Genomic DNA, 72,089 nt, shown 5'->3' with positions numbered 1-72,089 from the left:
GACTAAAAAATGTTATCATGAAATTATGCAAGATTATACACAAAAAGCAAATGAAAACTAAACTACATTTTGATGTTGATTTAAAATTTCGAAAAGCGTAATAGAGTAAATCAAAGGTAGAGGATTTGAAATCAAGTGTGAAAAGGGTTATATTAATATTAAGAGGGGTCATGATGAAATATTGTTTTTCATAACACCCACACTCATGTTTTCTTAATCCTGAAAAAAAACTCCCTTGCTACTTTTATCTTCTTTCTCACTCCAGATTTCAGTCAGCAAAACCAAAATGCTCCCACTTCAAATGTTTCATAACTTAACAACCTTCACACAAAATGTCATGTGGTAACAACAGATCTTTAACAATGTTACACTGACACTTACAGAGATGAGTCAGATTTTCCTGTGTGATTATATACAGTATACCATGAGTGCATCCAGGCGGTGCACACAATTTAAACTATATGTTGTTGGTCCTGAAAGAGTCCACTCATACCATAGTAATTGAATCACTTCCTAGGGACTATCTTTGGAGTGGTTCAAATGGAAAAAATCCATAATGAATAAAGAATTAGGCAAAATCACAATCACAGGGACTTTTTAGGAGTTCACATTATTAAACTTAAACATATTAAACTAATACAAAATATACACATTCATTTGGCATGTCATAGATAAAACATAAAAGTGATAAAAACACTGTTATCCCATTACAAGATTCACATATGAAGGTGAGATTGGGCCCATAATGTTTTTCAACACGTTTCACAGATCGGTCAGCTTCTTCAGGACACACTAGGACCTAGAATCATACCCGACTATCAGCATATACAGTACAATCAACATGATGCAGTGCTCACCTTTTTAGATAGAGCTGTTTAATATACATACCACTCATTGGCCCAACTAGACATTCAAACCAAGTCCAAATATTCCTTCATACTTGGCCTTAGGGTCAATAATAGAAGGGCAGCATACCAGGAGCAAATCACCTGCAGAATGTCAAGTAATTGTGTGGCCAATTGCACACCAATTATACTCTGCAAATAGCCTAAAAATCATTATGATAATAATAGTAATTACCCTCCAATCAAATTCCAAGTGAACCTACATTAAAAATAAAAGGAACAGCTTCAATAATTAACCTATATCTCTGAGTATTACAACCATGTCAACAAGGATATCATAAAGGTGACTTACCAAAAAACTTTTAAGTGAGATAAAAGTGTCAAACGTTAACTTACATCCCTTCAATCCTTTCTAACCTCCCACAGGTTAAACCAAGTTAAAAATCTAAAAAAGAAAATATAAAACATAAATATGTTGAGGGGGCATAATAAAGACAAGGTGACGTAAAGAGATCCCACTGGTAGTTGAAAATTTCAATAGGAAAATAAAAAACTGAATTTTGCCCTATATACTTGAGTAAAAATCACTATTTTTTTTTGCTTCAAAATGCTTTTAGTACACCAAACCTGGTTTATATTTAGCCCACTCCAGTAGATGGTGCTGTGTCCTTATGTAAAGTGTGAAATAAACACTATAATTAATGCACAGTTTGTTACACACTTTACATGAGGACACAGTGCCATCTACTGGTTGCCAACAGCCACGCAGAAAAAAAACATTTATTAGTAAGTGACCTATCAAAACCAACTCAAAAATACAAAATACTTTATTCAGTAAAAGGGGAAAAATAAGATATACAGAGAGAGCCCATGTGATTTTACATTTTTCCTTTACATAAATGTTTGAAAAATAACACACTATGGATGTTTATTCATAATAATTTTATTAACATTTCCTATTCACTACTGTATTAAATGTTGGCATTTTGTGCCCTGGGTTTATCATCAAAGTCAAAGTAGGCTTCCTTTGTTGTATAAAAAAGTGTTTTGTTTTATTTTCAGATTGGTTTATATTTGAGTATATGAACTAATGTATATAGAACCTCTGCAATATGTTATCCATTCCTATTTGAGTTTGTTTGGCTTTTATAAAATGGTAATGGTTCCCTTCTCTTCCGTACACAGAAGTATCAGGGTATTTTCTTTTCCATCAGCTCAGAAGAATTGTAAAGGAGTAAAATAAAGTATATGATGACTGGAGCATTAAAAAAAGACTTGTTGGTTTGCACTGAATTGATTACTGCAAAGAAGAAATAAAGTTTTACTGATGGAATTCTCCAGTAAGTAAATTATTTTACTTGTTTATATAAAGGGCAGTTTGATTAAACATTGGGTAGCTTGCTATCTACTAATTGTATAGTTATAAATTATTGTATTGCTATACTGTGCTCTGGCAGTTTCCAGTTGCTATGTTTACTCTCATATAAATGACTAATAAAAAAAAAAAAACAATGTCTTAATAAAGAGAAAGTAAACTGAAAAATGCCCAAAACAAAAACAAATACACTTACCTTCAATCCCGCAGCGCAGGCGATCAGTCCGGAGGTCTGATTTCTGAGCTGGCTCGCCGGGCACCAGCATCTTCGCTTCTTCTGGGTTCTTCTTTCTATGTCACCTGACTCAGGTGCGAGATCAGGTGACATAGGTTGGAAAAAACTTGCCTATCTCACTGCGCATGCGTGAGATCTGTAATTTTTTTCCCCTTTTCATGAAGAGGCTCCTGCGCACGCCCAAGATGCTCGGACATGCGCAGAGGGAGCACCCAAGAGCCCCCCAAGATGCACGACGTAAGAATGCCTAGGCGATTGAGAATTAGGGAGCGGTACTGCACCCTTTATTTAAAAAAAAATACAAACAGAATTTTTATCTTACATAAAAGGGTTGTCTACCCTTTTATGAAAAGTGAAATCTCTGAGTTTAGGTACGCTTTAAATCATAATAAAAGATTGCATACAAAATATTGATAATGATCGTAATAAAAAATAAACATGCAGAAGGGTCATTGTGGTACCCAGTTTGCTCTTCACCTTGTCCAGGAGGCAATAGTAATATCTCTGTGGTCTTCAGAATGGAGCCAGTAGCTGGACTCCAAAATAGTTTTTTTTTCTCTTTTTATATTTTAGTGATTATGTGTTTTTTTTTTAATGGGGGAAGGGGAAATGACCACAAAAGTTTCAAGGACATGCCTGAGGACAAAGGACTAATTCTGAGCAGGGCAGCCAGGTGCACAGAAAAATCACTGGGGTTGAGCCACTTTCGCTGTACATTACATGAATGATTGACAGGGGAAAGTTTTTCTGAGGAGAGTGTACCTTATAAAAAATGTATTTTAATCAAAAAATCATGTAGACCTCCAAAGGAAATAAAAGAAACCTCTGTTTCTACTTTAACCAGTAGCTCTTACACAAATCACTACAAATAGACTAAAATATAACATCTCTTTAGCAAAAGCACCTATTTTATATTTTATATGTGGTTAAATAAAGTTAAATTGCAGAACAGTTTTCTTTATAACCAATTTTCCTACTGAAATCTAATTTACATGTAGTCACAACAAAGTGATATCATGAGCAAGAAAACTTGAATCAGCACTATGTCTGAATTAATGATTTTCGTTTTTTTGAGTTTCAAGTTCATAAAACAATACAATGGGAACACTAACGGTCTTTAATTTCTTCCTTGTGTAAGGTAGAGTTGGCAGGACAAAAGCCATCAAGGGTATAATTAAATTCACTTCAACAAGTTCAGTTTTAGGGAAGGTCAACAATTTGTTTCAGTTGTTTTTCTCATTACTTTTCAAATTCACTTAGGTTTAGCTGGGTAGTATTGGAACAAAAGTTCTTCAGAGACCTGTAGGCTGGGCTGCCTACTCAAACAGAACATATAGTGTTTTTGTACCTCATGTCTATATTCATTAGGGTCAGACCTAATCATATAACAGAAAATAATTTTCTTTGTTTTAAGCAAATAAATATTAAGAATTACATGCTGCTATTTTGCTTTCGAATTTTAAACTAACAGATAAAGCTTTAGGCTCCTAGAAAACATTCTAAAATACAATACAATTGAAATGTTTGCTTTCGCCTAAACTTTTGCAGAATACCAGGGCTATGGCCCACATTCACAGAAAAACTTTGGGGGACGATAGGTATATCTACATATTGGAATTAACTCTAATGAATTCAAAAAAATTTTAATGTTTTTTTTTAATAAATTAAAATGATAAATTTATTGGATTATGATTACGAGAAATTTAACCCAGATGAGGAACGTTTGGGTACAATTTACCAGTTTTCCCAGCAAATTCTGTCTACCCCAAAGAAGTACAGTGGTCCAGGTCATTCCACTATAATCCTGGAGCTAACATACTGGATCCACAATTCAGTACCCTTTGACATGTTAATATCTTTTACCAAGTATTACTTTCTTTTTATTTAATCCATAATAAATACATTTCTAGTGCGTCTCTCAGAGATTTAGATAAGAATTATCCATTGGTTTCGTCTTTTTCTAGAATGTAAAATCTTTAAATTTAGTGGTGACCTTAGCATGGAGAAGGAGATGTTTATCTGGCTGGCGACCCTTCGCTGTAAGTTATTAAAGTCTGGCGCACACCTTCCAATGACAACACTTGCAGCAGCAAAGGAGATCAAGTGACTCTGCTTTCTCTTTACCCATGGATACCTTGTTTGACGGACTGAATACCTGTGTATGACTCCAGGCTTTGTCCTGGACTTGCTGGATCTTTCTGTGTATCTAAGGATCACCTGGCATCTGACCCTGGACTATTTGTCTTCCTTTTGTGTCCCCTGTCCTGTTTTTGTTGGCTCCTGGTCTTCCAGTCCTTTTCCAGACACCAACCTTTATACAGAAGTCACATGGGGCAACCATATGCTGGAATGTCGCAATTAGCCTCTCAAGGCCAAGTGAGAACGTTTTGTAGGTGAGGAGTGCGGAGTAGATTGGGAAATTGGCATTTGGCAAGCACTGGAACTGGGCCATACAAAAAAAAGTCTCAGGGTTTGATTAGACAAATCAGCCAGCTAGTTACTTTGCTCTGGATTATGAATAAATTATACTGTAAATATACTATTTTTGTATCAAAGCAATAGTATTCAAGTTACGATTCTATGAATCTTCCTTTTTACTCTACCACATAATTTTAATGTTGTTCAATTTAAGGCAACGGCTTTATCCCCCACTCTGAATAATGCATTGGAATACTACTGTATGTGGGTGAAATGCCACCTTTGCGGGCACCCTTAGGCTAAATGGTCTTGATTGAAAACACATTTTTGAGATATTTTTACAATGTATACCTAGAGTTTGCTTAGGATAAGGCTGTTCCCATGGGCACTTACTCATAAATGTGTCCTCAAACTAGTTATTTCTGGAAAGGCATTTTGTAAAACAGATCTTTCCACGTTGGAACATCCAGCCATTTCATACACAGCACATATATAAAACAAACAGAATCCCTATAAGTAATGGGAGATTACACACGGATTTGAGAGGTAAATCTATGATTAATCCACCAGCAGATAACAAACATATAGTAGATGACTTGTATTAAGTGATCTAAAAATAACTTGGCCTAGGAAAGGTGTAAGAAACACTGACAAAGACAACAAAGACGCTATTGAGAATCTAGCTTGTAAGAAGGAAATTGTCATACGTCCAGCAAATAAAGAGGGGATTGTTGTTTTAGCTAAATTCCTATATAAGAAAATAATATATAGGATTTTACGTGATCAGACTACCTAGAAAGTCAAACTAGTAGAAGGTTTTTAAAGACAATATTTATTCATTCTAGTGAATAGTATTACCCTATTACAAAGCAATTAGGTTATTATTGATTTCTATTTTAAACCTTCTACCAGCTAAATACCTGTTGTTTAATGCTACTGGCATATATTGAGCATTGCAGAAAATCTTAAAGCAGAACTAAACCTTTATTTTCAATTGAAAAATATACCAGGCAGGTCCTTCATTGCAAAAGGGACAGACAATGTCACACCTGAAAAAAATAACTGTACCTGTTCATTTGCAATTTTTAATTTCACTCACTTGTTCTCAGCATGGGTGCCACCATCTTCACCTGATCTTCTTCCTGGAGCCAGGTCTTCAGCCATCTTGATTGGTTGGGTTGGGATAACGTAACTCCCGAACATGCCAGATATCTGCCACATCTTGAAATGTATTACGAAGATAATTAAGAATATTAAGAAGAAGATGGTGAAAAGGCAAGTAAGTATGTTTTATTGCAGAAAGGACATTGCCTGTTCCTTACGCAATAAACAACCATGCTGCTTGTAATTTTCATGTCTTTTTTTTTTTACTATTTTACCAAAACTAATAGCATTGGGAACTTCTTGGGATCATCAATAATAAACTTTTTTTTTCTGGGGATGTGGAAAAAAGACACGAATTTAACACATTCCATGTAAGTTTCAAATTTCATTATCACTGTATTGATTGTATATTTTTGGGAGGGAAGTGAAGATAGATTAGTGATTTTTTCACTTCATTTGTAAGAAGAAGGTCATTCAGTTGACCAGCAGCATGCATGCTGAGGAAGGGAAACTCTTTGGAGACTAAATCTTATTTTAAACCCACAGTTAAAAATAGTTTTATATAAACAAACAGCTATCACCATGGAAAATGGATATGGAATGTACTGAAGGGACAGATTTTGAGAAAACAGAATTGTGTCAGAGATGCTGATTAGACTTTTAGATACTGATTAGATGCTCATTATTTTTTATGTTTTCATCATAAAAACAGAGGGAACAAATAGTAATAAAAATGGTAAACAACACCACACAAAAGTAAAACAAAACATAAAAAAATAAATTATACCTAGGGAGCTCTGTGAAATTGACAAAAATGTGCACTTATTTCTGCAAAAATGCAGTCAGCTGACATGATGTTCATTTTAATGATCACCAATTCATTATATAATCTGACCATTATTATTGCTATTACTATAAAGTGGCAATAGGCATGAGTCAAATCAGTGATATGCATTTCAAACACCCTGTTTGCCAATTTTCAAGCAATTTCCTGTCCACCATATGTGAATAGGGCACATATTCCAGATATGAGGAGAGGTAAATTGGCTTGGTATAAATATGGTACAGTGATCAAAGCACTAATCATCACCATACAAAATATGATATCATCATAATAGTTTACCAAGATCCCCAATAAATCTTATCCCTAATAAAAAAACGTACATAAGATTTGGTTATAATTTCCAAATGTTGACAGTATTTTTATATTAAGTAATCACAGTACATGTAAAATCAATACATTAAAATTTTACAGACTACTTGTTTGTTACATGAAAGCTAATCTGCAGAACAATCGGTTTCTGGCATACCGGTGTTCTCTATGTGACCTCACCATGATGTTCCGAAGCACTGATCTGGAGTATTTCAATCACAATATTATGTAGGAACGGTAGTTGAAATAAGCAGTGTAATGTCATCCATGTACATTGACTCATTGATGGATGCTTCATATAGTACTCATTCTTCCTCGAGGATGTGAGGATGGGCAGTAAAGCAAAACGTTGTACATAAATAAGTTACACAGCGCGTGTTCCTTAGCGGAACATCAATCAGCTAACTCCTATTTTCATTTCATGTAGAAAGATAGATGGGAACATGGTGTAAACTTCTCCTCGTCTTGTTCCTGTTTGATGTGTCAAATTGGTAAGCTTTACAGACCTAAAGAAATTACACGTTCTAATCATTTTGGTTCAATGGCTGAAAAACATCATAGATCGGTCCAGCAAAGCTATTATTTGCAATGATTAAAACAAATGGATAGGAAGATTAGAACAATTAAGATATAAAGCCATTTCCACATGAAAGAAGAGAAAGTCAACACTCTGTACTCATGTCCTCCATTTTTCATGTTACTTGGAATTGCTGAACTTTTGAAAGCCTTTTCCACTTAAGAACACAAAACATGTAAAGCAGTGTTTATTGGTAAGAAATGCGGAATGTTAGGCACAGAGTGGATATCATTTAGGAAATCAGTTCACCACTGTATATTTCGAAATGATGGGAATGCATAGTGGTTTTGTATTTATTTGTTATGCTTTGAAATAAAAAAAAAACAAAATGTTTTATATAAACATAACAATATTATTCTATATTTTATATTCTTATTTCAGCCAGCTGGTGAGAGTCAGATCTTCTTTATCCATGTTTTTCTGAAAAAAAAACTCTTTTTACAGAGTTCGGTAACTCAATATAAGCTCATGACCAGAATGAGGATACTCAAATATTTTCATATTCTGAACACACAGTAAGGCTTAGTCTACATGGACATTTTCCCCAGAGTTTAACCTGAGGCTTTTAAAGCCCAAGTTTGAAACATCTATGCATTCCAATGGGCTAATCTACACCAGGACGTTTCCTTGAGGCACGTTAATGAACTTTATCTTAAACGCTGCTTGCAGAAGGGCTGTTGCCCTTTTTAATAATGACCTGCCTGTTGTGAATTTTTGAAAAATTGAAACTTTAGTTCTACTTTAAAACAACAGCATACTGACACCATTATTAACTAGCATTTAATTTTAACTAGTACTTATGCAGCACCAACATAATTCACAGTGCTTTACAAAGTTCTGTTACTAGCTGTCCCTTAGGGGCTCACAATCGCACAATCCCTATCATAGTCATATGTCTTTAATACAGCGTACGGTCAATTTTTGGGGGGAAACCAATTAACCTAACTGCATGTTTTGGAATGTGGGAGAAAACCCACGCAAACACGGAGAGAACCTGCAAACTCCATGCAGATAGTGCTCTGGCTGAGATTCAAACTTGGGACCTAGTGCTGCAAAGGCCAGAGCCACCATGCTGCCCACATCAGTAGCTGCAGTCATTGTGGAGCAAGTTTAAAGCAGACACAATAAAGTCATTCAAATAATTCGCTCAGTGTCCTTTCTGCTTTCCCCTCCCAGCATTGGGGTCATTTACTTAATAATACAATAATTCACTTAGCAAACTGAATTATTCCTCTGCAAGGGATACATTTCTCTTACCTTAGTAAACAAGATGCAGCTTTTCTGGGCATTCAGCATGTACAAGTAAGGGCCTCATTTTTTTAATTTTAGAGAAATACAAGAAGTATCATCAACAGCTGATCTCCTAGTTGCCTCGCTTCAACATTTTTGAGTTACTAAGCCAGATAGGCAAATTAGGAAGCTTGGCGGGTTATTTCCTGATTTACATACTTGTCCCAGATCAAAAAGTATTGAAACCACTAGATAGAAATGGCAGCAATGACTACCTCCATACTTCCTCAGTGCCAATTTTTTATGAACTGCATTGCTTTGTAAAAGTATATAAGGACAGTTGCTAGGAATATTTGTTATTTATAACATTGGATTTCTGCCCTTCAGCATAAAATTTAAGGCTTTTTCACAGCACAAAGCTTTCAGTACTGCAGCCATATCTGCTCCTGGCCCAAAGACATTGGGAAGAACAGGAGGAATATGGGAGCCAATGAAGTGAGAGCCAAATGCCACCCCTAAAAATGTCCATCTAAAAAATAATTCTCATTTACAATTGCACTAAAAACTGTCGGCTTACCTCCCGCTGCCAGTGATTTTGGCTGAAATGAGCGGTCTGATCATCCGTCCAGGTCAGCTTGTTGTACTATAGAAAGCACTCACTTTTTTCCCCTTTCATTTAATTTCTTTTTAAAATTTGTTGGCTTCTAAAGGCTTCAGAGTCTCATACAAATCCAAACAGCTCATAAATCTCTGGAGGATAATACTCTGTTATTACTGCCAGTTGTTCATATACCTTTCCAACCAGATTCTCCTGCATAGTCGGTTGAATTTGTGACATAATGTAAATCAGTAAATCAACATATGTTTTCCATGCAAACCTTTTAATATTAAAGAGGTTTGCCACTTTACAAAAACTGCATACCCCTGATCCAAATCCATCAGTATAGCAACATCAAGACGCTTCACCCCAGGCCAAGATCAGAAATCATAGGCATCATAGTTGCCAGGGAAAATCGGTAGCCAACCTTTGGGAGTTCTCTTCTCCTTTTTATTTCTTGTAATGACAAAAGGAATGGCGTGGATTGGATTATCTGTGGGTTGCTATAAACTCTTTTGGACGCTACACTGTTAATCACATTTATTTTTTTTTAATACAACCAAATGTGCAAATGGAGGATAAGGGGCCACATAAATCTTACATGTGGTCAGTGCAAACTAAAAGAAGAACTTGTACCATGGGTTCCTATGTAAATAGTTGGGAATTTCCCAGTTTTCATCTGGGGTCTTCAGTTATTTAGTCTGATTGCAAGGTCTCTGAGGTACCTCCATCTCCTCCACCAGTTCACTGATAAGGATAAGGACAGCGATATTACCCCTTCTGTCTGGTAGTGGCTGGAGTGGCAAGCCTGAACTGAAAATGAGAGCACCAGGAAAAAGTGTTAGCAACCATATTTTACAGCACCATGTGGGTACATTTGTTTGCCTTGCCATCTTTAATTTGCCTCCAATAACGCCAAGTTCTGGAAAAATGCGAAGCTATTCTCCAATAGCCACAAGCAAGCCTAATGATGCATAAAGAGGAACAAGTGATATGCTTTATACATAGGAAATGCAGTGACAGATTGTGTTGAAATTAAAACAAATATAGCATATGGCAAATATTTAAATGTTTATGGGGTCTATTTATAAAGCAGTGAATTTGATATTTACTGAAACATTCCCTGGTGGAGAATAATTACTGGCATTGAAACACATGGATCTGGATGATTCCCACTAGGTAAGGTTTTGTTAAGTGTCAGATTCACTTCTTTATAAAATGACCCCAGTGTGTACAAACCTTTTTATCATGATAAAAAATTCTCTGCATCCCTAAAACGTATTCCTTTATCCTTTCCAACAACTAAGGACTGCACAATGCATGAACAAGTGATGTACATACAGCATCGTTCTACTCTATGGAGAGGGGAAGGGGGAGAGCCCGCAGAAGGGTGCCTTTCCGTCGCTCTCCCCCTTCCCTTGCATTAGGATCTTTTGTCATTCATCGTCCATGGATCCGCCAGGATAGTCGTTCGGATGATAGACGACGAGCGCTGTACACATGCTAGATTCTCGTCCGATATCGGCCCTGAGCCGACTATCAGGCAGGAACCATTGGACGTGTGTACGTAGCTTTAGGGTTCTATTTATAAATTATTTCATCAAAGATTCACCCAACTTTTACCCATAATGTACTTTGTTTTAGATTATTTTTAATTAGGAAATATGTGAATCAACTTTTTCAATGATTCATTTCTTTATCTAATTAAATCCAAAGTGCAAAATGAGTAACTCAAACACAGTTTCTGCTCTGAAAATATCTTCAGGATAAAACTTTGTACAGACTCTAGATTTTCATTGCCCTAAAACAAGCATTCTGAATTAACTTGAGTAAAAATCCAGCATCTCTACAGTTGTTTCCTTACATCGTTCATTGATTCCTCCTGCTGGATCACTTAATGACCGACAGCTGACAGCCGCTTCTGTTTTCCATGGAGAGGACACAGCAGGACGCCTCCTTAGTGTTATCTGTACATTGCTTGTTCATTTCTTCTGTTGCCAGAAACAAATATGAATGATCCTTTCCCATGACAATGATCTAGCACAGTGTTTTTCGACTTTTTTTTAACATGGGGAGAACCCTTGAAAAACCTTTAAGGTCTTCAAGGAACCCCTGCTATAATAACTATGTCCATAGATAACAGCACATTAGCATGGTGATGATAGGGTAGAATTGCCAGCCAATGGGAAGAATGTCACCCTTACAGATAGCCTAAAAGATCATTGATGTCAATTAAAGCAGGCCTATCACCACAATTTTTACTTTACAGGGTAGACAAAAAAGGGTCAAAGCCCCTTCCCTTCTGTCTTTATTGCTGCCGCAGTAAAGACAGATGGAAACGTAGTTTTCCTGTAATGGGAAAAAAAGCCGATCTCACTCATGCGCAGTACTCCTTTTTTCCCATTTACAGTACGCTACGTCACCTGATCCTATTGCCTCGGGTGACGTAGGCAGAAGAAGAGGAAAGAAAATGTTAGCGCTCGGTACTTCCTCTGCACTGGGGTGAAGGAGGATTCCAGGACGATGCGGGACCCAATCAAGGAAACCTCCAAAGGGATCGACTGATCTGCGAAAACAAAGGTGGGTTTTTTTGAGTGTTGTAGCCAGAAAAAGAAAAACGACGGAGAAAAATGGTGGCACCTAGTGCTTCCTCCGCGTGATGGAATGAAGTTGAATTACAGGATGACGCAGAACCCAAATGAGGACAGTGACGGAGGAATCAGGGCTTTGCAGAAGTTAAGGTATTTATATATTTTTTTTAGTTATGCACATATTTCTCATGGTTCATGGAACCCCTAAACCTCTGGAGGAACCTTGCTCTATAATCACTGATCCGTACTTAAGCAGCAATATAACAGAAAAGCAAAGTAAGTGTAGCTTTGGCTGCAAAGAACAAAAGATTTTGCAGGCAGTAACGGCCATTATAATTGTTTTTATTCCAATTTTGTCTGATTAACATGGAACTGCTGAATCTGCAGAAGTCATATTCTGCCCCATGTTCCATGTCTATGTAAGGTCAGATACGAGATCACAGATCCAGTAGTCTTTTATATGCAGGTGTGTTTTATCATTACTGACAGTTATGAATTCCATCGTAAATTCACGTGACGTGTCTTCAGTGTGTCCAGATGTTTTCTGTTTTCACAGGTGCTACGTCATTACACACCAAATATAAGGAACAATGCTGCTTATCAGTAAATATAAGAAAGTATGTAGATAATATTTTTCTTACAGTATATTCTTGGCCCGTGTGCAATATCTCTAAAGAATTAAATCTCAGGTTTTAAAAAACTGTTCTATACTTTGCATGAATTATATACTCTGCAGTTCTGCCAGCTGGATAAACCACGACTGTAAAATACTCCCAAAACAGACATACTGTATGTACTGAATGTGTATCTAAAACTAAGAACAAAACTTTTATAGAGTCAGTGCTTAAATGTAGTGGCTGCATTATTTTTTTTCCAAACTTTTTGTCCCCTTCATAATCATGTCAGTAAAACATTTCTTGTCCTAAGGTGAGAACAAATATTGTATTGTATTAATATTCACTGTACTGTACTATTCACTTCACTGCACTGTATCTATGGAGGAACAATGTTGTCACCCTAGGACTGAAAGTGGTTGTGGACTGCAGAACAGCCTGGTTACTTCTTCTTTTTGTGCTATATGGGGGAGACATTTGTTGAGATCTAAGGTCGATAATTCTGCTGAAAACAGTGCAGCAGAGGTAAGCAGTAGGGTTAGATATGAGATAAATGGATATGTGGAACGTTCATTAACGTTGTTTTACCTTATCAAGGATATGTAACAAAATGATTTTCATGATATATTGCACAGTCCAAAGGGGAGCAAAAAAAGTTATTTATTAGGTTTTATGTGTATATACACTTCAAAGGTGATCTCCATGGTCAATAGAAGGGTTTTTTTTAAGGGAAAATTAGTGGAAAAATGTATTCATAAAGCATGTATTCCCTTTGCCAACCCTGAAATATGGTATATATACACAAATACAATCGACAGGCAGGGTTTTTGTGTCAAAAAGTTATTTTGTATTAAACATAATCTTTATGAGGAAGCCCAAGCCGGGTGAAACGCGCACGGCTTAAGGCTATGTACGAACACTCGTACAACTCGTGTTCTTTGCACATAAAGGTTAGTTCAATGCTACATGGTATTGATGAAAAATAACATAACCACCAATTAGGTGATTTCTGTCTAGTACAGTGGTCGGCAAACTCCGGCCTTTAGGCCAGATACAGCCTAGTCGGTAGTTCGTTCTGGCCTAACGGCCTTTGGCCGATCAGCCTAATGCCACCTGGCAACCTGCGGCTCCGGAGCTGTGGGTTGCTGGCGGATTGGCCAGGGGGAGTTAGGAACTATCGAAGCCAAAGCTGCCTAAGCTCCCCGTGCTGCCTCCTTGCAGTTGCTCCTCTATTTATCGCGGCTGGCGTTGATACTTCTGCCGCCGCGGTAAATAGAGAAAGCTCCCTGAAGGTAGATCCCTCTCCTCCGCAATGCATACAGAGGAGAGGGATTTCATTTTAGGGGGCCTTCCCTGGTGGTGGAAGAAGCCATTAGGGCGGATCCGGCCTAGTGCGCTCACGCCCACCCCCTAAAACTTTGCCGACCCCTGTTCTAGTATAATGGGTACTTAGCCTCAAGGAATGAGGCAGTACCAAGTAACAATGCCTAGTGGCCATAAAACTTTGCCGACCCCTGTTCTAGTATAATGGGTACTTAGCCTCAAGGAATGAGGTAGTACAAAGTAACACTGTCTGTGCAAACAAAAATTGTTTGACCTACAATGTAAAGATTATGTTTAATACAAAATAACGTTTTGCCACAAAAATCCTGCCTGTCGATTGTATTTGTGTATATATGATCTCCATGGTGAACAAGAAAGTTGGAAAGTCTAATATGGCAGAGTAATACTTTTAGATCCCTGAATTTCTACCTAAAAACACGTTGAAGCCCTAATGTTATTTACACAAATGTGCTCATGCAAATATCAAAGAGTAAAGCAATGGAGCATGTCAGGGTCTCTCTGATATATATATACAAAAGCAGGGTTTGCAATATGTCCTGTTAAATAAAGAAAATATATTGTGTGATTGTAGATATTGCAGACCATTCCACTTCTATGGGGCCAATCTACAAATCTTTCCTTTTATTCTGCCCTTCTTCGCAATTGCTGATGCTTCAGATGTGAAATAATTATATAATTAAAGTAAAAATGTCAACAAAAGCATAGTTTGTAGGGTGATAAAGAAATGGCACATTCTAAAGCAAAATCTGGGTGTGCTTTAAATGGGACCTACAAATGCACCCAGAAAAACACTTAAATATTAAGCAGACATAGAATGCTATACCATGTGTAAAGGTAAGATTTCAGGATGGGGAGGGGGTCATCCTATCATGTGTTACATATCTTTTTTTACAGTATCTGCCAGTTTTACTCTATGCAGAAATAAGAACAGAATTTTGTCGATTAGAAGATTACACTAACAGGTTTGAGAAATCCATTCGAAAACATAAATTCTAGACATACAGTACATATGCTGCAGTCTGCATATCAATATCCCCCAAATAATTCTGGATGCAACAGTTAATATCAATAACAGCAAGCAAACAGAATGCTTAGTATACATGTTGTTGTTTGAATTTAATAATATTTGTGGTAGAAAGAAAATATAAATTTGGGTATGTCACGCTATTTAAGTGTATGTAAAGTAAATTAATTTTAAATAGAGTAGAAAAGGATTTCAGATCTTAAAAATGCAACAGGGATTGAGTGGAAATCTCAAAGTGAGCACAATTCTCATTTAAAAGGTGGTTCCTCAACTCTTGCAATATAACAATTCAAAGTTTTGGATTTCACTCTCAGTTTCTCTCTTGTGATCTGTGATCGCAAAAAAAAAAAAAAAAAAATTTAACCCTTCTCTACTTTATCCTAAACTATAAAAAAGTTGTATTTAGAATCTAAGTGGGTCTACAAAAAGCAACTCAAGGCAGCAACACTTACCTTCAATCTGATGCAGTCTCCCACAATACCTCTTTTTTTGGCATAAGATGATTTAGGTTATAGTTTAAATGAATGAGTGTCATGGCCCCACCCTCTAAGGGGGTAATCAAAGTGTCCTCCATTCAGTGTATCGAGGCGCTGAAGCCAGAAGACTTCACATGGGCTCGAGAAAAAGCAAAGAGAAAGAAGGCCCAGGGCATCACATGACCAACCTAAATATAACTGAAAATAGTAATAAAACAAAAAAGAGCATACCACATATAGAGAAAAGTGACTATTGTGAGGGAGGTACTGGAGTTGAGATTTAATGATTTTTCACAGCATTAAAAATAAACAAATGATACCCTCTTACATTCACCTTAAAGTGTAATTCTTCTTTTGTCTCAATCAAATGTTATACATAAAGCAGGATATAAAAAAAACAAACCTTATGTAACGTATGCATTATCTCTCTTTTATATATATATATATATATATATATATATATATATATATATATATATAGTATATATTATAAGATCCTATAGGTAACAATAAAAAATGTACACCTTTTTTCATTCTTTTTCACTATATGCAAATGTCAACAATAGGCTGAAGTTAGGTTTTAATTCCAACCAAGTTTAAAACCAAGTTATATATTAAAAATAAAGGTATATTAATTCTATATATAGAGGCAAATTATACCCTCTCTGTCTTGAGACTAGGCAGTATTTTAATGTTCGCACTCTTTTAATAAACATTATAATAATGGGGCTTTGGGGGACCAATAGGATTGTTTCTCTTTAATTCCGAACCAATCGAATCTAATGCACACAGAGCTCTAATACTTTCTTAGAAATCAAATCCTACTTCTACCAAACAAATGGAATTGTATATTAAATTAAACCTATGGGATTAGAAGTTTTTATATCCTTTCTTGATATTGTAATAAATGGTTTATAATAAAAAAGCATCCTACAATAAAAATCCAATCTCCTATTCAGAAGCCAGTAATACCCAAAGTTCAGTACATGCATTTGTGTTCAGTTTAAACAATCATCAGACGAAGTGATGTGATTGAAACCGTTTGTGTCCATGTGTTTCTTGCTTTTATTTTTCCTGTGTGAAAATGTTGTCTGAATGAGGCCCATGGTCTCCCAGCACAATGACTCACTTACCACAACTATGTGCAAAGATCCCCCCCCTTCGAGGGATCAGCCGTTTATGCAATGTTAAGTGAAGTCGTAAGCTGAATGTCTATGTTTTCCAGTCTATAGACTTAAGGAAAAAATAGGAGACCACATGGCTATCGTTTCAGGAGTCTGTGTCACCCTGGCGCTATTGAGATGTCTGCTTACTCAGGTGTCTACACATTGCTATGGGAAAATATTCTTTTCAATGACAGATCACAGAAAAATGTCTGGGGGAGAGATGAATCCTCATGTATTGTTCTTGTCGCGCAGAGGAAGGCCAATACAGTAATCATTCCACAAATCGTAAAAATAGTTCAATGACTATTCAGATATTTAGCAGAAAAATATTGGAAAACATTTTTATCTTAATAGGTTAATAGTTTAAGATATGATATATTACTTTAATAATATATCCCATATACACCTATAATAAATTATATAATACATTTATAAAATAGAATATACAATGTAATACAGCCTTGTTTTCAGTCTTGCAAAGTTGTACAGGATAATCTTCTGCACTGAAATTGCAGCAATGGAAATTGCACCATGGGAGCTTCCTAAAGTGTGCACTACAAGCTGCAGCAAGTCATATAGAGTTCATGTAATTTCCTGGTTATAAAGTTACATAGTCAGGTTGAAAAAAGGCATAATTCCATCAAGAGAAATAAACATATCCTAGATAAATGGTTATGGACATCCAGCATCATATAGCTCCCTCCTCCTCAATCTTAGCCTGTTCTTTTTCATTCATTGGATTTCAGCTCTATCATAATGGGGACTCATATGGGTGGCTAATCAATACCAAATATATGTCCTAAAAGGATAAAAACTATGATACTCAAACCTGTCTATAGGTGACACTTTAAAACTTTTACAGCTCATTGGTTTGGAGTTAACCCTAAAAAATGGTTCTGTTTTCTATTGGGCGATACTCAATATGTATTGCACATTTAACGTGTACATACACATGGCGCCCTTTGATCCTTTTTTTTTTTTTTTTTATATTGTACGTACAGACCAGAAGGGGTGTTTTTATTTTTTTCATATTTACAATTTTTTCAAACATTTATTTCTCCAACTTCATTGCTATCACAAGGGGGTTGGCAAGTCCCCTTTGTGTGTCAAACTTACCGCTTCCTCACTAAAGCACAGGTGTCTCTCTTCTGCACATGCAGTCAGTTCTGACTCTGGGCGTGCCGAGGCTCCCAAGCTTTATCAGTTTTGCCCATCCCGCCAGCCAATCAGAAAATAGCCTCTTAATCATCCCTGGCTATTTAGCTAGCTCAGACACAGCACTCAGCATTTGTGCAACATGTCTACACTAGTGCCAAGCCCCCTAGCTCTGCTGAGCAGTTCCTGTACACCTGTTGCTTAATTAATTGTTTCCATTGTCCTGCTCCTGTGTTAACCCCTTGTTGCCAAGTCTGTTGTTTCCAGCCCATTTCCTTGTGCTGTTCCAGTGTTCCTGTCAGTCTGTGGATATCCCTGTGTCTCTTGTGCCTTCTGTTGCTTCCAGTGTCTCCAGTGTTCCCTGTGTCTGCAGTGGCCCCTGTGTCACTGGTGTCTATTTCTTAGATCCCTGGTATTTGACCCCTTGCTTGTGATCTGACCTCTCTTGCTTGCTGCCTGCCTTGACCCTCGCCTTCCTTGACAATTCTTCTGCTTAGTGATTTGGTACTGTGTATCTTCCTGCCTACCCTGGTGTGCCCAAGGACCGGAACCTGGCAGTAACCAACATCCTCACCACTAGAGGCTCTGGAGAAGACCTGGTTACTGCTTAGACTCTGCGTCTAGGTCCTTCTCAGGGCTCGCAACACTCCTGTTCAAGCCTAGCACCCAATAGTGGCCCTGTCTCCCCAAGCGTGACAATAGGATAGCATTACAGGGGGGTGAGAGGTTCTATCTCATTTTGGGCCCATTGCCATGTTTAATATAAGTGGAGGCTTCAGTCACTAACTAATTTTTAGTAAGAAAAATACATTGAGGTCTATAATTCATATTAGAAAATGCACCAGCCAGGGTCCAGAGTAATGATCTCATCACCCCATGCCTAAAGTTTTTAAAAACCGTAGATGTACTTATGGAATATCTAAACCCAAGGACAAATGTAATATATTGCAAAACACAAGTCCTTAGATGTAGCGACTGCATTTCTTTTTACGTGTAGATATTACGTGCACTTGGAATTTCCTTAGATAGAACTCCAAGCTATCCTTGTAGTTTGTAGTCCATGATATCAGCCTAGGTTCACAACACTGTGTATAGATTTAGTTGAATAAATAAGTTTTGTCACTGGCAAGTGACATTAAGAAACACAAGAAAAAAAACAAATGAAGCCACCATATCTAAGGACTGGTAAGAGGCAGTATATAACTGCTTTTATGTACACTTTTCAAAAATGTAAATAGCATTACAGTATATTTAGAATAGCTGTCTACCTAGGAGCCCCTAAATAATAATGTACTAGAAAGCCCTAAATCATCCTAGTGCCTAGGACCCCCTAAAGGAAAACTTACTGCATTAAATTACTATTGGAGGCCCTCTGATTATATTACCAACTACTATATGTGTAACTATACAGGACAACAAAAAAGATAGGAGAGATGGTTTTATGTTTCTTTAATTATGAAAAGCCCTATCAACTATCAAAAGCCTTCAAAAAGGATTCCCTGCATGTACATCCTCCCATTCATTTAGCCACAATTGTACAAAGGTGGACCAAAGAGGCAATTACAACGAAAGAGTTCTCACTATTAAATTTGGGGCTTGGTGCTATGTTTCTATTTTGTGAGAATAATAAATAATCTTTATAATAAATTATTAGCTTACATGGCACTAAGGGCTCTATTTTTAAAGCAGTTACTTTTGAACTCACTAAATCATTCTCTAGTGGGGAATCATCCAGTTCCTCATGATTCAATAGCAGTAATTGATTCTCTAACGGGGAATATTTTAGTGAATGTCAAATTCACTGCTTTAGAAATAGACCCCTGAAACTTGCTTTGGAAAGAGTTGAGAGTTTTGTCTTGCTAAACAAAATTAGCAGCTAGTTTATTGTTAAATACGAAATAGAAGTTACAGAGATGACGCTTTTCACACTATTCTGCGGTTGGTGGAAGTTTTGGGAGGCCAGCAATGAAGAAATTCAGCTTTCTCCAGGTCTAGCCCTCCCACTGATGGCAATGGGAGAGCTGAAACTGTTATTCTGTAACATAATAAATGTTATTTTTTAAGTAAATGTTATTTTTCCTTCTTTTGCTAGTAAGAGTGAGTTATTTTACTTTTATTTTAGAAAGATCTAAACTGAAAACAGAAGCTTTCTTGGGGTCAGTGCAACTTAAGATGAATGATGTAGGCATTTAAAGATCTCTTTAAGATCTGATCATACAATTATGAAATCAAAGACACTAGCAGTTTACCATTCAACCTTTCTAACTTATTTACTAATGTACTAGTGCCAATAAGGTTACCACCTACCTACATTACAACCTACCCAGAGATGTCAGATTGTCCCCAGAGTCTATGGAGGTGCATCAGCATTTACTATAACAGGCTTCAATTCTTGATGGGACACCAAAGTGTGCCTATAGAGTCCATAGTAGGAAACTTAATTCTGAGTCTGAGTTTTGAAAGTCATGAAGGGTGTGGATGGTTGGAATAGAGGCACATCAGTTGTGCGTTTTGAAAATGATATAAGATGTTAGCTGGTTGGCTATTACAGGCAACAAAAAGTGTTTCATTTCAACACTTCTTTTTCATATGGCCAATTGACATGTTTGATAAAGAAGTGGAGGATGCAACAATCACTAACAGAATGAGCCCTGGGCTTCAGAACCCTCTCTATCCAAATCAGTGTTTCTGGTAAGAGTAATATGTGGAGGTCTATGATTCAAATTAGAAAAGGCACCATTGAGTCCAGAGTCATGATCTCATCACCCCATGCCTGGAGAATACGTCACATTGGGGCCTATCCCTAGTAAGTCACACGGCTGATGAGTCCCAACTCTCAACGAGAGCTCTGTTATTGCTCCTGTGCTGGGACAGACACCCGAGACATACGGAGTAAACTGAGAAGGCAGGATTACAGTGGTCAGGGATTCATTAGTATGTTTGGTTATACTGTAACATACACTAACGTTACAGAAGCTTTTTCTTCCCGGCCCCTTTTCTCTTGATTTATTTCTTGTTAAAGCATCTCCTTGTGTTATATTTAATGCTAAAACATCTGCAGTGTGTGATGTATTATAAGTTATAAAAACACTTCACAAAAGACATCATATTAACAACCTGTTGACAGACTGAAAGTAATAATTCACATGAGACCTTAATGACCATTGCATGGCTCATGTCACCAGTACTACTTTCATAGAGCAATAAATATCAGAATCATGGCAACCCAGGTATTTTGCGAGCAGTAAAGAAGGCTATATCTACATATGTAGTTTAGTAATGCAATTTGTCAAGGAAACCAGCAATTCAACTTGTGTTCCTACCGTGATAGTTTTTCTCAAACTTTATACTCCAGAGAAACCCTGGGGGTCATTTCTAGGTCTCATGGAACCCCTGCTAATACCAATGCATTGGGTGAATCTTACATTAGCTGGAATTTTGTTCCACTTACAGTATTGGCCAGTGGTGTTATCTCAAAATCTATGCTGGCACCACCAAAAGTAAGGTCAATTGTCCACAACTTGAGGAACCCCTAGAACCATCTGGAGAAATCCTAGGGTTTCATGGATTGGTTTTATGATTGAGAATGGATAAGGCCTCATCTTGAATTTTTTGAAAGATGCATAAGCAAAATGCACTTTCTGGGAGTAATTACTAAGCTGCTATTCTACAGAAAATGTTGTCTGTTCCTAAAAAATGGGCTACAAATCCCATCAGGCCAAAACAGACCTTATCTTTTATCAAGACATGCTAGAATCTTCCACTCTGCTTCTGAGCTTTGCCCAAAAATATCTTAAAGTAGTCTGTATACCATGGTGGTGTACAATCCTATCTTGTCTATCTGAAACCAGAAAAGAGAAACATAAAAGCAATAGGTCGCCATTTACTGTCTGAGAATACACAAATATGAGAGCTTCACAATAAATGCAAAGAAAATGCAGACAAAACAAAGTGAGTAGAAATTCTGATATATTGTCATCATGAAGATATGTAATATTATTTACAGGTAATTTTTCTAATCTGATAATAATCCACATAAAAGAAATTTCTAAGAAAAATGTATATCTGCACCTGTATAGTGATACGGGAGGGATTTCACCTCCCATAACCACTAAACTAAAGTTAAAGAGAAAGATCCTCTTTCTTCTGTGTACTTTGTTTCTTTGTATTCTGATCCCCTTAAAACAAGCACAGAATGACAAACAGAACGATAATGGTGGTTTCATTATGACTGAACAATCATCAAGCTTCAATTTCAGGTTTTATGTAAAATGTGAGTCCTGCCATATATAGTAGACAAAGTACAGAAGAAACATTTTCTGTTAACTTAGATATTCCCTTAGGGCTTGTATTGTATGGTTAATCCAGAGGGCCAACTCACTGTCTCTCTCTTTCTCTCCTAAATATATATATATATATATATATATGTGTGTGTATATCTACAGTATATTAGGTATCTGCCTGGTTTTTGAGTCTAACTTTTGCAAATTCTGGAACTGTCAAATATATCATTCAGACAAAATTAAAGAATATTCACTCATGCTCATACGGTATAGGGTTCTATATGCTTCCCAAAAGGTGTACTAATTTTTTGCACTGAAATGCAAATTATCCCTGCTTTATTTCACTTTTTTGTTAGATGGATGCCAATTTATACCTCTGATTGTCATTAAACATAGTTTAAGGCCTTTTCACACTTTCGCTTTAGACATTGCACCTTACGTGAAGACCATTTTAAACCTGTGGTGTAAAACCATGCATTTTTCTGCTTCTGGGCTGCAGATTTGCATTGCAACTGCAGCTATGGGTAAATCTGGTTGCCCACAGTACAATTTGCCTCTCTAAGCTGCAGAGCAGCAGTTTGCCGTGTAATTGGGAGAGGCATGACTGTCGCGGCAGAAATCTGCAAACAATAACCGCATGCTCAAAAGCAACACTGAGATTTGCTGGAGCCTTATGCAAAAAAGTTGGGACTACAGTTGAGCCAACTGCACAACACCAAAGCCCACCGCGGGTCTTAAACGGCCTTTAATGCAGTGCAAGGCACATTTAAGTTCATTTTGCACATTTTTTTCCATCATTTCCTGTTCTGTAACTAAATGACATATTTTATATATTACATATTGAATTTGCTTTTCTTTTTCAATGTATTTTTTATTAATTGCCATTGACGATAACAATAAAGATAATATAATGTTGTATACTGTTTTTGCACTATAATACAGCAAGCAGGATTTTAGTCTTATCATGCAGCTCACTGATATTTCTCATGGTTTATATTTTTATAAAGGTAATGTTTCATGTGCTTTTAGAACACTGTGATTGTGCATTGAAGCTCATATAAAATGCAAGTGTCATTCATTAGTGTGTTATTTTATTTGTCTTTTTTTGGTGTAACTGGTGTAGTGAGACATAACTGCAGACAGCAGGCATGCAGCATACACTTGAACACTGCATATCACCATCCTTAGGTATTTAGTCTCATTGCAGAAAAACTATTAACCTGAAAAATAGGAAACACAATATTATTTAGGGTGCATTATTATTGGCCTAAAAATGTTATACTGTGTCTGGGGTTGTCCCGTAACACCCCTAACCTGCCTTAAACTGTAAAACCTTTATCAGGAAGATATAATTCCTAGAAAGAAAGCACAGAAGAAATTGTAGAAGGCTGTAATCCTGCTAAAAGGTACAAAAAAAGCCCTGTTTAGCAAATATGCAATGAATTATGAGAAAAGTATATAAAAACATACAGCAAGGTATACTGAATTTATAGTAAAACAGATATAAAACTTTTTAGAAAACTTTAACAGTTTTAAATGCTTTCTTCTTGTCTTCGGTGTTGCATAATAACACTGATAGGAACAGATAATAGGAACAGATAATTTATTGAGGTCCTATTGTTATAAATAATGCATCTGATGTTTTAGAAATATTCATGTACAAATGTGCCAAGCAGATTTAGGAGGTAGGAAACCCCCACCGAAAGTATATACAAAAAAAATAAATCCCAACTAAAAATTAGGATTTAATACTAGCAAAGTGTACCAGTCAGAATTTTGTACTGATTAATATATACGGGCTGACCTTTCATTCCGAAGACATTAGTGTAAATGTAAAAATGTAAATGTAAAACCAGTGGATTCGGTGGTTTCCCACTTACTGACCTAGAAAAAGTAGGTAGAATAGGAGTTTTGACCTGACTTTTCTGGCTTAAGCTTGTTCCACTTCAATTATTCTGCAAGGCAAAAAACAGCCAGGCTACTTCCAGCAATGGCGGACTCCTTCTAGCTGTCAATACAAGTTTTCATCAAAAAACTAAATTAGAAAAAAATGGTAAAGTTAAACAGATAAATTTTTTAAAGAAAAGGGGGTCACGCTATGAAGGTGTGAAGTTATAGTAAGATATAACATTTAAATTGCAACTGTCAGCAACATTTTCTAATGGCAGTAAAGTGCAGCTCTGCGTTTCCCATATATAGGGCTGCTGATGATTCAGTGATAATACACAGACTGCACAGCAGGACCCTGAGCCTGTGAGAACGGTTCACATTGGTACCAATTACTTCGCCCTTTGACATCTCATTAGCTTAAAACATTAGCGATGACTTCATCCCAGCAGTGAAGCAGTGACATCATGTTCTAATCTGGAAAGGTGCATTCATTTGGGATTGCTTCAAAACAATTATTCCCTGAATCGCCAGCAATTTCTATTGACTTATCAGGACAGCACTCACTTCCATCAAGAGCAACCCCTGCTATGTAAATGCACTGAAAATAGCACATTAGCTCACAGTCCCTGTCACTTCCTGGCATGCCTCTGAGTACCAGAAACAAGGCTGGAAACGCTACCTGATGTCTGCATGCACCATTTTACTAATTAATTTGTCTCTTTTGCCTTTTATTTCCTCTGAATCGTTTGTTCAGGTTGTAAGCCATGGGTAACTGTAAGATCAGATGCTGTTGTAATGAACGCAGATTAGTTTGTAGGATAGTACATTTTTTATTATAAATTTTTGATGTGTCTGTAACCCCATGGGACTGATATACTAAAGGAATTTGGGCTGTTGAAATAACTTTTTGCACGCTTAGTTGATATCTGGTAATAGTGATAGTCCACTTAAAAACAATACCCACTCACATACATGGAAATTGAAAAAAAACTTTGATTGGATTCTTAAAATCAGCAGTTTTATCTAATTTTTTAATCTAAGTTAAATAACTTCTGCCAGGGAATAATTCACTTTGCTATGTGAACAGCTTACTGTATATTCTTTTAGCTAACCAATCCTTTCATCCTAATGCAGAAGTAAACTAAAAAAAACTCACTTACCTTTTGCAGATCCGTCAATCCCTCTGGAGGTTTTGTGGATTGGGTCCCACGTCGTCCTGGAATCCTACTTTGTCCTGGCATAGAGGAAGCCCTGGGCGCCACCATCTTCCTTGCCCTTCTGTTTTTGGCCTATGTCACCATATCTCGCACTGCACAAGCCCCAGATCGGGGGATGTAGTCTGCAGTAGATGGGGGAAAACAGTGCCGATCTTACTACACATGCATGAGATTGGCATTTTCTTTTTCCCCATTGAAGAAAAAGCTCCTTCTGTGCATGCCCAATATGCCCCCCTCAAAAAAAGAAGGTAATTTTTACTATAAAGTAAATTTTTTTCCTTACATAAAAGGGTAGACGATCCTTTTTTATGATTGTCTACCCTTTTATATAAAGTAAAACATTTAGTTTTCAAGGCCGCTTCAAGTTTACACTCCAAAAGGATTTCTTATGAAAGGAAAATACTTTAGATAATTTGTTCTTACAATAAGCCTGCCAGTATACTAATGTTACAATTTGTGTTATCATACCATTATATGTCTTTTTAACACCCTTAGTGCCCTGAATTCGGTAACATAACATGGAATTTAAACACTTTTTTCTAATACTGAGAGCCCACCTGCCCCTTCTATCTACTACAAATTCTTCTGGACCCATCACTATGATTGACAACTGTACTTGCTGCACTTTTACTTTAAAGAAAAACTCCACTTTAATATCATATTAAAAATTGATGCACAATCCATGTTGTAATTTATTGTTAATAAAAATGACCTTCACATTTTAATCCATGTGTACCAATGCTGTACATTTCTAAAACTGTTTAAACATTTGAATAGGTTCTGTACACCATTGTGGTACAGAAAGTACCTGGAAATATAATTTTACTTGAATGGCCAAATAAAACCTTTGGGAATCCATTACAATTTTAATATTTGGTGGGATGCTCCATAAGGGTTAATAACTTTTAGGGAGATGAAAACATTGCAACTATTTTCAATATCTAAAGTTTAATCTCCTAGCCGTCCGTTCAGCAATCATTTTGGGATAAGTTTTTTTTTTTTTTTTTTTTTTTTTTATATTCAGAACAGATAAAGAAAGGAGTGTGCAACAAAGTTTTATTTGGTCACTCATATACCAAGGTAGCAAAGTGAGACACTATTAATGCATACTCATCTACTTGTGATCTTTTCAAATGATGTACAGTAAAAGTATCAATGCCAACATATACCGGTAGTAATTCTCACATCTGCAACAAAGTGTAAAAAGGTCCTGTGTATCAACTTCTAAATCTACCCCAAAAACCCTTTGGGAATTTTCAAATCAGTGTTCTCCCCAGCCCCTTCTAGCTGGGTGTACCACCCGGTACTTTTCAGTGACCACCTAGCTGTTTTTGGATGGTTACTGAAAAATTGTGTCACAATACAGGGGCTGCCACCCGCCTACAATTTCTTCCCACCCAGCTTTAAAATTTTTCTGGGTTTAACAATGCAAATACACTTGCAATCTTCAAGTGTATAGGTGAAATCCCCAATTCTTTGCTCTCTTTCACTCTTAGGCAAAGTACAAACAGTTTTATGACTCAAAACTAATTGCAGAAAATGGTTAAGGTAGAATTGAATTGGTTCCTTCATTATCTCCTATTTGTCAGGCAGTAGGAGGTTGCAGCATTACTGCTCATTTTTTGGACACTGTATGCGGTATTAGGGGATGGTTTGCATTCTTCATTGTCACCTCCATAAATTGGAATTAGTGTCACATGCAAACACCTAAAAAGGCTTTGCTTATGATTTTTTAAGGCGTTTGCAAGCATTTTTAATACAGAAATAAACGATATTCTAGGCTTCTGCAGCCACTGCATGCCTAAAAAAGCCAAGTAATGCCTATTACTACTCCTAGATGCCTTATGATTGACAGTAGGCCCCCCGAGTCTGTAAACATGAACCAATACACTGTATTAGTTACATTTAGATCATGAGTCGGGGTACTTCCTTTTACCTCTCATTTCCTCCAATGAACACCATCTACATAAAATGAAAATGTATTCAATAAAAATGCTGCACTCACATAAAAAGTACAGATAGCTTAGGTTGGTGACTTGGCATGCAAACATTAGGAAGTTGGGAATCCAAAACAAGCATGGCAGGGTATGGAACATTGTAAAGTTGAGACTGCTGTAAATCTGCGAAAAAATAGTATTTAACATTTACACATTAGAATGAACAATCCAAACTCTTAGATCCCCTTTAATGCAGGTATCTCATCTACAGAGGGCACCAAAATACTGAGATAAAAGCAATCATGGGAACATCTATTGTTCTAGAACTGAGACGTTTGCCTAGTTTGTCCATGGTAATTGGTGATGAAGACTGATGAAGGTGATGTAAATTGGACCAAGAGTAATATTTTGCGCCACTGTGCTAAACTACAAAACAATTAGGTAATCCAAACTTAGTCCTTAAAGTCTCTATGCAAAGATGGACTCTCTATATAAAAGAAAAGCCTGGTCTCCAATGGTATTTTTAGATTGGTGGTGAGCTTGTGGTGTAAGCACCACTTCCCCATGCCCCTTAAAGTGGAAGTAAACTAAAAAAAACTCACTCACCTTTACTTCCATGGATCTGGTAATACCTCCAAAGGTTTCCCTGATCAGGTCCTCCTCCAACCAGTTATCCGCCTTTGTCCCGGTATGTAGAAAGTGCCAGGTGCCGCCATCTTCTTTCTTGTCTTCTGGCTTTGCCTATACCACCCGATCTTAGACTGTGCAGGCACAAAATCAGGGCACATAGCCTGCTGTAAATGGTGAAAAAAACAAAACTTCACTGCGCATGCGTGAGATCAACATTTTTTTCCCCATTGAAAAAAAAGCTTCAAAGCCAGGAGCCTCCTGGGATGTGTGATGGGTGGTCCGGCAAAGTTGGAACTAATGTCCTAAAATCATTTCTAATTATTTGGCAAATTTTTCCATTCCTTGGGTTCCATTTCACCTTTGAATCAAATTCAAGCTGCGGTGCTTTGCTTTCAAATTCCTCCACAGTTCTTTTCCCGCTTACCTTTCTGACCTGGTAAAAAAAATACTCCCCTAGCCGGTCTCTTTGCTCCTCCATGATCTACTAATGACTTCCTCACTTATAACCGTGTCACACGCACGGCTCCAAGACTTTTTAGAGCTGCCCTAACTCTCTGGAATGGTTTTCCTCGTCCTATTCGGCTTGCTCCTACTTTCTGCTCATTTAAAAGAGCCCTCAAATCCCATTTTTTAAAACTTGCCTACCTGTCTTCTGAAACTTCACTACTTCCCACCACTACATATCTCCCTTACTATTGTGTGTTACTTCCCCCACCTAGACTGTAAGCTCTTCAGGGCAGGGTCCTCCCCTCCTCCTGTTTCACTGTCTGTATCTGTCTGTCATTTGCAACCCCTATTTATTGTACAGTGCTGCATAATATGTTGGCGCTATATAAAGCCTGTTTATTAATATTTTTAATAATACTAATAATAATAATAATAAAAATTCTTTGACTAAATCCATTCCAGCTTTGCTGTGTCATCTGGGTTCTCCTTTGATAGAGTCTATCTTCTCCAGTCTTGCAGAGTTTTAATAAATCAGGCCCATTGTGTCTCATGGATAGTAGATCACAGAGAATGAATAGGGGCAGCAGTGAGCAGATCATTACCACCCTCTATCACCTCCTGTAAAATTTGTAAGAACCAGAGTAGGGGTCCAGGTGAGCCACATAGGAACCGCTGTCCTGATGCAAGTCTGAACTTAGCCTATTGCTCTTCCAGTGATAGGCGGCCTCACTGACCGAAGTCTTAGGTTGTGGAAGACTCAAACTCAGTCTTGCAAAGAATAATATGTTTTAATCCATCTGCCTGTATTTCTGGATCTACTAGTTTATTGCACTTGATGTTAGCCTGTACCTTTACCTTTTCAGTATATATAAAAAACAAAAGTTTATGAAACAGAATTCTGAAGGTGTTGGCCAGAACAGCCATTTAGATTCTCTGCAAAAATAACAGATTCCTTAGCAGCATGCCCAAATGTCCCTCTCTTACCCACAACCCACAAAGGCTACTCTTTGGAGCTGTTTTTAGGAACTGTAGAGACAGAAAAGAAACTAAAACATTACAGTAGAGATGTTAGCCGCAGTTAGTGACTTCATTCTACCTTCATCCAAAAATGTGACCACAGACATCATAGCAAAGCATAAAATTCATATATAAATGTGCAGTGCAAAGGAGAAGACTTGTACGTGCTACAAGAACTACAAGGCCACATCATGTCTAATATAACATGGGGGTCATAGCAAACCCCAAAATCTATCGATTTGCCCTCTCTCTCCATCTCTTTATTGGCCAGGTTTGCAGGTCACTCAAGAAGAAAACTGGCTGTAAGTCTTGACTTCTAGATTGCCCTAATGATCTAGGTAAATGTCAAATTATCTTCACAAAATAAGTATCGGTACATTAAGGCTTATTAATATTATTATCCAGTATTTATATAGCGCCAACACATTACAGGGGGCTTTACAAAGTCCATAGTCATGTGACTAGCTGTCCCTCAAAGGTGCTCACAATCTAATGCCCCTACCATGGTCATATGTCATTAATACAGTCTAAGGACAATTTTTTGGGGAAAGCCAATAACTTAACTGCATGTTTTTGGAATGTGGGAGAAAACCTGGAGGGAGTACCTAGAGGAAACCCAGACTTATTGTACAGTATCCAAATTGGTCGATTTTAGGGTTCGATTTATAAGGGCTTTCACCAAAGGTATACTTTAATCCAAAATTAACTAATTTTTTCACATTGTATTCCATTAGAAAATTTTTGAATCAACTTTTACTCATGATGCATATATTTGTCATTAATATATATTTATCATGTTATAAATTAAAAATGTATGAATTTTGGGTAAAGGTTGGGTGAATATTGGGTACAAACATTTCAAAATTGAACAAAGCATTTGTTGGCTTTGAACATTCAATATTGTTGCAAATAGTAAACTGGAAATGTATTTATGTACTGCAGACTTTCTTTACCTTTTTATCATGGAGAAACCCTTGAAATAAATTTCAGGTCTTAGGGAACCCCTTTTTATAATTACTAAACACAGCCATTTAAAGGGGATAAGAAATTCATGGGTTCCTAATCAATGAAACACAGGGTTTAATTTGATGGTGGGAAACAGTCTAACGCAATGTTTTTCAACCAGGGGTCCGAGGCAATCCACAGTTCCATTGGAGCATTTTTCTCAACCATTATACCAAGGTAGAAATTGACATGGCTTTCAATTCTTTGGGAACACCTTTTGTAATTACTACACAGCTCACATTACATTACACATAATCCACAGCTCACTGTAAATTAGTGTGAGGGTCAGTGAGAAGAATGTCTCTTACATTGATGGCCATTGGAAATAATATCACCATTATGGTAGCCAAAAAGAAAATTGGTGTCAGGTAAACTGACCTGACAGTCACTAACTGCTAATTGCTCAAGGAACACCTAGCAAACTTTGGAGGAATTCCATTGAACCCTAGTTAAGAAACCCTGACCTACTATATGGGGTCTGTTTATAGAGCACTGAATCTGGCTTTCACTGAAACATTTTCTGGTAGAGAATCTCCTTGATCCATGTGTTTTCAATGGCAGTGGTTGATGGTGTCTTAACTATCTTATGGAAAAGCATTTTTCTTGAAACCTTCTAATCCTTCTATGTTAAAGGATTTTACGGTTGTTGGTAAATAGCAAATATCATGGCATCTATTTATAAAGATGTGAATCTACCATTCACGGAAACATTGCTTTATGGACAATCAGTTACCGTCACCGTCACAGAAGTTTCTCCACCAGGGAATGTTTTAGTAAGTGTCGGATTCACTGCTTAAAAACAGACCCAGTGGGTGTTTTTGTTACTCTGTGCCATTGGGAAGAACAATCACATTTCATTGTTTTCCAAAATTTTTTATATCAGTCTGCAACTCTTTTATACAACAAGCATCTACATCTATCTAATAATGGTGCAATTAACTACTAATACTTATACAGTACAGAGCTTCCCTTTAATATCTGCAGGCATGTTAGTGTTGGACTATCATTTATAGTGACATGATTCCGTAACACATATGGATAATACAACAATTGATACAACGCGTGAACCCATTTTTATAAGATGTTTTATAGTCTGTTTAGAATTAAAAACCACTTAGCAATTTCGACATTGCCTGGTACGTTGACTAGCAGCCAGAATGAATTGTCTCAACTCTGAGGGCTGTTTAGAAATAAGTCCGATTAATGATGTTACTCAGTGAAGAATAAAATATTTACACAGTCTAATCTAATAACAAACACTTTTTTTTCATTCTTGGAATACAAAACACTTAATTATCATTTATCTTGGTTCCCCTGTTTGGTCTGAGGTTATTATTGAGAGATTGTATAACATTATTAGTACTCATTTAGTAGACAGGATTAACCTTAAATGTCAAAATGTTTACTACCAGTGACTCGTTGATTTAAAAAAATGAATATATTTGACGGCTTCTTGGCGCCATTTGTTTGTCAGCAAACAAATGAACTTTGGATAATATAGCTCGAAATGAAAATAAATGGCGTCTTTCTTAAAGGGATTGTGACCACAGACATTTTTTTCTTGCCTAATTGAGTCTAGTACAAAAGAATGTATACACTGCACACATATTGCATGCAGTTTTTCCAAGAATTCCGTAGTTGGGACTTTTCTCCTTCTTCTCTTCCCATGCCCATATTTCTGTATGTTTTCAGGCTTACGCCCAATATGTTGACATGTTTCACCCTGTGTGATTTCACACTTATTCATTGCTACTAGGATACTCCCTAAGTTTTTTATTTTTGGTATTTTGTTATGTTGGAAGGAAAGACAACACAGCCATTGGTTGAGATAAAGGATTTATTTGTTACTGATAAATGAAAAATGAAGTTTTATTTGATTGTTTGGTAGTGTTTCTCTACCAGATTCATTGGAACTCTAGGGTTCCTCTAGCTCAGTGGTGACCAACTTTTATCGGGGGGCTGCTATTGACATTGAAATAAAACTCGAGGGCCACAGTGCAAACAAACATTAAAAATGTGTTTAAAACTAGAAGAGGTTTAATTTAAAATGAAATGAAATTGAACTGTTTCTAGTTATCGTAATGTACATACACCAAATATAAGAGATGACAAATCAAGAATTTCTGCACTCGCGATTTGATGCTCATTTTAATAATGAAAGATGCTAAACTAATCATACAGTGCTGGCCAGTCATATATTGCTTCCAGTTCACCATTCCTGTACCAAAGAGCAGAAATAACACCATACAACGTGTCTGGTCAGTTATGGGGGTGGTTAACCTTCTTTGTACCTGAATAACTCTGCGATGGATAATTCCAGAGTAATGTAATTCAGGTGACAGATAGCCAAGGGGTACATGTTCTCACTGCTACATCTTCACGTTCCTACATCTCCCCGTTCCTGAGAAATTAGGGTTCACCGAAGGTAAGTGGCCAGCTATGTGTGACAGGGTGGTAAGGTACAATAGTTTTTTGTATCTTGTGCTGGCGCAATAGTGATGTACGGGGAGTTAGCCACAAGAGTCCTGCACTTGCAGTTACATTTCCCTTTTCTTACTGAGAATTTGGGTTTCATAGAGAGTAAGGGGATTGCTATGTGAGACAAGGAAGCATGCTATAATGGGTATAGCATTTTAATGGGGAAAGGGGCAAATAGGGTTTCCTACTGGCTCCCACCTTTCCAGTTGCCAACATCCCTCTGTTCTAGAGAAATGGGGGTTCACAGAAGGAAAGTGGCCCGCTATGTGTAACAGGCACCCCACCAGCCACTTAGTCCCTGGCTCCGCAGTGTCTGCAGATTTGACTCCAGGCAGCAGAGAGTGGTACTGGGCATCTTCCCCTAAGCAGGTTTCTATGGTATGAGGAAAGGGTAACCGCACCGCAACCTAACCGCCAGTCTGAACGTAGCCTTGAAGTTTTGAGAAGGACCAAGTATAAATTTGGGACACCACTGCACAGAGCAAATTGGCATTACCCTAAGGCTCATTGCAATGGAAGTAGCCCCCAGGGGTCCCTAACTTGCAAATTAAATTTGGGGACCCTAGTCTTAAAATAGCCTAATTTTAGTTTAGTAACAGAAAACAACATGTTTCTATTACAATCAGTGTGGGGGATATGAGGATTTATACATGGGGATAATGACAGCTGCATGGACACAGACACAGCTCTCATGCTGCTGCTAGGATTATCTCACAATACAAGGTGTGTGTGTGGGGGGGGGGGGGGCAGCCACAGCTGATTGCCAGGTCTATAGTACATGCCCGCTCTCAGAGAGCTAACACTGAGCATGCTCAGGAAGCTCCCTCTCCTGGTAGCACAAATCTTATAGAGAAACATAGGAAATGCACACACCGCATCCCCTGCAAGACACTGAGCAGAGAGGGAATCAAGAAAGGTCTGGATTTGGAGCCCGCAGGCCATAGGTTGGGAACCTTTGCTCTAGAGCATTTTTTCTCAAGGGGGAACTCTTGCTATAACTTTCAGGTCTTAGGAAACAGCATTTATATTCAGTATATCCATAACTCCCAGTATATTAGTGTGGTGGTCAGTGGGAAGAAAACTTCTTAGATTGCTGGCCATTGGAAAGAATGTCACACATATAATACCTAAAAAGATCATTGGTGTCACCTAAGGAGAGTCACAAACTGCTCTTTGCTCAAAGAACCCCTAGCAACCTCCTTTGGAACCCGGGTTGAAAAACACTGCTTTAGAGATTGCTAGAAATTTCATTAGCAATAAACAATAGGTTAATCTACCTGGTGCCAGTGATCTTTTTTGGCTGTCTGTAAGGTTGATAGCCTTACCAATGACCAGCAACGTAAGATGCATTCTTCCTATTGACCACCCTGCTCATATACTGTAAGCTGTGGATATAATATTTGTAGCAAGGGTTTCCTAAGACCTGAAAATTATTTTAGGGTTTCCCCATGTTAGCAACCTTGAAAAAGGCTGGTCTGAAGTTCACAAAAATTGATTTGGTTAGCATATAGCTTGATATTATTGCCATGAAACTTTTGTTAGCTATCACTACATATAGAGAACTATGGATTGTAACACGTAGCAGAAATGAATTACGTATGGTTGCACAATGCTTCTAATTTGTGTGATCAATTGCTTTTACTTTTAACTTCATGTGTAATGATAAATCAGGGGCTATCACAGGCTATTTGTTTAGCTTGCCAGCACGAGCAAAAATCACGCACATGTGCCAAACCTAAGTTATGCTCCCAGGGATGCCATAAATTTCAAAATTGGTTGGAAATGTAGCACAACGTGAAAAGCTTTTAGCATGTCTGCAGGGTGCATAACTATGAACACTTGACTGCATGCTTTGGTTTATGCTTATAGAGAGGTGTAGGCTTCTGCAGACATCTACAGCTCCAGTATATCTTAGAAAAACCAACAGGTATGTATTCTAGATATTCTAACCTAACAATAAAAAAGATCACTCACATTTTGAAAGATTTTATAACCAATCAAAAACAGCCAAGTTAGGGGCTACTGTCATCCTTATACCCAATATTGGGATTCACTCTTCTTTGTACTCCATGCAAAAGCATTGTTTATTTGTGCTTACCTCTCAACAATAGGACTAAATATTTTACACTACACTCTTTATGTTTTATATCAGAAAGGCCCATGTAATTTCCTTTGCATGATTCCAGAAAGATGCAGTTAGGTTAATTGGCTTCTCCCAAATTGACCTTAGACTGTTTAAAGACCAATGACTACGGCAGGGACATTAGATTGTGAGCCTCAAGGAGGGACAGCTAGTGACATGACTATGGACTTTTTAAAGTGTTGTGTAATATGTTGGTGCTATGTAAATACTGGATAATATAATAACAAATAATAAACCAAAAAGAAACATTCAAACACCCATATACTGGGGTAGAACAAAGCAGGGGGTTTCAGTGGTGTCAGTGATAAAATCATCAAACACACTTTAATAATACAAAAAAAAAACAATAAAACACGTTGTTTTTGCACAATGGGTACAACAACCTGATCAAAAAATACATACAATACACTTAAATTATTTTAGAAGAAGGTCCATGATGCGTTTCGTGGAAAAAAAACGCTTCTTCAGGGACAATGAATATCACAGAGAACTTCAAAATCAGAGGATTGTTGTAAAACCACTATTAGGTATCCTGGGGTTCACAATATAAACCTGCAATATAATCATATGGTATAGCTGCAGCATGTCAGATGGCGGTCCCTCTTGCTGAACGACATAGATGAGCGCCGTTTGTCCATTTTCTCCATCTGACATGCCGCAGCTATACCATATGATTGTCTTTTGGTTTACTGTATAGTTCTGGGAGGTGGTAAAAATCATCAAAGGTTGATGGCAATTTGGTAGAGACATTCTTTTTGAAAATAAAGTATTAAATAATAATTATTTCCCCTCGCATCCTGTTACAGAGATAAACTGAAATTTTGAATCAGTCCCTACTAGGTGGAATTAATCTAAAAAGATGCAAGCAGGCAGATCTTTGTTGCAGATCTTTTTTGCAATAACAGATACCTACCTGCAATCTTCTCAGGAATATACATCGGTTATTAGAATAAAATGCACTTCTGTTCTCATGTGTCGGAGTTATGCCATTCTATCCTGGTCAATAAGGATGGCTTAAGATCCTGAACCAGGAAAATGATAGGGTGAAGACGTGGGTGCCATTGAAGGAGCAAGAAGTGGTGATTTTACTTCCACTTTAAGAGAAGATGGTCACAATGATCAAAAGGAATAAAAGAGACATAGAATTAAAAAGCTGAGATAGGCCTGACCTTTTCCTTACTCTATTAAAAACAGAAGACAAAAAAAATGTTGGCTTTAGATACACTTTATTAAATGGCACATTGAATTTATTAGTGTAGGACTGCTTGTTGAAGCTTCCATACACTGAAAAAAACTGCAAGCATTATGCATTGACATATTATTAATGGAGAGAGAATATCTACACTTTAACATGTATAGATTATAGGCTTGTTTATATTTTAAAGCCACACGTCACCCCATAAGTCATTATCAGTTGAAGAAAATACCAATTACCATACAATGTACATAGGAAGGCACATAAGGACAACTTGGCAATGGTGTGATCAGTTATTTAATAATTCAAAAGTGATGCTTTGTAAAACACACTAGTGAAGTAATATGACTAATGCATCATGGTGCAATTTAAAACAATCATATTGGTAATGATTACTTGGAAAAAAAGATAGATTTAACCCAAAAATATCTATATCCTTATGTAGCATCCCTGCCCTATCTTTCCTCCATCCCACTGGGAGCACAGAATTTTTTACAGTGTATTGAATATGATTATCTCTGTAGCTCCAGCACATAACATAGGAGAGTAATAGAACATCTACATAAACCACAGATCCTTTTTTAATCTAGAGGTTAGTAATCATTATTTTTAATAATATTTCTTTCTTTATTATGCAAGAGTGTTTCAGAGTATTAGCAGCTGTATCAGAAATCTTGAGGCCACCTCATTTTTAGACTGATGGGCTTCAAGAATCATTGATGTTAGGGCTTTATAAATCCTGTTTAATAATAATAATAATAATAATAATAATAAAAACTACACCTGCTTCTCCCCATTTAGGTTAGCCTGGCCTGCCCCTTTTAGCTACTCAGTCTGGTCTCAGTTTCATGTGTGGGCATTTCCGATGGTGGTCTGTATGGAAATACACTCCATCCAGAAATGCCTGTACTGATACAATGGGCCTGATTTATTAAAGCTCTCCAAGGCTGGAGCAGATACGCTTTCACCAGTGAATCTGGGTGATCCAGCAAACCTGGAATTGATCTGGTCCAGGATTGAAAACATTTGCTAACTAATAGCAAATCACTTTTGGGAAGTCCATCCAGGTTTGCTGGATCACCCAGCTTCACTGATGAAAGTGTATCCTCTCCAGCCTTGGAGAGCTTTAATATATCATATACCAATGTGTGAGAGCCAGTGCTACAAGCTGAGAAATCCTCTGCCCTTTCTGAAGTTTTTTTAACCTGCTGTGATGGTGTTTATCACTATGCTAATCTTACACTCACTAGAGTCACAGTTTGATGTGTCATAATTTTATTGGGTTGTACCTAATGTGCTAACCACGTACCTGCACAAGCCAAGACACAACACAAAAGAGTTAAAGTTTCTGTAAATGTACTGTTAGCAGTAGCAGATGAGAACTGATAAGAGAAAAAGTTGGGTGAAATGCTAATGCAACATGGGGGAAAAAGAAATAGAAATGTTTACGTTTGTCAAGAGTTTAACCTCAAAGAGTCGTTCTGATGAAATGAAACTGTTGTTCTTCTTGTGTTGTGTTCTTGCCATCTTTATTTTTGTTGGCCCCACTGCAAAAAACATACCTAAAAGGCTTATATATTGTATCTTGTAGATCTTTGCCCTCCCCAATACCACAGTGCAAAAGACTTAACTTTAGCCATGACCTGTTTACAAAAAGCCGGCCCATTCTCTGCATCGTTCTTGTCTTTGCAATGGTCGGTCCCTATTCCTGTAGTGTCTTTCACCAGTACAGATCATCCATAGGAATTAAACAGCAGCAAGCGTTAGTGGAGGGCTCAGCTACGACTTTTTTGAGCAAAGGCTGTGCCAGGCAGGGTCACCCAGTGAGGATCTTTGGAGCTGGGCTATGGTAAGTATTTGAGGGGATTATAGGGAGTGCTTTAAAGGTCTAGAAGCAAAATGATTTTTTTTAAGTTTAAAGAAGTATATACCAAGTATATTTAGAAAGACAATATGAAAAAAAAAATTGTTTTAACCAATCTCCCTACAGCATACTGAAGTCTGACCGGTTACTAAAGGTTGCTGCATTGCGCCCTTTGTTCTAGATTTGCTACTGGGTATTTTTATTGAGGGTTTTTTATATTGTTATCATGTTTTTGTAAGTTCAGCTTCTAATGCTATGTTACTCTGTACCTTCACCCCCAGAATAAATATTTTCATTCATTAAATATAATATTTTTGACACCATACCAAGCTCTTTAATGCATTTGCTCATTTTTTCACTTTGGGATCTGGGCTAATGGCTTACGCGGGAGTGTGAGAGGTTTAGGAAGGTGCTGGCAACATTCTCCCTGCAGTAAAGATGACTTAGATTAGAATGTGCCTGTGGAAGAAATTGCAGAGTTTGCAGCCTTTGCTGAGCTTGAAGCAGAAGATCAGGTTTCCTTGGAGGAGAATAGCTGTAAGGTGGCTGCTTGACATGGCAATCTTCCTTAAATTCTGTAATATAAGAACATATATGAACAGGGAGGGATGTAATCTCATTCTCAATGATCTAGAGTTTAACCTAATATTTTAAGAGCAACTCCAGGCAACAGGTTAAAACAATCAGCAAACTACTAAGGATTTTCCGGGGATACTGACACTGTGCTGTCAGAAACTCCTCTCGAATTACTTTAAACCCAATGAATCAATTTCATTTACTTTAAAATCATTTTAATCCCAGCCCATTTTGCAAGTTTTGTTAATGTTGGGGCACTAGGAAAGGAGATGATGGAAATTTTTTAACAAAATATCACTACAAATACATTTCTGTAGTAGAGGAGAAAGGTCTGACTTACTGTAATTCTCCCCTCTTCATGCCTAACCCTGTACATTCCCTAATACCAGCCCCCCTGGTCATTTGTCCTCTGTCCCTCCATTCGTACCTGGAAATTGACAACTGGCAGCTTCTTCTCTGCTACCCGGAGAAGAGTGAGCCTGTGCAACTTTTGCCAAACTTCTTCAATCTCCTCTCCAGGTGTACAAAGTCTAGTACAGATTAGGAAGAAGCTCTATGGCAGGCACAGGATCGTAGATAAGTCAGGCAGGGTAGAGAAGACAGCTGGAAAGGGTGAGGCTATTGGCAGGGGCTGAAATGCGCCTCCAGGGTGCCATTGCTTAGATAGCCCTGTGGGAAATCTGGCCCTGGGGCAAAGTGTAGTGGGGTTTAATCAGAATCTCCATATTATGGACAGAGACATCAATAGGAGACATCACTTACATTTAATTTTATTTTATCCAAATCCTAAAACGTCCCCTGTTGGAGCTTGCTTATACCAAAATTGTTTGTACCCCTCTAAAAACCTAGATGCTACATTAAGAAAATATTTTCCACGATGCGATGTGAGGGTTCCCCCATCAATGGGAAGGAAATGATGGGCCAAGGAGATGGGTTTGGGGCCAACAACATCAAGTATGTCCAGGCGTTAACTGTGACTCCGATGAAAGTACTGAAAATCTAAAGCATTCAGCCAGGTCTCAGTAGGTAAACAGTATGATTGACATTCCAATCAAAAGGCAGGATTGGCCTTCTAAGATTGCCAATATACAAAACCTTCATGTTTGACCGCAAATTTTAGATTCCAGCAAATCTATGCTATCCACACTCATGTTCACATTAATGAATTAGCCTACATGTATAACAGAAAACTTCAAACACAAAAGTGCAAGCAAATTCCAAATAATAGATTCATGGAAATACTTCTATATTTCTGAACCTCTCTAGTTTCTATTTATATTTGCAGTTACCAGGCCGGTAATGTTGGTTTTTATAATCTATGGGCTGTAATTTCAATTTCCCTTGCTTATTTGTTGTTGGCAGAAGTGTATGAAAATACTAAATACTATCCTATCAACAGAAATCTAGAGTGACAGCTTCAGTAAATCCATACCAGCCCTAACCACAGACCTATTAAGTATAGCTTTTTTTTTAGCCCTGTGTCCAGATTATAAGGATACTTATGGATGGTGTGTGCCAACTTCCAGTCTGCGTCTATAATGCTTAGATAATCCTGAAGTTAAAACTGAACCCCAGTCTAACATTGAAACGGACAGATAAATACATAAAAGGCAACTGCTTTGCCTTCCAAAGGATTTGTATTTCTGTCCACCCAGAGATTTACTCAGCCCTATTACATAGAACAGCCAAGCGGATAACAGCACTTTCTTTGTTCAGTTCAGTCACTAGAAAGTATATAATGGGACCTTCTCTCCACCCAGCCTTCTAAATGGACTATGAAAGAATATCAACACCCTGATGAGGTTATTGTTCTGCTCTGTTCTCTTATGAGCATGCTCCGTACCAGCGTGCAAAACACCTGTCTTGCTTTAAGTATTTTTCTTACACTGGTAGCATTATGTATTACTACATATATATAGCATTCCTTTATATATAATACACATTGCATTCATTTGTGCCTTTTGTGTCTGCTTGGATTCGGCTCTAAAGAGACTTCTCTGTCCGTTAATATGCCAATAAAACACAACCTATTGATGCAGGTTTAGGAAAATGCATATTATTTTTTAATGTTCCTTTTCCATGGTTTCATAGATAGCCAACGGTAAACACCTTAAAAGCAACCAACAGCTAAAATAATGATATTAGGGAACTTTGACATGTCTATAGGATAAATCTGTAATGGAATCAATGGGCCTGATTTATTAAAGCTCTGCAAACTGGAGAAGATAAACTATCATGGGAGAGTCTGGATGACCCAGCAAACCTGGAATGGATCTGGCTCAGGATTGAAAACTTCTGCCAAATTATAACAAATTGAAGAAATCCATTCCAGGTTTGCAAGTTTACCCATGATAGGTTACCTTCTCCAAGTCTTAGTGAGGTTTAATAAATCAGGCCCAATTACTCTGTCTGAATTTGTAGATCACAAAGTATTAATTGCATTTCCTTTTTTTGTTTCAATTTCAAATAATGTATTGGCTTAATGTACTTAATTGTACTTAAATGTCCTCAGAATTTTTTTAGACTGTCCTTAAGCTGTTTTTGTGCCAAAAAGACCCTTTGCCTTTTTTAAAAAAATGAAAAGAAAAAGTGCAACAAAAACGTAAAAAAACAAAGTGAATATAAACCAATAATAATCAATTACAAAACACAAAGAACACCCAAGAAAATTAACTTAACAATGTTAAAATCACCCCCCTTTCTCAAAAAAAGTAAAAGAAAAGGAAACATGATATGAATGCGCTGGTATGTCTCCAAACCTATGTGCATTGTTGTGTCTTTCATTCTAGGAAAAGAAGTCCAAAATTGTGAGTAGTAATGAGACCCCACAGTATAACCTACTCGCTAGAGAATAGCTAATGTTCTGAGAGGTCAACATATGTCTTTTTTACCAACTTTCATGAATATACTAACAGACTATAGGAGGTCACACAAGTCTACATTGGAAATAATTGTTATTAAACGTTTGTGTAAAATGTCCGCAATGTGCTAATCTATTTTAGCTCTGATGTACTAACATTCATACACAAAGAGAGAATTAAATAGTCACAAAAGTTTACTTAGCTTTATAGAACGTTGGTAGTTTTCTCTTTGCCTAATTCAAGTTTGCTTTTTCTGAGCCTGTAGACTGTTCACATGAACTTCCTGTGTGCTCTAATGGAGTCTGAATGTTGCAAGTTTATTACAGTGAAATGTGTCAGTGCAATTTGATTGGCACAGCTGTTTGAGGTTCCGCATGGGAGTGTCTAGAAAATGACAACAATTCCACAGCTGAACCAAGAAAGTATTGTGGCCCGAACAAAAAAGTGAATTCGGACACCGCTTACTGGTAGGATCTCTAGGTACGATTTATCTAAAAGTAGAAGATATACTTAAATATGTAAGGGATTAAACTTTCTGACACAACAGCAATTGGAACAATAATATGTTGATTTTTTACTTGCTATAGTGTACTGGAAATGTGAAAAAGTACCTCTTTATTCAATGTGATCCATGCAAACATTTTTTTTTTATCATGAGATAAATACCAAATGTAATAATAATATTTTTGCATTTTCCTTTTAGGTTAGCTTGTGAAGTTACTGGCACTTGAACACTCACTTCACTAAATTAACACACTTTATTCAATCAGATGTTCAAGTTGTTTTTTTTATATAACTTTTTTTTTTATATATACCTAAAACAGTTTTTTTATATATAAAACTAAATAGTTATTTAGTTGGTGCTGATCGTTTTGCCCTCCTCAATAGTCACCTCACAAATACCACTAGCCAGAAGATACTTTAAGGCTATCCTATGCAATAATCTCTGAATATTAAACTCTTTTTAATAGTCAGAGATTATTCAGAGTTTCTGGTATAGCTACAGGAGCCTACAATTGTCTAGTTAATGGCTATGGCACTATATTATGTATTGTCCTCATTTATCACACAGTAATATGGCTTCTTATTATATTTTGCAGGACACAAATAAGGGTCTTCAAGTCCATTCTACTAAGGAATACTTCTTATTTGATGCAAATCTTTATCGATTGGAATAAGATTATCAATACAGCCAATCAGCACTGCAAGGAGCAGGCAGAAGAACATTAATAACCTCAGCCGTCACAATGCAGCAAGGAAGTAAGCCTTATTGGGCGAAACGCGTTGGGTACAATGGCTTGAAAGGATCTATTATACAAAATGGATCTTATTATACAACCAGAATAGATGATTGATGTATAGTGCCCTTAGGGTCAAAACTTTGTTCTCTACATGACTATAATATACTTGTGGTCTACCAAAATATTTTTTTATTGTTTTTTCCTATGAGCATTATCATTAATACAATATATAGTTTTCTGAAAACCCTTCTCTTTCTCTGTTTTTCATTTATCTATATTACCCAGAGTTGGCATTCGAAGTCCTTTTGGACAGTAACTTCACCACCACAAATACCCATGTATTTTATCACAATGCAGCAAACATACTCAGAGCAGAAATGTGCAAGCTATGCATAAAGGTCAGTAGATGGACACCAAATGCACAATTAATGCAATCCAATAAGAACCTTAACTGTGTTATACTCACCTGTCTCTGTTCCATTGCCGACATCTTTATTCTTCTTTTATTTGTTCATTCCGTCCTGGCAATCGCAGGGGAAGCTGGGATGTGCTGGGTTATATTAACAATTTTGAGAGTTGAGGTGAGCAGACATGCAGAAAAGAATGCTTATTGGAAAAAGAGAATTGCCTGTCCCTTTCCACAATAAAGCTCTGCGTAATCCGAATTTTATTAAGTGAAACGTTAATTTGCTTCAAGATACAAATTGAAATAAATCAGGGGAAGAAACTTAGGCTAGTTGTGCTTGGACTTCTAATCAAAAAGTTTGGTGTTCTTGGCCAGTTTTTATGTGTGTATTGATAAAGCCATAACTAGCCAAAAGAGTCTACAACCAGGATTGGATATACATGGGACAGGTTTGGAGTGGAGCCACACTTTACATAAATACACAAAAAGGATTTATATCTAGCAAGAGAAATCTATCCAACCACAATTTAGGAAAAATCAATTAGCCTACATTTCCCCCATGCTGTTTTTTTGTGCACTCTAAAAAGACAGGTACACTTAATATTCTTTTCCCAACAGCCCTCTGCCCAGTAAGTATCATTCTCTTTTCATTTTTACCTTGTCTATGGTTCTTCCCTTTTTTCATCAAGGCATCAAGCTAGGAAAGTGACAAGTAATCACCTATTAAATAACATGGCACAAAATAGAGTGAACATTAAAGCCTTTGCAGCTGTGTAATAGTATATCTAACTATATAAAACTGGAAAGAAAGTGTAATTATATAAACATTTCCTAGAGATTATGGAGGGTTTCAATGAGAAAGAGCCTGTTGACTTTCCAAATGCTGAAATATTTAGTAGTCCAGACTACAAAGCCAAGGAAATCAATAGGACTATCGTGTGACTAACATCCCGTGCTCTTATAATATAGTCAAACCTTTATCTACAGTGCCAGATACCGGGTATACCGTGCCTGTTAAATTAATTGCTATCGCCAGATAATTTGATAACTGACTTTAACAAGTCACTTTGAATGGACAGCAAAGTAATACTTAATATGCTTTAAATAAACCTGAGCAGAGTAGTGAGAAAAGAAAGTTGGGAGCCAGACACTTAAGCAGAACATCTGGACAGGCAAAGCTCCAAATTTAGCTCATATAAGCTGCCCTGAACCTAAAGCTGCTTAATAACATTAATGTACGTAAGAGGTTTCCATTCAACGTTCCTCCTTAGGGGTTTGCTCGTAGTCCCTTAAGATTTGAATTCACTGAAAAGAAGTCTTCTTCACCAGAGAAATCAAAGCTGGACATTTGTCTTATTTCCTGCTTGTAGTTGGCATAACGGGCTGTAACTCATCCAGCAGGAGGTTAGGATTGGCAAAAAAAGTGCCAAGATGACAGAATAGAAAAACAAAATAAAGCAGCTTCATGTTAAAATCTGGAAGGAGTTCATTTTGCTGGTTTAAAGATTTATGAAAAAAAAAAAAGAAAAGGAAAAAAAAAGTGGTTTGTGTATCGTAAGGCCCAGCTGAAAAAACGGCGGAGAGTGGTATCATTTTCCTGTGTAGCTTTTTGGGGAGATAGCCAGGTACCTAAACTTGAGTTACTGTACTGCTGGCTTCCCTATCTAGCTCATAGGAGTAGTAATTCAATCCCACATGCCCTTAGAATATATTACAGCTCTGTGCAAAATCTTGACTGCAGTTTTCTAGTATGGAATAGAATACAGTGAGAAAAGCTGTTTTAGTGCATTAAATCACATCTAATAAATGTGTACATTTATATATCTTATTTATGGCATTTAAAGACTCTACAAGAAAGTACGGCATAATTACACAGTTGTAAAAGGACTTTTCATTGAAGGAGAGCACTTCGTGCATTAGACTGTTTTCACTTGGCAATAATGCCCTCTTCATGTAATGTAACTTTGTTTTATATGTATAAATAACACATGCGTAAGAAGCGGTATTGCCAGAGGCTAGGGAATCGATTTTTAGTTTTGCCATGAACAGTAAACTAAGGAACGGCAAATAAATTTCTGCTTGATTCTTGGTTTTTAATGAATATGCATTTTGTGATGCAGCATCAATAGCCTAATTTGATCCATATTCACCAACAATGAAAGCACCAACCAATCCAGGTGCAGCACACCATTATTTGGGTTTTTTCTGTTTTGCCATACATTTTTTTTTCTATATCATTGAGATATAAACTCCCCAGTATTAACCAGTACAACTGCTTGTGCAGCTCAATATACCAATGTCAATGTGCGGCACACCATAAATCGGCTATCTGCAATTTCCATTTATTTTATTTTTTTTATATCATTGATATATAAACTCTCCAGAATATACAGGGCAGCAGCGAAATGCATTTAGGCATGTAGACATTGTCTAGATCAGTGGTTGCCAACCGGTGGTCCGCAGAAAAATTTTGGTGGCCTGCAGCCGGTCCCCTGAATAACCCCCCTAGAGGTAACCCCGAGTACAAAGTTGCTAAAAGTGGTAACACCGAGTCACACTCGGGGTATGTAAATCTATGGGAAGGTAATAGTAAATGGAGCTTTACCTGGTCCACCAGCGTTCCGTGACATCCAGCGCCGCGATCTCCGTCTTCTTTCTTCTTCCTGCTTTTGTATCCGATGAGTTACCGGGGAGTTCCCGGTGACGTCGGTGTGTGTGTACGTTGCCGGCTGGGCGGGCGGGAAATTCAAAATCCATTTGTATTGCAATACATTGGATTTTTATCTCTGACTGCTCTCTGACTGAGCACAACTGGAGCTACTAGTAAAGACTTGCTGCTTTGTACTGTTCTGCAATCCTTTCAGGTATATTAACACTTTGTTTTTAAAACTGACCACCTGCAATCATGTAATCACTCCTTTCTTTTCTTTTTATCTTTTGCTCCAAACTTTTTACCTTTACCTTCCTTTTTGGAATGCAATATTGCATGTAGTTTATGTGTCTTTACAGGCAAATGATCTCTGCAATAAACATATATAGAACTGGGATGGTCAATTTAAATGAAATTAAACCAAAAGGAGTGAGAACAAGCAAACAAATCGTTTGCATTTCTTTACTAATACCAAAGATAATGCAACTAATGATAATGAATCAGAGCCTCCACAGTCCTCATCATGCACCAATAGGTAGAACATGTTGGCAGCACGGTGGCTTAGGGCTTAGTACTCCAGCCTTTGCAGCGGTAGGTCCCAGGTTCAATTCCCATGTCTGTGTGGGTTTCCTCCCACATCCCAAAAACATGCAGTGAGCTTAATTGGCTTGCCCCTAAAATTGACCTTAGACTGCATTTATGACATATGACTATGGTAGGGACATTAGATTGTGAGCTCCTTTGATGGACAGTTAGTGACATGACTACAGTGCTGCATAATATGGTGGTGCTATATAAATACTGTATAATAATAACTGGAGGAGGAGAGAAGAAAAAACTTAAAGCATCAAGAATATAAGGTTCGAACTACTTGAAATTTGGATTTATTCAAGAGCCTGGTAGTGATCTGGATCCACGGCTGCTTTCTGAGAGTTTATCCAATGATGCCATGAAACCTTCAAAACTCGGAAGACACTTGCAATCAAAACAGGCGGATTTAGCTAAGAAACCACTTGAATATTTTCAAAGAATGCATGATAATATGCAAAAGCAAGTAGGTGCTTTAACCAAAATGACTGTTCAGGACAAGTCCTTATTAAAGGCTTCTTATCTAAAAGCACTTCAGATCACAAAAAATAAAAAGCCATATACAATTGGAGAAGAATTAATCAAGCCTTGCATGTTACAAGCTCGTGAAGAGGTTTTTGGGAAAGCAGGCTGTCCAGAAACTGAAAGAAATTCCTATGTCCGCTAACACTGTCAAGCGCAGAACTGGAGACATGGCTAAAGATATTAAAAATCAAGTTATAGAAATGGTGAAAACTTCACCATTTTATTCGATTCAACTTGATGAATCAACACACGTAAGTAACAAGCCACTTCTCCTTTGTTTTGTGAGGGTTGAGGTTAAAGGGAATTTACAGGAAGAACTACTTTGTTCGTTCAACTTGCCAGGTTGAACCACTAGCTCTGAGATCTTTGAAGCACTTAATAGTTATTTCCTGGAACATGGAATTGATTGGAAAAAAATGTATTGGGATATGTACAGATGATGCCGCAATCATGACTAGACATCTTTCAGGAATTGTTGCAAAAGTGAAAAATGTTGGTCACCCAGACATTTTGTCTACACACTGCATTATACATCGTGAGCAACTTGCGGCAAAAATGTCCCCAGAACTACACAAAGTATTATCAGATGTTATTACCCCCTTAGCCGTAATCCCGAGTGTGACTCGGGGTGGATTTACCATGCAAAAAGCGGTAATCCTGAGTTACACTCGGGGTTGCTTAAAACATTAAAAAAACACGTACCTTGTTTTGCTGTCATCCCCGGCATCCTGCTGGTCCATCTTCTTTCTTCGATCTTCTCCTGGCATGTGAAGCAACGAAACCCTGCAGATGGTCGCTGCACACGCCGGGAGGAGAACAAAGAAAGAAGACATGTAGGAGCTGCAGGGACCAGCAGGACGCGGAGGGGGGGGGGACAACAACGGAACAAGGTAGGTGTTTTTTTTAATGTTTTAAGCGACCCCGAGTGTGACTCGGGATTACTGTTTTTTGCATGGTAAATCCACTCCGAGTCACACTCAGTATTACCGCTAGGAGGGTTAAAACACGGTAATGGTCTCAGCTTGAAATAAAATCAACTTTCTGTCTTGCAGTAACATCATTGGAGCAAAAAATCCATAAACTTGTTTTAAACAAGCAGGAACAAACATCACACTAAAATCTGTAATACTTAAATAAGCTTTGTTTATTTTGTAAAAGTTAAAATAACTTTAATAATTCTGTTAATCTCTAAAACTTGTTTAATTGTATTTTGTTTGTTATGTTTGTTAATTGTTTGTTATGATTACATAAGTGTTTATAATGGTATATTTATTAGGTCCATTTAATAATAATAAAATGGAAGTTCGCTGACCGATATTTTACAAATGTATTTATCTTTTTTAAAAAAAAATATATTAGTGCTTTACGGGATTTAAACTTTTGCATTTAGTGGTCTAAAGCCTAAAAAGAGCAACAGAATAGAAGAAGGGAGATTTTAGGGACTTTGAACATGGCAAGAGTATTGATGCCAGGTGGGCTGCAGTTTTAGAAACTGAAGATCTGCTGAGATTGCCTTGCACTACCAGGGTTTACAGGGAATGGTCTGAAAAAGGAAACTATCCACTAAGTCGCAGTTCTTTGGTGAAAAATGCCTTATTGATACCAGAGGTCAGTGAAGAATGGCCAGACCGGTTCAAGCTAATAGAAAGGCAACAGTAACCGAAATAACCTCTCATTACAACCAAGGAATTCTGAGGAGCTTCACTAAATACACAACACCTGCAGCAAATAGGCGTCAGCAGCAGGAGACCTCAATGGGTGCCAGTCCTTTAAGCTAAGGACAGGTAGATTTGAGGATGATCATCACCAGTCTGCTTGGACCTTAACCTTCATTTTTTCATCTGTGGTTCATGGGGAGCCCTTTTCATTGATAAAACCATGAGTTTTGGTATTTTCCCACAACTACAGCTTGAATCCTTATATTTGTATTGGAGTAATGCAGCCTTTCCCAATGTTTTTAACAAGGGGGAAGCCTTTGTTATAATTGTTAGGTCTTTAGGGAACCCCTGCTATAATTACTATATCCACAGGTCATAGTTCGTTAGCATGGTGATCAGTTGGAAGAATGCCTCCTACATTGCTCACCAGTGGAAAGAATGTCATACTTACAGATAGCCAAAGATCATCGGTGTCACTTAAAATGACCTGGGTGGCATAAATTGCTCAATGCTCAACCCCTAACAATCTCTGAAGGAACCTCAGAACCACAGAACTTAGAATGTGAAATCCTGGATTGATGACTGAGAAATTAGCAACTCTTAAAGCTCCAAGTAGAACTCATTGGTGGACAACTGAAGTACAAATCCCCTTCGACCTTGGGTTCAGGGTTGCAGTACACTCTACATGTTCTAGATTCCCATTATTAGCTGACCAGCACTGTTGGTTTTGCTGTGCAAAGCAGATTAAAAGCAATTTTCAAAAAATCCCATGGGTGGGTTGCTTGCTGATTTAAATAACTTATTTATTTTCTATTTATTTATTTTAACTGTCAGCGCTTGAGCAACATAAACAGCGTTTAGGTTGATTTGGAATGTTCAAGGCCACATTATTGCTTAAAAATAGTCTTTACAAACAGATTTTACGTGCCGGTTCTGATATAGCATAACACCAAACAGGTGTCAATAATAAGCGGAGCTCCCTCTGCCAGTGTGTATGAGCAGTATAAAGTCTTGTGTCTTGCAATACTGTCTACACATAGCAGTTGCCAGAAACCAAGTATTTGCCAGACTTTCCAGTATAATATCCAGTGCTAATAAATTAAATTACCAAATGGCTACAGCCTCCAATTAAACATGTTAAAGATTCATTTTGCACATGTTTTAATGGTCACTTAATACCCCTGAAAATATAATAAGAAGTACCTTACCAATTATAAGTGGCTAACAATGCTAATCCTAATTCCTATTCAACGAGTGCTGGCATGATGAGAGACATTACCAATATAATGATGTAACATGACTCTACTTCTATGTGTAATGTTTAGGTTGATGTGCAGAACGTTGTGCCAGCATTATAATTGGAATCCCAGATTTGTGGATTTAATATGCTGCCTGTGGCTGGAATTTGGCAAACATTATGTCAGTCCAGATGGAAATTGGTGTTTATTTATATCTGAAGGTATATTTAATCTGTCGAGTAAACCGTGTTTAAAAAGAAAAAAAAAGAAACCTCTCTTGCATTTTGGAATAAGACTTTCTAGGATCAAACTGCTGAGCATTCTAAAAATATTTTATTAAAATAACATAATGCCTTAAAGTGTACGCTGCCCGGGCTAAAATGTGTCTAATGCAACAATGGTGCTGGAATGTCGGCACCTTGATGTTTCTGTGTTTTTGTCCCCCAGGCATACCTTTAGTTATTTGCTCCTATAGGAGAGTCTTTTGCTCTCTTATACTGGGATTTTTTTACTCTGAATATACAGGACATTATGAAAAACTCAGATTGTGCATTAGAATGCGCAGCTAGGCATTCTATGACTGGAGGAGTTTCAAAATCATCTTGTCCTTTATCCCCCAGCTGAACTCATACCCTGGCCCATACCATTCATTCATTGGATTTCAGTTCTTTTGATAATGCAGATTTAACATCACATGTGAACATTACCTTCCACATTCTGCATGCAAATCCAATCTGCCTAGGAGCAGCCATTCTTCTAGATCAGAGGTAGGCAAACTCCAGCCTTTAGGCAAGATACAGCCTAGCCAGTATTCCAATCCGGCCTAACGCCCCCCTAGTTATTTATTGTTGGATCCGGCCTAATTCAATTGTCACGTTATAGCGAGTTTCCACGATATCATCGATGTCATCGAGTTCCCGCACAGTAACCCAAATTACTATGCCTAGCAGAAGCAACCCGCAGCTACCAGTCTCCGGAAGGTTGACCCCAAATGTTGCATCTTTAACTCTGAATAGACTGACAAATTATTCTTCGCACTTTCAAGTGGTCAAATCTCAAGAGGCATTTCGATGCCATCACGCGCACACATACAGAGACTACACTGTGGATGAGCAGAAGACTAAGGCTGCTCGTTTGCAGTCATGGTTGGAAAAAAACTTTCCTTGGACACCTTGTTTCTTCTGGCCTAATGTGCCTTCTTGACCTCCTGAAATGGCCTAGTAGTCCAAAAAGTTAGCCGACCCCTATTCTAGATGGACACAACCCTATGTCAATTTTATTGTTGTTTTGAGTCCCCTATATCTCAGGCTATAGAAAAGGTTCTTGATAATGGCTGATGATGACGAAAAAGACAACATAATTCTCTGAGGTGTAAAAGCAGGAGATATAATAAATGTTGATAATGATAAATGCTGAAGAAAAAGAATGATTTGCTTTAATTTTGAATAAAAAAATATTTTCAGGTTTCTTTTCAAAAACTTCTTGTTAGTCATTGGAACTAGCGTCATTGCTGAATCACTGCTAAAATTAAATCAGTTATGGAAAACACCACTTAGAAAATGAGCTGTGTTGCTGTGCTGCACTTCTATTAGGGAATATGTACATAACATTAGACATGGCGACCCACATGTTTAAATAATAACAGGCAGACATAGCAGTGTGCAAAGTGTGCCAAGGCAGAAGGGCATTGGACATTCAGCCAGCAGGGGCCCCTACAGCAGCCTCCAAGGTCCTACATCCGCCTGCAGGCCCTTACCTCTTTACTTCTGACCATGCTGTCTCTGGGAGCAATCAATATTTATGTTCACACTGCCCTGCAAAGATATATGCAAGCCAATGTTGAAAAACTTGAAAAACAAATCCTACTGTCTTTCATCTTACCCTCTGGATGAAGATGAAATGAAATGTGTTGAGGAGTGGGAATACACTGTGCTAGTGAGATATAACGACTTTATGTTCCTGGCAGAGATATGTAGATATACATTGGGGTTATTGCTGAAGAATTGTTTTCATACCTTTTATTGTATTTGTTAATAAAATGTATGTGTTTTTCGAATGGTTGTAAGTTTGATATTTTAATAATCCATATATGTTACAAAATGTATTTACATAACTACCAATAAAGCTCTTATATTTTATAAAATAGACCTTTTTACAAATGTAAGTGGAATAAATCAAATATTTAACTTTTTATACATCCAATTTTCAGAAAAGAGGTTATGTTCCATTCATGCCTGACGCATTTCGCAGAAGACTTCATTCTGCTTCATCAGGGGCCATCGTTTTTTATTCATTTAAGGGAAATGTATACAACAAGCCTAATTCAGGAGCAGTCACCTAATCCAGTATATGCAAGTTAGTAGCTCAAAACTCTCTCCTTGGTGGGCATTTAAGGACACACGGAAGCCAAACCAACAGACAAGCCAACAAAGCACCCAAAGAGGATTATCTAAGCAATCAAGTTTTTCTGTGTTAACCCAAAGTATGCAAGTGTGTGATTAGCTCGGAGACAAAAGCTTGTATATTAATTAGTATTAATGTGCTGGGTTTCTATATTTAACTACTTTGGAAATTTAGCAATTCTATTTTTAGGCATAATTTAGTTGTGGGCTAGACAGAACATTTGCCTATTTCCTGTATTTTCCACAAATGTTGTAGTTAAATATTTCTTTTTTCCAAATCTTCTTTTCCTATTTATAAACTGCTGACAAAATTTAAGACAGGTGAAAACGGTGTCTTAACTGTTTACATGACTCATCTTTGTGGAAAACATGATTTTTCTTTCTGAATGTCAAAGGGTTTTTAAGGTTGCAGAATAATAGAAAACACAAACAAGAGAATAACTTTCCTGTTTAATGATAATTATGATGGTATGGGTCAGTTTTATTTAGCTTTTAACCTACAAGGTGAGATGAACTTATTGGTGTTGCTGTTCAGAATCAGGCGGATTGCAAGCCAGCCCAAACTTTGCCCATTTTCATAGATGATTTTAGCTGTTGTTTGGGCTAAATTTATGAACTTGAACACTGTACATTAATAATACGCTCATAGCTGATGCATACTAATGCAAACATTGGGTTGTGACCCTACAGTTTTGGCAGCAACGGGTTGGTGTTTGTTAGGGGTCCATATTTGCTGTTTGGGCCCACTCCACCTGTAAAAATCACCAAGTATATATATGAGATGCAATCACCAGTGAAGAAAAATGTTACATTTATACTTACCTTGCTCCTGAGAGGTGAAGCAGATCCTGCCCAAAATGACAATCTAGCATTTACAGTATTTACAATCCAAAGATTTGTTTAGATGCTTTATTACCCGTTAATTGCATTACATTCATGTGATTAAAACATGAGTGAACAACTTTAATAGATACTACGTGCTTTGTAATTTTTTTTTATTAAAGATTTAGTTTTAAGATTATAAAACTTTTTCCAAGCAGTTTTTGGGCTGTATCCTACTGTCGATGAGAGTATAATCTGTGCCACTTTATCTTTTGCTGTTTGTATACTGTTGAGAAATATTTTTTACTTCCTTTTCAAGAAATGAGAAGTTATAAGACAATGTCGACAAAGTAAGGGAAATCTTCTCTAGGTTGTCACAGGAATAGGACCACTGATCCTCCTTACATCTTACTCTGGAGGAATCTGTACAGTTCTGGATTTCCATTCTTTGTTGTCTTGGTGATGATTCCCTCTGGAACAGATGGAGTAAGTCTACTCACTGGGGTAAGGTGTTGTAATCCTTCCATACAGTGGCAAGCACAGCCAACAGTGGACCCCTGTTCAGAACCGACTTGGGACCCCCAACCCCAAACTGCCTTGGGCTCCCGATGGGTACCGTGTTTGCTGCTGAGAGTCAAATGCCTTTGAGCATTGGCACAGTTTGCACCTCCCTATTTCCACCCCTGATCCAATATGATATCCAAACCTCTAAAAGTCTCAGCCATAGATATAGATATGGATTTGGATTTTAGCTAATTCAAGAAACTATAGCTTAGATCAGTGTTTCTCAACCAGGGTTCATTAGGTTTCCTCCAGAGGTTGCCTGGGGTTCCTTGAGAAATAAGCAGTTTATGCCTCTCAGGTCACTTTAAGTAACACCAATGGCCTTTTTGGCTATGTGTAAGGGTGACATTCTTCCCATTGGCCAGCAATGTAAGAGGAATTCTTCCCACTGACCATCACATTAATGTACTGTGAGCTGTAGATTTAATAATTATAGAAGGGGTTCCCTGGAGACCTGAAAGGTATTTCATGGGGTTCCCTCATGTTAAAAAGGTTCAGAAGCATTGGCCTCTACAAGGTCCTTACTAGTGTTGATGTTCGAATTTGGGTTGTCCCTATATTCGACCCGAATTTGAATTCGGATAAACCCGACCTGGAAAACACGGGATTCGACAGCAAAAATTCGGGAAAAAAAAAGTTTAAAAAAAAATTAATCCTAAATGAATTTATTTGTATGTGTTTTTTTTTTTACTTGTTCTTTTTTTTATTTTTTACAGGTTTTCTGACAATGACATTATGAATCATAAAGTCATTGTGGGATTACCAGACCATGAGAACTTTGCGGTCACAGCTAATTGAAAGCAGGTGCCTTCAATTAGCTGTAACCGCAAGCAATACCAGGGCAATAGAGGTTGAATGGAGATACGTATCTCCATTCATTACCTCTACTGCTCTGTGATTGGCTGAGAAATGGGAAACCCTGATGACAGCTCAAGCATCATCAGGATTTCCCTTTCCTCAGCCAATCAGGGAGCAGAGCAATCAGCGGAGCTTTACTATGCTGACAGCTCTGCTCCCCTGATCACTCCCGCAGCCCTAGTGGAGCTGTGACATGTATTAGACATACAGAACATGTCAAAGCTCCTCTAGGGCTGCAGGAGCGATCAGGGGAGCAGAGCTGTCAGCATAGTAAAGCTCCGCTGATTGCTCTGCTCCCTGAGGAAAGGGAAAGCCTGATGACAGCAAAGACATCATCAGGATTTCCCTTTCCTCGGCCAATCGAGGGAGCAGAGCTGTCAGCATAGTAAAGTTCTGCTGATTGCTCTGCTCCCTGATTGGCTGAGGAAAGGGAAATCCTGATGATGCTTGAGCTGTCATCATGTTTTCCTATTTCTCAGCCAATCACAGAGCACTAGAGATGAATGGGCACAAGTCTGCCCATTCATATCTAGTGCCGAATAGCTGAGAAATGTAAAACCTCAGCCAGAACACTAGGGGTGAATGGAGAGGCTTGTCCTCATTTAACCCCTAATGCCCTGCAATCCCTCACTGTCAGGAGGATTTCCAGAGCTGTGCTCATTGCAACCCTGGAAATCCTCCTGTCATTGGGATAACCTGTAAAAAAAAATACACAATAATTACAATAATAATATAATACAATATTATTATACAATATTATTATAATAATAATTAAAAAATAATTACACAAACACACACACACATTAATAAAATAATTTACCATTAAAGCCTTGTCCTATTTTATACTTATATTTTAAAATTTCAGGGAATGAGTAAGGGGATTTATGTACCCCTGTACTCATTCCCCAGGGTGGGGCGGTAGAGATCTGGAAGTCTCCTTATTAAAGGGGGCTTCCAGATTCCAAAGCCCTGCTAAAAATGTTTATAAAAGCCCCCATTGTTTTCAATGGAAGCTTTCATAAAAGCTTAAAAACGCTTGAAAAAGCCTCCATTGAGTTCAATGGAAGTGTTTTCCCGCGTTTATCCAGCGTTTTAATTTCTTAAATGTTGCAAGCAACGTTTAAGGTAACGCTCAAAAACGTGCCTGAAGGAAATGTCCTGGTGTAGATTAGCCTATTGGAATGCATGAGGACTTCAAACATGGGCTTTAAAAAGCCTCAGGTTAAACGCTGGGGAAACAGTCCGTGTAGACTAAAGCTGCATACACACGTCCAATAATTATCGTTAGAAACGACCGATGAACGACCGATGAACGACCGATGAACAACCGATTGGCTAAAAAAAAGTGTCCAAGGACTCAGACGAACGAGGATTGTCGTTGGAAATGAACGACCGCCACGGTGGATCTGATTGGCCGACGATCTTTCACTATCTATCGTGTGTACGGTCGTTCAGTGATCGTGCATGTTTCTGCAGTACACTTTCTCCTTTACATGTTCCTCCCTGTATCGTTCAAACGATTGTATCTAGCGTGTGGACACTGTTGGTGGATTATATTTGAACGATCATATTGTTACAGCATGTACAGAATTGTGCACAATATGATTGTTCAAGTATAATCCTGCACAATCGTTGATCGGTCGTAATCGTTCATTTTCCAACAATAATTATTGGAAGTGTGTACCTAGCTTTAGCCTAATATTGACGTGACAGGTGCTTTTTAATCTTCATGTGAAGTACAGAGGTATGTAATAGTGTTATGTATCTTTTAATAATGTATCTTTTTTCAATGTATGTTTTTATGTATCCTTTATAATGTATCTTTTTACATCTGTTTGGAGGCTGTAGAAACTCTACATAGTGCTGAAAAAAACCCAAATTTTTCCTCCAATTGACTTTAATGGAGTTCGACTTTGACATTCGACCACCCGAATAATTTTGCTCTATTGGAGCGAATAGCTGCCGAATCGAATAGTGAGCTATTCGACCAACACTAGTCCCTACAAAATGTCAGATTTTTTCATTTGTTGCTGCTTTTACCATTTTATGCTATGATGTTAAGTTTTTTTTTTTTTTTTTTAAATGTCATGCATACATTGTTTTATGTGCATTGCTAATAATCAAAAGTAATAATGGTTTTTATTTTTTTAATTTTATTTTTGTGTTGACCTGAGGTCTTGCGTGTTAGGTACTCTTCTGGATTTACTTTTTTTTTTTTTTTAACAAAGAGCCTTTATGTTTATAGTTTATGGCTTTGCCATCTCTAAAGACAGCATTATACTTATTAGGAATTGAAAGTAATAACATTTGTGATAAGCCCTATATTTAACATTGTAAAGTTAATTGCCTTTTAATTTAATATTTTATTTTACAATTGTTTTCAAGTAAATTTTAATTACCATTCTAACTACAAAAAAACTCCTCTCTGCATATTTCTAATTTCTAATTAATAAAAAGTGACCATATGAGTTATGTTTTTAGTGGACAATTTATCTATGAATATTTTGCAGTTAATCCCCAGTGAAAAGCCAAATGAACATAAATTCAGCAAAAAAAAAGTTTTCAAACAAGAAAAGTAAGCAATGGCTTTGATCATTTGTTTAGTCTTTAAATTATTTAGTGATAAAATTACAAAATTAAAGTTTTGTCAACTTTCAAAAAATGGCAGGTTGGAGAATAACAAACTCAGACATGAAACCCAAATTAACTGGTATGGGCAACTCCCCTAATTTATTCTATTCGGGGCTATACAGGGGCGCCTTCTCTTCTTCTCCTTCTCTCCTTCTCTTCTAGTGTCTTTGTTTGCACATGTCTATTAAGCAGTTAGTGATAATTCATAAGAGTAACTTTGTCGTGTATAGTCCCTATTTTTTGTACAGTACTGCGTAAGATGTTAGTAAATAAGGGTTATTATTAATTATCATTTTAGTGGCTAAAGGTTTCAAATACTTTGTGTGCATACCTGGGGCCTGGGTTCAATTTCTTTGGGGGATACATGCATTGAGCTTATACAATCATGGCCAAAATTATTGGCACCTTTGCATTTAGGTCAGAAAAAGAACCACTTCTCTCATAAAAGTCAGCACGGGCAAAGAGAATTTACACTGAAATTGGCTTTTATTTAATTTGACTGTACATAATCATTGAGGGTACATATAATTTAGGCTGATTATGGACTCAAATTATGTATTATATGCACTGCATACCATGTCAGTACTGTATAAATACATAAAATTAGGATATAAACCAGCACATAAACAATGTGAAAAACAAATATAAACAAACTTCATCTATAGCCAGGTAAAGTTATTTTTACAGAATATTCACATAGTTCACTTAAAACGAAATAAAACTCTCCTGTCCCTGTTCTTATTATTAATATTATTAGCCAGTATTTATATAGTGCTGACATTTTACGCAGCGCTGTACAAAGTCCAAAGTCATGTCACTAGCTGTCTCTCAAAGGGTGTCACAATCTAATGTCCCTACTATAGTCTTTTGTCATTAACACAGTCTGAGGACAATTTTTGAGGGAAAGCCGTTTATCCTAACTGCATGTTTTTGGAATGTTGGAGGAAACCGGAGTACCCGGAGGAAACCCACGCAAACACAGGGGGAACATTCAAAAACTGCTTGCAGATAGCATCCTGGCCGGGGATAATTCTGTCGCGAAAACCGCCACCTTCTTCTCTCTTCTCTTCCTTGTTGAGATCTTCGGCCATCTGAAGATTTGCCGGGTCAGGATGACAAAACTGTCACGCATGGGAGTTCATGCAGTCCTGCACCCCCTCAGGAAGCTGGAATGTCGGATCTATGTTGTACTAAAAAGACGTGGAGAAATGATTTGAAAATACAAATGAAATACAGGCAAAAGAACAGAATGTGTAGCATTGTGTAAAAGGTGATTTATTAGAAACGTAAAATATACTTTGATCCAAAAGGGTTATACAGGTAGGAAAGCTGAAGTCATTAGGCTATGCGATAATTCTGCTTTGAACAATATGCAGTTTCCTGGCAACAGGGCAAAGATTCTAAAAAGCTGGAGTGGCATAAGCATGAACTTGAAACATATGTGATAAAGACCGCAGTAGCTGGAAGCAGCTGATACCTTAGGGAAATGTGTCATCCAGACTGCTTTTCCAGCTTCCTTATGTGACTGTACTTCAGCTGAAATAACCCAAAGCAGAAAAAAAGGTATTTTTAAGCAGCTGAACAATCTATGGTCAACGTCAGCTGGAGCTCGTTGTACCAATCGTTGATAAACAATATTATTATTGTATTCTGAAAGTAATTTACATAATGTAAAATTTAGGTTCTAAACTATGTCGTAAATTTCGGTGGCCCTCACTTCACCTAGTGTAAGCAAATCCTGGGAGTCGGGCATTAGCAAACATTGCAATGATTCCTAGACCTCGCTAAGACGTGGATAGGAATCTTGAGTTCTGGAGCCAAACCAAACCAACAAATAAATTAGTGGAATTGATACAGATAAACTAAACCAGTGATGTCACTTTAGTTTTCATATTACAGATGCAGAGCATGTTATAGTTGCATGAATGAGCTTTGGTGTAAAAAGACATTTTATTTTTTAACTGCAATATTAAAGATTTTTCCAAGTAGAAGCTGAAGTCATAGAAATATATATGCTAATATATGCTAGTCCTAATCCTCCTTTTCTGTGCAGTGTCTAAAAATGACCCAGCAGTTAAATAGGCACCATAGTAAGGTCCAGTGCTTTCAATAATATACTAGATCCAAACAGACACACCTCTGAGGACCACCAGCCAATGAAAACATTCACCATTTCATCTGTTAACAGACTAATAACTGCTTGTTTCCAGCAATGGCAATGTGTGGTCTTAAAGGCTGGTGGCACTGCTTTTAAAGACCAGCAACCATTACTTTATACTTTGACAATTAACTTGAATCTGCTAGATTCAGATTTAGCAGAGAGCTGAAAGTTTTCTACTGATATCTCTGGTCACACCACAAAATGGCAATGTATCCTCCTGTAAAGTGTGCAACAAAGTCTTTCCCTTCATAAAGAGTTTGTTACACACTTTACATGAGGACACAGTGCCATCTACTGGTGGCCAACAGTAGTACACAAAACAGAATGTAGGAGCAAGTGACCCATCATAGCCAACCCAAAAGTCCAAAATACTTTAACCTGTAAAAAGTTGAAAAAAGATATACTGAAAAATAATGTAATTTTATTGACATTTCTACAGGTTACTATTTTAAATGTTAGCTGTGATGTCTTCATTTTGTGCTCTATTTTACACTTGAGTCAAAGGGCCTGATTTATTAAAGCTCTCCAAAGCTGGAAAGGAAACATTTTCATCAGTGAACCTGCCGGGTGATGCGGTGGGGATGTCCCCGCCCTGCTTCATTCCCCTGCTCACATCTCCTGGAGGCTGATCTCCAGGTGATGCGGTGGGGATGTCCCTACCCCGTTCACTCTCCTGCTCGCATCACCCGGAGATCAGCCTCTGGGAGATGCGAGCAGGGAGCAGCTGCAGTAGATCCACGGGGTGCTGCCAACGGGAAATCTCCGCTGGTATCACCCCCTGGATTTATTAATGGTTATCGCATCTGAAGTTAGATGCTATGCACCATGCAGAAATGGTGCATCACACAATCTGCTTTTAAATTTCACGACTAAGAAGCACCCCGCCATCACAGCGGGATCGTGCGATCGCAGCTGGAGCGTGGGGCTAAGGTAAGAGAGACCCCCAAAGTTACCCTGAGTGTGACTCAGGGTTACCGCTTTTTGCAATTTTTCCCACCCCGAGTCACACTCGGGAATACCGCTAGGGGGGTAATTAATAAACCAGGCCCTAGGTATTTGAAGGTAAAATAAGCACCTTGACTTATATTTGGATTGGTTTATATTCGAGTATAAACAGTATATCATTTTTAAAGTTGAGTAATGCACTATCAAGTTTGGTCTGCAACAAGAAATGAGGTATGTTTCTAATTATATTTTAATTTGTGGGCCCTGGACAGACATGAGCCACAACAACAGCCATAACACTTCCCTATCACGTAATTATTTCATTAGAATGATTTCCTGAGCAGTATATATAGACAAATAACACAGAGAATACATAACTGGTTGCTGTTTATACATAATGATGTTTTGTATCCTTCCTGCAGTTCTCTTTTAATGTCATTCTAGCAAACAGTATATTCTGCTTTCCCGGTATTTTATGGTTGTTATTTTAAATCTTGCTTGTGTATAGACGGCATGGTGTGTCTTGCTTTCCACCAGACAACCTTATTTTTTTGCATTTCACCTTTGATTCTGAGAAAATTAAACCCTTTCTTCATTTGCACACAAGTTCCTGTGTAAATCCCCAATGAGATGTATGAGCGGGGCCGTCCAGGGCACAGATGGAAATGTTCCCACGCTAAAGGCACTTTGTATGGTCTGTGCACAACGCAGTTATGGGATCTCTTTATTATCTATTTATCTCTGTTTTGTCTTTCTTAACATGGAAAACATATGAGCTGTTAGAGACAACATACAACAGATAACCACTTTGCATGATATTTTACTAAATAAAAATCCCTTAGTACTGAATTTAGCAAGAGAGAGATAAAGAGGTACCCTAAATTTTATGCAACATGTTTTTATGGCTTTAAATGTTATACCCTTAGTAGAAGTGCTCTCTAATTCTGTAAATTTGACCTATTATGTGTTCCTTTTCTTTTTTCACATGCAGCTAAAAGTAGGTTGTCAGTGGTTTTCTTTAATAATGCAGCAAACTGAACTTTGTTCCCTCTTACACATAAAAGACTGAAATTTCTATGGTCAGCTTCTAATATAAATGTATCTTTTTTATTTCTTCTTTTATGCCCGAATTGATTCTATAGCACACTAAACGAAAAAAGATGCTAAATGAAAGCAGAATCTAGTGCTCTTCCATAAAAACAAACTCTGGGAATCTTTATTACACTGTTGCCCCTAGATCATTTTCTCATGTCAGTGATACACTAGCACACTGCTTCCTCCAGCGTTATTCATTTTCAGTGAGGACCCCAATTCAGCACAGAACACATTGAGCCAGTTCAGCTGTAGCCAAAACCTAAGGCATCATCTATGGAGAGGTTCAACAGATGTTCTATGTATAGAGAGCCATAAATTCACTTTCAGGAGGAAAAAAATGGGGGTTGTGACTTAATGCCAATGTTTAAGCAGTCTAATGCAATTTTACAAATTGCACAAACATTTCACGCTGTGACAGAATCCAGAAGAAGCTGGAGTTGAATAGCTGTTTGCTTTTATTCCTGCCACAGTTTTGTAATACAAACTGCTCTCTGCACCAGCTTATGTTTCAGTAATGGCTTCTATTTACCCCCTGCTGGGTCTACAAAGCACAGAGACTGCAGCTCCTGAACAAGATATTATATATATATATATATATATATATATATATATATATATATATGTATATTGTTATATTGTTATATATTTTTTGTTTTTATCTTTGTCTTACCTTCAGTGAATAATTTAAATGTATAAATAGGTCTTTGATTGGACATTGAAGAATTAAAATAAGACACTAATTAAGTAGTATCAGACTCAATGGGCCTGATTTTTTAAAGCTCTCCAAGGCTGGACAGGATACACCTTTATCAGTGAAGCTGGGTGAAAGTGTATCCTCTCCAGCCTTGGAGAGCTTTCATAAATCAGGCCCAATGTTTGGCCCTTTTGGTGATTTTAAAAGCCTCGCTTGATATATCTAGTAAGTTGTCCACCACTAATTTTTAAGAATGCGCCCTAGGTGTTCAAATCCAATGCACCAGCTGCTGAGCTGTTAGCCCTATAAAAAGTGTATATAAATATATCTTATAATAATGCCAATCTGTATGCCTGCCAGGACTGGGACAGCAAGAAAAAGGGAATAAACTCAAAAACAATGGTTACCCACCCACAAATCAATGATAAATCTAAGGTGGCCAATAGGAGGCGGAAGAATTTGGGGGTCTTGGAAGCAAACTTCTACTTCATTTGTAATATACCAGGTCCATCTGTCCATAAAAAAGGAGGGGGTTTCCACGAATAAACTTTGCTTCTGTCCATTTAAATAAATCAAAGCAGCTTATAAATATGTAATGAATGCCCAGCTTACTATGTCTGTGCTTCTTTCTAATGAGCAAAGCTACAGACCCCTCAAATTTATTGTATTTGGGTAAAGTTGCTGCTGTTGACAATCATCAAATCACATCCAACAATGCTTATCCACCATTGAAATATTGCTTTGAAAACAAAGTTTATTAAAAGATGTATGTTGATTTTTTTTATGGAAAATGTTTTCTTGTGTAGTTTTATAGTAAATATCCATTGATATACATTCTGTTTTATTTGTCCCACTTAAAATGACATTCAATGGAAATTTTTGTAAAAAGCATGGAAAAGCTTATGAAAAATGGCCATTTTTGTTTTCAAATATGCACATTTTCTATAGGGGGTGCTAAAAAAGTTACAATTGAAACAAAGGAAAATGAAAAAATATTTATGGTGAAAAAAGCAACAAAAAACAAAAGCAAAAATTATAAAAGCTAAAGCAGGGGGTGGGGGTGGGGGGCATTTTTAATTAGGGTCAAAAAGGTATAAACTTCATTAAAAAAGTAATAAAAAAGTTATATATGATGACATCACATTGTAGCAATGTAGGAGACATATTATTAGCAGACATTCCATTCTATTGTCTAATATTCACATCTCTGAGGCCTAAATGAAGTTTCAGCGACGTGAATATTCTGTAGCTGAGACACCAAATGTTTAAACTACATTTTTAAAACATAATTTTGTGGGAATATCAAAGCTGTTTAAATTCCCAGTTTTCACATGTGGCTTGTCATTTAGAGAAGTGACCAAAAATGTTGGATTTCTAGGAAGCAAGAAGACCCAGGACTATGGTGAAGATCTGACAGTCCCATCATAGCAATGGTTACAGTAACCATATTGCAAATAACTTTTAAGCATACTTTATATAACTTGTTTGAGTAAAAATAGTGATCTAAGAAAAAGAAAAGATTTATTGTTGTTGATTGTTGAATCTTGAATCAAATGATCTAATCTAAGCAATGTGATCATAAGCTCTCAAAATATTCAGGGATTTCCAGGGGAAAGTTGCAGCCCACCACTGATATAACTTTAATGTATTAGTCATGCTTATCATTTAATCATGACTATGATGTAACTCTAGGGCATTCCCGTTTTCAGTTATACTCTTTTGCTAAAGATTAAAAAATTTATCGGCAGATTTAGGCAGCAATGTGACTCATTCCATTATTACATTATTGTCATATAACCAATGTTTAGTGGATATAAGACGACCCATTTCAAGAGGTTTAATAGGATTTCAGTTTTTTTTTTTTGGATGACATATAAAACATAAAATACAATATTTTTATTTTTTATTTCTCTATTGTTCATTTCGACCAACAACTTGCAGCCTGCTGAGTCTTGCTCCAGTCAAAAAAATTGCAATTGGTTGTACTGAAAAACTGGATGATGATGGAGAATGAAGTGAAGGAAAAATTAATCATGCTCCAAGCAGCATGGATACGACCGGGAGAAGTAAGATAGAATGTTCTGCAGAAGACTTATATGATAGGGTTTGCAAGGATTGGGCTAACCATAGGGTAATATTGTAGTGGGGAACATCCGTCTCTAAATAAGTCTCTGCTATTCTCTGGCTCTGAAAATGGAAAATGGTGGCACGAGCAATCTGGATGCCATGCTCTTATAAATTTAAGCTGCTGCAGTGACTAAAGTTCTGGAATGGTTGCTACAGCAGTTCTTCAATTTGATCATGGGAAGGCAGTCACCCTGCCTATGTGGCCTGTGCTAGGAAAGTCAGGCTACCTGAGAACAGACAGAATCCCATGAGTTTAGTCTCCCGACCCGCTTAGGCTGGTGTAGGCATGGGAAGGTTTGTTGCAAGGTAAAAGCGATGGCTATGAGAAAAATTACCAGATGGTCTAATTTCTCTTAGCAAGAGCAAAGACAGAATACAGATGCTGCTCTGGAGGAATAAAATGCTAGATCAGTTTGCTAGGTTGGCATATTGGACCAAGGTGGCAACCAGGAGAAGGTACATGCATCAAAGTTATCTGGAAAGTTGGCTATTGTGATATGCTTTTAAAGCATGATGATGAGCACAGACATTTTTTCCATTTCTTTTAGTAGAGAATCCTCCTCCTTAGGGCTGATATCGGAAAAGAATCTGGTGTGTGTACATCGCTCATCAGACGACAGACGAAGAACGATCGTAATGAAAGTGAAGGGGAGAGAGCACAGCAGGATGCTGCTCCGTCATTCACCCCCCTCTATAGGGCAGAACGGTGCTTGATGTACATCGCTCCTTCATGCATTGTGCAGACGTTTTTCATTGGAAAGGATCGTGAAAGATCCTTTCCAACAACAATTTTTGTGCGTGTCTATGTAGTCTTAGAAGTTGGATTCAACAAAGATGGTGGGCAGAGCGATAGCAGCTGTCATTTGGGGGGTTGTTTCTTTGTTCTTAGTCCATTGATATTTTTAGGTATGTTGTTTTTGTTGGCCTGCTGGGATGAGGAACATCAAGTATGGACATGTGGGATGCTAGATCTTCCATGTGTAATTGCTAATTTAGGGTCACAAGCAATTTATAATGCCCAAATAGATCCATATGTAAGCACTTGTTTCGTTTTCTTCCGTGTGGCTAAAGACAATGCAAAGTACAGTGAGATGTAAAATCTAAGAGGAAGTGTAGCATGTGTCTGGTGGATTCTGCCAAGTCAAAAATTGACATACCTACAAAACGTCAATACTTACTTCCTTCACATACAGTTACAACTACTTTCAGGCTCTTGAGATTTACCAAGGTGCTATGTGGATATGTTGCACATTGCTGTGCACTGTTTTGTTATCCTCATGTCAAAGAACATGAAGTGTAAAATGGTGTGACTTTTCTATAATGTACAATTTTCTCAGTTTAAGTCAGTAAAACTATTGCTTTGCTAGGGAGCTATCAGCCCATGGATGATACTGGGGACTTCTGTTCATTTTGTAAATAATCCCGTTTCTCCACTTTAGGACTAACAGCTGCTAATAGTGAGGGGTTCCTTTGAAAGATCAAACAAGGTTCATGCTGATTCAGAATGATGTTATATGGGTGCACTGGATATGAGTTCTTTAATCCTCAGCCTTTAAATTTTAAACAATAAAATGACTCTGTGCCATTGTGTGACCATAGCTCATCACTAAATAGATAGTGTCTTTATTTCCAGAAGTACTGGTTGGCATAGGATGGTGCACACATTTTTAAAATGCTAAAATGAAATGCTAGAATGCTTAGCATACCTAAAGTAACTAACAAATCACCTATGTGTAGTGTAACATCAATGAAAACCAATATGTGTTGTAAATTTAAAAATAAGGGGAAAAAAATGAAACATTCCTATATTTATATACAGTGTACCTCGGTATAAGTCCGCTTTGGAATAAGTCCAAATTATTCCTGTCCTGTTTGGACAGGAAAAAATTTGCTTGATTTACAACCTTTGTGTTGGAATTTGTTTACCTCTCCCGAGACAAATCCACGACTGCCCACGAGCGCCAGTATGCCAGTTGCCACCATTCAGTGAACAACCCGCGCTATAACTCTCTGTGAATTACATAACATCTCCTCCTCCTCCCTTCTCAGCAACATCCTAGTATCCTCTTCTCAGCAAGGTAAAGTGAGGTTACATTTTCATTTATTTCATTGAATTGCTTTTGTATTTATGTATTTTACTATTAAGCAGTGTTTAAATTATTTTATACAACCCCATCAATGAATAATATGCCAATATATATAAATATATATCATCATATTATTATTAATTGCATTTCTCACTTAGCACCATCTTCATAAAGGTAACGGGCCTGATTTATTAAAGCTCTCCAAGGCTAGAGAGGATACACTTTCATCAGTGAAGCTGAGTGATCCAGCAAACCTGCAATGGGTTTCTTTAAAGTTATTTGCTATTTGCCAGCAAATGTTTTGAATCCTGAACCATATCCATTCCAGTCTATCCTCTCCAGGCTTGGAGAGCTTTAATAAATCAGCCCCAATGAATCTCTATAGAGAACTGACTGTTTTGTTCATTTTATTGGCTAAAAGTTACATTTTACAAATAACAATAATGTCATTGTACAATTCCTACCTGAATTCTCAATAGCCCTGAGTGTTTTTTATTTTTGTACTGTAATTGGTACAGATAGATTGGATAGAGTCTAAGCAGTAACAGAGTCTAAGCAGTAACCAGGTTTTCCCCAGAGCCTCTGATGGTGAGGATGTTGCGCCACTGGTTACTGCCAGGTTGCGTACTTGGGCACACCAAGGTGGGCAAATCACGGTACCAAATCACAAAGCAGAAGGATAGTCGTGGAAGACTGTGGTCGAGGCAGGCAGCAAGGAAGAGAGGTCAGGTCACATGCCAGGGGTCAACTGCCAGGGATCCAGGAGACAATAGTGACACAGGGGTCACTGAGGGCACAGGGAACACAGGACACACTGGAAACAACAGGAGGCACAGATGATGCCGGGATATCCACAAACAGACAGGAACACTGGAACAGCACAGGGAAGTTGGCTGGGAACCAACAGACAACAAGGGGTTAACACAGGAGCTGGACAGAGGAAACACTGAATTTAGCAGCAGGTGAACAGGAACTAGCTCACAGAACTAGGGGCTCGGGACTAGTGGAGACACATTGCATGAACACTAAGCGCAGTGTATGAGCTAGCTAAATAGCCAGGGCTGGTCAAGAGACTATTTTCTGATTTGTCAGCGGATTGGACGGAACTGATAAAGCTTGGAAACACGCCCAGCGTCAGAACTGCCCGCATGCGCAGAAGAGAGGCGTCTGCGCTTTAGTGAGGAATAGGTAAGTGTAACAAGGAAGAGGTGGGAAGGAAACATATGTTGAAAAATGCAATATCTATTTGAAATATAGTTTCTAAATTTTAAAACGGTGGCATGTCTATATAAGTAAAAAAAAAAATAAATAAAAAAACATAACCTTGCCATCACTACCATGCACTGATAATAAGGGAGCACAGATAAAGGGACAGAGAGTAATGGGGATATTTTCTGCTTACTGATGCAAAACATCTTAGGTATAAATAAAAAAAAGTCCAGCTGCAAGACATTATCCCATAAATTCCAGAGCCAGCTACTCCCTAGTCCTGTAAATACAAGCTTAAAACTTCTGCTTGACCTGTGCAAGTAGGTGAAAGAAAAAAGTGGCAAAGCCTTTCTTGTAGATAAATTTTCATGTTGATACCATAAACTGTATATACTAAACAGCATCAAATATAGTAAAAATTTAGGAACAAGTTCCAGCCCACAAGTATAAACAGTAAGTGAATTGCAGTTACCAACTGTGAAACATTGCAACTGTAAAAACATCAAAGATGCCATGTTTTGGTGCATGAATGTGGCAGCAACAATGTACATGACACATACTTACAATGATTCCAAGGATTATGCACAAATAAATATTCAGCAGAAAAGGCAATGGAAACAGTAAACATCAAGAAACAAGTGACATATAACAAAAAAAAATCTCTATCAGTGAAAAAGCAATGCCTGTACGGTCAGATTTAAAAATCTTTTCCCTCCTTTTTTTGTTAAAGAAAGAAACCAAACTGAATAGAAACAAAAATTCACAATCCAAAAATTAAAAAGATATTAACAATGTAGAATATAAAAAGAAAAGAGGAGAGGGGCAGAAAAAAGAAAGGAATTAAATGGGAAGGGAAGAAAAAGGAAAACCTAATGGCAAGGTATAGGGGAGTAAAAGAAACAAAATGTAATAGTGTCTGGCTATGTAAAGAAAGAAATACCAAAAATAAAGTCATTATTATTTTAATGATATTATTATTATTATAAATTATATTATTATTATTATTATTATTATTAAACAGGATTAATAATAATAATATTATCATCACAGTATTTATACAGTGCCAACATATGTATTTTACATTAACATATGCACTGGACATTAACCTCCCTAGAGGTAACCCCGAGTGTGACTCGGGGTAGAAAAAAGTTGCTAAAAGTGGTAACCCCCAGTCACACTCGGGGTATGTAAACCTATGGGAAGGTAATAGTAAAATACAGCCTTACCTGATCCGCCGGCGTCCCGCGCCATCCAGCGCCGCAATCTTCGTATTCTTTGTTCTTCCTTCTTCCTGCTTCTGCATCCGATTAGTCACCGGGGAGTTCCCGGTGACGTTGGTGCGTGTGTACGTTGCCGGTGGGGCGGGGAGGTAAATTCAAAATCTATTTGCATTCAATACAAAAAAACTGTATTGAATGCAATACATTGGATTTATATGTGTAAAAGCAGTACATTGTTTTCAAGAACTTTTATTTTACAGTATATATAATAGTATGAGTCCAGTTTATATTTTTTTTTAATATATAGATTTTTTAATTTATTCAATTTATTGTTTTTACATGATTTTGTGTTTCAAACTATTATACTCATACTATTATATTATACTGTAAAATAAATTTTCATGAAAACCAATGTACCGCTTTTAGACATATAAAACCGGAAAGAAATGGACTGCTAGGGAGGTTAAATAGGGATACCTAGGATATTTCAATGTACTGCCGTGTTTCCCCGATGATAAGGCAGGGCCATCAAATAAGACAGCCCCCCCTTTTTAGGAGGGTGGTAGTTTACCATGAAGATTGCGGATGTTGTACCAAGGCCTATTATGAAGGGGTTCAATCATTTTAGCAAGTTGAGTGGGGGACATAGAGTAATGCCAGAATGGCAACTAACTATCCAAAAACTTTTCAGTATGTGTATCAGCGTCTGCGGCTGCCTGCATTTTATCTTTAAGCATTAATTATGTAAGAAATTTCTATTTGACTGACAGTCGGTGGTGCACTATTCTAAAACAAGGAGCGCGATCACTGTTTCTTCTGTTGCCATGTAATATCCGGTCATTGTAAAATAATTGTCAGCCTTAACACAAGACATATTAATGTGCAAAATACCAAACATTAGCATACAAGCGCAGTAAGTCACCAAAGGTTAGGCTTCAACTGACCTATGGCAACTGGAAACATTTTCTCATTACTGCACATTGTGTATCCAAAGGAAACAATGAAAGCCAAACTGTAAGATGGATGAGTTACTGATAAACACTGGGGGCCAATGTGTGAAAGACCAGTTTGATTACATTGGCAGTTGACATTCCATGTTTCTATATGTTGCAAAACAGAACACTTGGTTTATTTAACACTTACTTCTTTTTAAAATTCATGTCCATGTTCATGCAAATTTAAAAAAAGGAAAAGGGAGAAATTATAAAAGTGAGAACTAAACATATGGCTAGCTAAAAGCTATATAACATACTAAGAGCTCCATATGAAATTGGTTTTAACCTTTAGCAGTTTTCATCTTGGCATTTATACATTATGTTTGGTAAATAAAGGTTTGGGCCATTCGCATTGTGAAAAGAAGAATATTCATTATCATTGTATAGAACGGGATCAAGAGTATGCGTTCTTACCTTAGCTAAACTGCGGTACGACTTTTTAAAGGCAGCATAGAATTGGAGTTGCCTTTCATTAGGTTACTTATTTTACACATTGGAGTCCTTAATGGGCATGGAAACATCTGAACCTAACTGAACACGCTATAGAGTAGTCAATATATCCAAAATTAGAAGAAGAACAGATAACTAGCCCTGGGCCACTCAAGGGCCAGATCCTCAAATTGCCATAATAACGCCAGTAGGTACCAGAATAATCCTAAAATAATAAAGGTAAATGTGAAATAAACAGAAGGGTGGCAACCATTAACATTTACATCGGAAAGATAGCTTGCATCACTCCTAACTTTCTAATAAAGGTAAACATCAGATTGCTGCAAATATCATATCTGTTAAGACATAAAATAAGTCAAATTGCATTGTAGAAAAAAAAAAACACTTTTGCAATATATCAATAAAAAATTCAACCTAACAGAAAGGAAGAACCAAGGTTGTGGCACTGAGTGAATGCTCGGCACTCAGCACAAGTATGTTAAAATTAATATCAGGTCGGGAGTCATTCTATTTTGATTCACTGGTAATTTTAAATAGCAAGGGACAGAACAAAGACTATCATTTTGTTACGTATGGTATTGATTACATTTAATCTACTCTATACTCTAACGAGTGTTGCTCAGCTTTAAATTTCATTACAAAATGTGATAACCCTGAGCCACCCTGAGGGCTTACCTGGTCCCCATGAGCCTGCAGCATCCTTCAGTGATGCCGGCCCGGCATCTGTGTCCCCTTGGAGATGCACTGCCAGCATCTGTGTCTCCTTGGTGTTCTCCTGGCCTCGCATCCCCAGTGTATGAACGTTGGAGACGCGAGGCCAGGGGATGCAGGACAGGCATGGGATGTGTGTGTGGGCGGCATGCACTAGGAAGCGGGACCCGGGGAAATTTTAATATAAGGAGTATTTTTAAATTTCAAGGGTACCGCGTTGATTTAAGAATACTAAGAATACTAGAAAAAAAGAAAAGAGTAGATTGACTTATTCTTATAATACTTTGGTATGGTACTTTGGTAATGTGATATTACCACAATGCTAGAACTCCATGAATTCCAGAAGACAAAAAACTTCTGGAGTGCTGTGTTTAAGTCAACTATTTCATTCTTATTGTTGTAATTAAAGAATGTTGCATGAATGCCGCCCTTACTAAACACAAAAAATTCCAGTTAAATACCTTAAAGTATTACACTCATAAGGTGATTCTTCCCACAGTGGAAATACCCTAAAATTCTAGCACAGAGGCATTGTCTACAATCTGTGGATGAGTCAGTAGATTTTGGCTTGAATTTCCAGATGACAGTACATTAAACTGTCTAAGAATTTTTAAGTTTTTCTGTTTTTAGCTGATGTAGTTTGTAACCTTAGATCCAGGTGAGTGAAAACACCATAACTTTATCTTGCTGTCATCATAAGTTTCTATTTTAGCAAATAAATGGCTTTATATGTTGATGTTCCTTAAGGTTCCATGAATTCAGATTTTTAGTATTTGTACTTCATTACATTTCAGTGTCTCTAGGTTTTAGGAACTGTCATGTTACAAGCAATATTAACTTAAAATTACAAAGATTCTCAGAAAACATTACTTCTATTTTAAGGTATTTCACAAGTTCAAATGCTGGCTTACAGCACATAAAAGTTTTTCTAAATGGAGCTTCAATTTCTCTATACTATATACATATTTTGATAAGGTTAACAGCATCATCTATCAATTTCAATATCAAGTCCAAGGATCCAAAATATCCAATAAAGAATGTCCAGGTTACCTTAGTACAGGTATACAAAGATGCTATCATTGGTAATGGTTTCAAGCCTTCATCTACTTCAAGCTTCTGCAGCTTAGTCAAGCAATACATCTCTAACTAATACAAAAGTATCACCTAACTAAAACGTCAGACTTTCTCTAAATACTCATCATCAATGTCTTTATAAGTATTGTTAGCTTGAGCAATTCATAATACATACATTTTGAAAGTCTATCCCAACATTGGCTTGGTATTACATTTGGCTTTTTTCGGGGAAAAATGGAAGGGCTAATTACAAATTGCAAGATTTATAGCAACCATTTAGTATCCACATT

The sequence above is a fragment of the Pyxicephalus adspersus genome, chromosome 1, assembly GCF_032062135.1.
Source record: "Pyxicephalus adspersus chromosome 1, UCB_Pads_2.0, whole genome shotgun sequence".
Taxonomy (NCBI): domain Eukaryota; kingdom Metazoa; phylum Chordata; class Amphibia; order Anura; family Pyxicephalidae; genus Pyxicephalus; species Pyxicephalus adspersus.
This window is presented reverse-complemented; position numbering follows the sequence as displayed.